This window comes from Schistocerca serialis, chromosome 2 (assembly GCF_023864345.2).
Source record: "Schistocerca serialis cubense isolate TAMUIC-IGC-003099 chromosome 2, iqSchSeri2.2, whole genome shotgun sequence".
NCBI lineage: Eukaryota > Metazoa > Arthropoda > Insecta > Orthoptera > Acrididae > Schistocerca > Schistocerca serialis.
In genome coordinates, this window is record NC_064639.1 from 41731546 (window position 1) to 41803634 (window position 72089).

Genomic DNA, 72089 nt, shown 5'->3' on the forward strand with positions numbered 1-72089 from the left:
ATCGGCTGGAGCTTCTAAACGGCGATGAAGACCTTGATCGGCGTGTTGGGGAGCGTCCTCTCCAGCGGCTAGCTTGCGGCGATGGTGACCTACGTCGTCCAGCACCCACATCTTCTTGTTCATATTCGTCGTCCCGGAGTTGGAAGCAGCTGAGTTAGGTCTGCTGTCTTCTGGCGTGGGCGTCATCAAATATCCGCCGCCTTTCTCGACAATAGCGTACCTCATGTACCGGTCGTCCGCAGTGGAAACATATTGGTTGGTTATCCTGGGTCCTCCAGACGTCAGTTTTCCTTGGTGCCGAAACAGGTTCCTCATGCGACATTGTAGGAACATAACTTCGTCTGGTTCTCGACTTTTTCACCGTTTTAAAAGGAGATGAAGGACAAGAGATTGGGTTCAAGGTATGTTCCACTTCCTCCATTATGATCTCTTGAAGTATCTCGGTGTTTTGGTCGCCGTGCAATCCAGGTGCCTTTTGAACTTCTTCTCTCACTATCTGACGAAGAACACTTATGAAATCAGTTACTTCCTCCATCGCAGATACGGAAACGACGTTTGGGAGCCGTTCAAACTTCTTGCGTGTAATTCTGTTTTGATACACCATTTTATGAAGTCGTCTCCTGTCGAAATCTTCTTCAGGAGTAGTGCTTGATACATGTCCTCACAGCACCCTTCATGAGATGTGCAACCTTAACTTCCTCCTTCATTCTAGTATCCACTACTTTACACAGCTGCAAGACGCCTTGAATGTAGGATGCTGTAGTATCTCCTTGAAACTGTGCCATGCACTTTAGTTTATCTTCAGCCTTGCACGTCTGTCGTTGTGTGTCGCCGAAATACTTGCACAGTTCTGCCTGGAATACTTCCCAGCTTGTGAACTTCTCCCCGTTGTTCTCATACCATTGCTTGGCATTTCGCTTCAAGTAGAAAAATACGTTAGCCAGACACACGGTGTCATCCCATTTGTTAAATTTGGTTATACGCTCATATACCTTCAGCCACTTGTTTGGATCTTGGCCATCGTCACTAGAGAAACCGGAAGGATGTCTTATGTGGTGGCACACAGTTGCTGTCATCATAATGTCATCTTCTTCTTCTGTCTCTCTTGAATATGGCTCGAACTCTGGTTTCTCGCCACGTAAACAGCAGCTCTGTTGTGGCCTGATGGGAGCAGCTGTGTCGTCGATAATGTGCGCTATCACAGATTCCAATACCCAGCTCTCCACCAGAATAATGTCACGTAGAAGAGGGTGTAATTAGATGAAAGACGAACTTCACTTTAGGAGAAATCAGCAGGTTTATTTAGCACTTGCACATACAAGAGCGCAGAGCGAACTGCCTCCGGCCAGAACACATACGGTATACGTCTACATCTACGTGGTTACTCTGCAATTCGCACTTAAGTGCCTGGCAGAGGGTTCATCGAACCATTTTCACACTACTTCTCTACCATTCCACTCTCGAATGGCGCTTGGGAAAAAGGAACACCTAAATCTTTCTTCTTTAGAACACGACAGTAGCGAAAAAGTTTGACGTTTGTGGTTCGGATGTAGAAACACCTGCGGAATTGATGTCCTTTTTATGTATGGAAAGCTTCAGATGTGATCGCATTACATAAATGTATTGCTAGTTTCGTCGGGGCTAAGCTGTCATCTTCACATCTGGAAGGTTACAAAAATTACAAAATAAATACTACACTGTTGTAGCTGTAATCGTAAATTAAGGAGTTTACATAAGCTCCTTTTGACGTACACTCGGGCTATTAAATCATGCTGTGTGATAAACCGCACGTTTGTTTCTGTACTGTCGTAACGGACTATGAATTTGAAACAAAAAAAAAAAACCAAATCTTTACAGATGTAAAAATTATAAAAATTCCAGTGTACGCCTAAAATAAAATTAATTGGTGTGGAAAAGAGAGTAAAGCATTACAAAATATAACTCTGTCCAAAAGGCAACACGGAGTCATATAGGTGTGGCACATCGAGAGGCGTTTCTGATTTAACAACCGGCTACAAACTGCCCGGTACCCGTAGGGCTACAGCAGTAACTCAGAGGCAAACAATATTATCACGCCTGTGAGGTACTTTTCTCTTGAGTTACACTGACGGTGGCTTACTGCTATATAAAGTACAGCGTTATTATAAATGATTGAGGCGATTTCATTGATTTTCTTTAACTGTGTTATTAGGCATATTATCAGGAGCTTTGGACACACATAGAAAAAACTAATTTTTGACATATTACAAGTGCTCAATATGTGCCGCCTTGTTGATTCTGCAGTTATCAACTCGATAATGAAGTTCTTCCCATGTTCGATGCAAAATGTCCCTATCAGCCTGTTCAAAAGCGCTGTTGATTCGAGCTCACAGTTCTCCTAGGGTCGTTGGTAGAGAAGCCATCAATACTGAATCTTTGACATATCCTCGCACAAAAAGATCGCAAGGGGGTAGGTCGGGAGAGCGTGGAGGCTCGACATGCACTGCTACCTGTTTAAGAATTGGCTGACATCATGATGGAGGTGGAGTGGAACATCATCCAGTTGGTAGATGAAGTCCATACTGTCGGTCTCCATTTGCGGCATGAACCAATTTGGCAGCAGAAAAGAAAGGACCAGTGAGAGTGAACAGAACACATTAACTTTTCTGAATCTCGAATGTGCTGCACCGCAGCGTGGGGATTCTCTGTCCCCCAAACTGTGCACGTTCACTGTGCCATGCACAAGAATTACTGATTCAACACTGAAGATGAATGTTTCGCAAAACCCAGTTCCTTCCAGAATCTGTTGCAGCTTTGCCGAAAATCCAAAGCGTCTAACTTTATCACCGAGAATCGGATCTTTTAGCAATTGTAAACGCTAAGGCTTCAGTTTGACTCGCTCGGTTGTAGTATACTGAGCTCCGCGCTTGCCCTGTGCGTCGATTTCTGTGGGCTACGTGTGAAACTCTCCCGCAGGCGGTCAACCATTTCGTCACTCGCTGCACGCCCACCCGTTGATTTACCCTTGTAGAGGCATCCTGAAGCTTTAAAATGCGCACGCCGTCGTCGAATGCAGTTGACAGTCGGCACATTTCTGTTCAACATAGTTCTGAAGTTTCGCTACACTGCTATGGAGGACTGATGTGAATGCATTTCAAGCAGAAATATGCGCATTGTCGGCGCCAGTCGCCATCTTGCTTATCCGCTGTCTGCTGCACTCTCATGACAGAAATCTGAAGTGCGTCTGCAACGATGCAAAACTTTTGTATTTTTTTCTGTATGAGAGTTGATTTTTGTGACAATATTTCGATGAATGTAGCTACAGTGAATTTATGAAATCGCTTCAACCATTTACAATAACCTTGTAATGTAAGTGCTGTCTTCCACAGCAATTTCCTATTTTTCTACGCATTTATGAACTGGTTTGTTTATAAATGTAATAAGCATATATTCACGTTATTGCGTACGTATAGGACGCCTTTGTGTAATTCATCTTATCTTCTTTTTCTTCGAAGTACACGTTATTCTTCAATGATAGTCTGGAGGTTACAAAAATGTCGGAACTAAACAGTTCTGCATTGTTCTGTTTCATATGATTTGAGGTCCTTAGGAATCCTATAGAATGACAAATTTAGTTCTTCATTTTGTTATCGCAACAGTTTAATGCGCTAAGCAGCCTCCTAATTGTGCAGACCACGTTACAAATCAATATAAACGATATTCTCCGGAACCGTTGGATATCATATTGAACACTGTAACTCAGTGGCCGCTTGGAGCGCTGGTGTTGCTGTGAAAAACAAGAAGGAGGAATCATGTCGTGACTGTATGAGTTTAGCATGTGTTCTATCGTGTTTCAGCCAGTGTCTATATGTACATGCGTTCGAGACAGCAGGACGTATAGGGCACGGGGTGTTTGACGTCCGCGACGTTCAAGAAAACGTGAAGATCGGAAAGTTACATACCCTGAAAAACAGGGCAGGCGGTGATTTGTGCCCTGTGCAACTCGTCAATACTATAGATGCGTGGGCAGGAACAGACTCATATGGCCAAACACTTAGCCCGACTTCTTGATAAGTACTGTTTCTGTGCGAAAAATAACATACGCTGTTGGAAAAACGTTAGACTTGCAGGAAGAATGGTTATTGTTTACTCATGGCTGGACACCATTTCCGTTTCACACCTCGTAGGCAGTACCCACGACACAGGTCGGATGAGCGATGGATTGGTCGAAAAGGACCAGTAAATAGGCCTCCCCATTCAGGTGACATTAATTACTAAGTCTTCTGGTTATGACGACATTCAACGGCGTTACTTTATTTCACAATCATCAACAACGCTTACACGAAGTAAGAACGTGTTTTCCATACGTTCGGTGAAATACAAGGGCAGCCACGTTATAAATGAATAGTCTCTAGGCGAGGTAAACTATTGTAGAGGCACCACAGTGAAGTTAATTAGATATTAAAACGTATTTGAAGCTAGTAATGATGATTAAATAATTAATTTTTACTTTAATTTATGGATAAAAAGCAGACAGATGTTGCAGCCTTGCCTTCCCATTTGGCGGTTGAAACCCATGGCCGAGCTAACGAGAAGCTGTAGCAGTGGTGCAACACAAGGAACCACAGGAAGGCCGAGCTGACACGTCGGAAGGCAATGCCCTGCTTACCAGGGCTAGAATACTGCTGGCACGGCAAGGTACGGGAGTGGCAGTGGTGACCTGGATTACGACACGCCCAACCCTGGCACCTCGCCACTATCGGGGCTTGCATATTGCAGCATGAAACCCTGTCAAAACAGGGATGGGTAAGGCCTCGTGAATACCACATTTTCCCGCTATGCAGGGTCTGTCACTGCCTGCAGCCCGCCACAAGATGTGCCCCACGACAGTCTTCAGCGTGCTACGGAACTATGGCTGTGCTAAAGTGCAAATTCTGGCGGGAGCTGAACTTGGCCATCCAGCTGCAGATGCGCCTACTCGCTGGCTGCAGTTGGCTTCACGGCGCCACAGTACGGTACCAGGGTGAATACGAATAATTACATCCGCCGCCCTGACACCTGTTACACAACAATCATCTCCAGTATAGAGGCATTGTCAATAATTGGTGTAGGTCGTAATTGCACTTAATTAAGAAGTTAGTAGTTTTCGACAATATGACGTGCTCAGTTGTAAGACAGCCCTTTCTGGAAAGTTTGAACGGTTCTTCGTGCATGAGTACACCAGAGAGCTCCCAGTGAAGCTTTCTATCCATTAGAAGAAGTCATTGTGTGACAAACTGTCGTAACCGGGCTGCCTGTAAAAGATGAATCAAATGAGCACAGTTAGATTGGCTGCGCATAGTAGGGCCCTCTGCACAGTCAGTCACTTTCTTCGAAACCCTCCATAGCAAAAGGTCTACATCCCTGAGAACCGAGTCAAAACTCATTTCCAGGACCGGTAAAGTCAGTGTCCAGACCCATCGCCCATTCAGACATTTTAACTGGTGTGCAGCAGGCATCAGGTTAAAGTGCAGCAGACGGCATGGATTAAAGGACTTATATACATCAAAGCTGAGAAGTAAACTGAATCAGACTGCAAACGTTTTTTTTTTTTTTCAGTCAGTAGTGGAACGCGTAATGTGTCTCATACGTCACTTTTCCACCGGTGTTTTTGGATTTGCGCCTTTCACTGACAGAGGGGTCGCAACGATAATACACTGGACTCTACTCAGGGAGAACATCGGTTCCAAGCGCAATCCCGCCACTCAGGATTCAGTTCTCCGTGCAGTCCCTAAATACACTACTCAACACAGACAAAGTGTCACTCTTTGGAAAACCCATCATTGTCTTCCTTTGCAACGCATGAGATTGGAATCCTTCCAGAAGGGTGTCACCCTCTGACGTCATCCTCGTGCTCAGCGAATCTTCAGGTAGCAAGGTGCCGACACATGCGAAAGAGGCCAGAGCACGGAGGTGCGTGTGTGAAGTGAGTTGTTAGGTTGAAGATTTCACATCGCCACAACTCCGCCAAACGCCACCGTGTACGAGTCACACAACGGGCAGGGAGGCCGTCACACATACTCTTACCAGCCATTCAACCCTGCTTTTGATGACTCTGCACTACAGGCCAGAACCGAACCGTTCAACGTTGAAATCAAGCGATTTTCTAGGGGGTAGCCGAGGAAAAACTCTCAGACACGCCGCCACTCGGAATCGACATGAAAAGTCCTCTGGGGGTGGCGTGAAGGGCTCCAATGAAACCTCCCTTTCCCTTGGCACCTCATTTCCCAAACATATCACGGTCTAAACTGACGATTGACTGTGCGATAAGCAACAGGACCACGTTCTTGATAACGTTTGACAAAGCTGACCCGGCGGATGATTCGAGGCGTAAAAAAAAAAGAGGGGTGTGGGGATGAGGGTAACAGAGTGTGGGCCGACCTTGCCATTGTGTGACACTTCCACAGTGGCATTGCCGGAACGGGGTGAAATGTGGTGCTAACATACCACTGACCCAGGTTACACCTGACGTGAAATTCTGACCTGTAGCCTTTTTTCTCGCATGTGTTGGCACCTTGATATTTGTAGCTTTGCCAGGCCTTGAGGCTGACCTCTTAGGGCGAGACGCTATGGCATCATTGCAGAGGAAGGTTGTAGGCACATGCTGACATGTTCTTTACTGTGAACACCTACGTTTGAAATTATATTTTTTACACGATCATATGAGTCCACTGGACTTATTATTGCACTGAAGGTGATCACTGTGTGGTTGAAGTTGATATGCAGTAATAAAAAATAAACGGTTTCATATTTCTACTACCAATGCTAAATTTTCCCTTATTTGTAACACTAGTTGTGTGGTCGTTGTGCAGAAACCTCCTAGTGGAATCCAGTTTCATAAATTAACAAACATAGACAAACACTCTGCTAATTTTTAATGACAAAAGAAAGTACCAGCTGCTACCGTTAGAGTACGTGATATCCAGTACTATAAACACTAACCTTTCACATCATACATGTTCTGCTATTACATGCTGAACAATTTTTGATCAAACTGCTGATCAGTTGCGCGTTTCCTCTCGGCTTATGGCTTATAAATTGCATCCGGCACGTCCAAAGCATTAGGCCAGCAGGAATCTGCAAAAACAACAGATTCCGTTTCCCTGTATACATCTTCTCCATGAAGACAATATTCTGATGAAATCTCTCGCCATATTCGTTAGAAACTGCTCCGCAAAGCTCAGGGAACAAGCCGAGGTGGACATCAAATGTGCAGTCAAGCTTTTCACAACATGGCATCAGTTCATTCACAGAATAGTTACATTTTTGTGCTCCTTCATTATCTAAGAAATAGGAACAAACATTTTTTGATTGTCCCATGCAGCCTTCTCATTGCTCTGTAACAATTCACAAAACTGTCTAGCTCTGAAAAGCTGAAGAAACTGTAGGGCAAAAAAGATACCGACTTTTGAGTCGCCCAGTAGTGGGAATTTTTTCCTTGCTTGCTTTTAGATCTCGCCTTTATGATTCACTTTCTCTACATTTTTTTCATTAACTACATAAAAATCTCTTTACAAAAACACATAAAGACAAATTACAGTTACTATCATCTGCGATACTAAACGAAGTAAGGTACCGAAATTGAATTCATATAATCTGATTGTACGAGTCTTATAGTGTTTCGTTGTTGTCATATGCAACAACAATATATCCGCTGAAAACACATTTCTTCTATTTATCTGTAAGGATGACAACCGCTCTAAAACAAAAAACAGAGTTAAGTTTCATTTTCTCAGAGGAACTGGTAAGATTTTTCACTTCTCCAGTGCGTTATGTTTCTTGTCCTTGTCCTGTACGAGATTTTGTTCCTTCGTCTACAGGGCCTTAACACCTAACGTTACTTGTTTTCGAGCAGTGGATGAACGCTATACTTCGTGCATCGCTTATGATGAGTAGAAGAGATGTCCAACTATTTTTAGACTATTACCCAATACTAAAATGCTTCCGACTACCAACTCAACATAATGAAAGCAATGCACTCGTTATTATTCTTTAAAAAGAATCCACATTTAATATGTATTTTAAACTATGTTGTTTTCACAAAAACATATTTCCTAGTATGTAAATGGGTACTACGGTCTGACGCTAGTTACAATTAATAGCAATTGTTAAACATTCTGTATTTCTACGATATTACTATTATTATAGACGATAAGTTCAGTTTGGACGAAATCTCGCTATTTAATACAATAAGGTATGACGCAAGTAATATTACGCAGCGATAATATTGAACCTAATATCTCTTAAGAGTAAGCATGCAGATCTATCAAATGTTTGGATTGCGCCGTATGCTATGGTTATAGAAGCAGTATGAACGTTGCAGGGAGTAATATATGTAGCCATCTGACGTATGGATGTCCTACGTGGGAGCAACTATTAATTACAGGTTCGTTTGAGATGTAACGCCAGAAAACGGTTGATATTAAAGACTGTCCGAGGCTCTGGAATAGAGACGCCCAATTCTTTCAGAGGATAGTTAAGCTTAGATACCGGATTAGAACGGCGTATCAGTGGCTAATTACCATGTTATCTCCGTGACATGTACTACTTAATTTATGACATGTGTACGACATGGAAGGTTGTTACAGACTTCTGTTTAAAGTATGCGTAAACGCGCCTCAGTCGCAGTTAAGGAAGTACTTCAGTTTCGACTACCAGTTGCATTTGTCGGTCATCGTCACCTGATCTGTAGAACAACATAAGAGAGACACCTATCAAGACATGTAGTTACCCTCAAATACCATTGTAACGTAATAATCAAATCGCATATTATATGAGTACACAAGCTAACGATCAAATATATCTCGTATTCCAGAACTGAGCCAGCAGATAGCGGAAACGAGCAGCAGAAACCGATATCACGTCTCTAAAAAAATGTTAATACTAAAGAGAAAAAGTTTTAATGATTATTGATTATTACTACTGGTTATTATTTACTTTTACATACTTAAAATTCATTAATACACTCCTGGAAATTGAAATAAGAACACCGTGAATTCATTGTCCCAGGAAGGGGAAACTTTATTGACACATTCCTGGGGTCAGATACATCACATGATCACACTGACAGAACCACAGGCACATAGACACAGGCAACAGAGCATGCACAATGTCGGCATTAGTACAGTGTATATCCACCTTTCGCAGCAATGCAGGCTGCTATTCTCCCATGGAGACGATCGTAGAGATGCTGGATGAAGTCCTGTGGAACGGCTTGCCATGCCATTTCCACCTGGCGCCTCAGTTGGACCAGCGTTCGTGCTGGACGTGCAGACCGCGTGAGACGACGCTTCATCCAGTCCCAAACATGCTCAATGGGGTACAGATCCGGAGATCTTGCTGGCCAGGGTAGTTGACTTACACCTTCTAGAGCACGTTGGGTGGCACGGGATACATTCGGACGTGCATTGTCCTGTTGGAACAGCAAGTTCCCTTGCCGGTCTAGGAATGGTAGAACTATGGCTTCGATGACGGTTTGGATGTACCGTGCACTATTCAGTGTCCCCTCGACGATCACCAGTGGTGTACGGCCAGTGTAGGAGATCGCTCCCCACACCATGATGCCGAGTGTTGGCCCTGTGTGCCTCGGTCGTATGCAGTCCTGATTGTGGCGCTCACCTGCACGGCGCCAAACACGCATACGACCATCATTGGCACCAAGGCAGAAGCGACTCTCATCGCTGAAGACGACACGTCTCCATTCGTCTCTCCATTCACGCCTGTCGCGACACCACTGGAGGCGGGCTGCACGATGTTGGGGCGTGAGCGGAAGACGGCCTAACGGTGTGCGGGACCGTAGCCCAGCTTCATGGAGACGGTTGCGAATGGTCCTCGCCAATACCCCAGGAGCAACAGTGTCCCTAATTTGCTTGAAGTGGCAGTGCGGTCCCCTACGGCACTGCGTAGGATCCTACGGTCTTGGCGTGCATCCGTGCGTCGCTGCAGTCCGGTCCCATGTCGACGGGCACGTGCACCTTCCGCCGACCACTGGCGACAACATCGATGTACTGTGGAGACCTCACGCCCCACGTGTTGAGCAATTCGGCGGTACGTCCACCCGGCCTCCCGCATGCCCACTATACGCCCTCGCTCAAAGTCCGTCAACTGCACTTACGGTTCACGTCCACGCTGTCGCGGCATGCTACCAGTGTTAAAGACTGCGATGGAGCTCCGTATGCCACGGCAAACTGGCTGACACTGACGGCGGCGGTGCACAAATGCTGCGCAGCTAGCGCCATTCGACGGCCAACACCGCGATTCCTGGTGTGTCCGCTGTGCCGTGCGTGTGATCATTGCTTGTACAGCCCTCTCGCAGTGTCCGGAGCAAGTATGGTGGGTCTGACACACCGGTGTCAATGTGTTCTTTTTTCCATTTCCAGGAGTGTATAAATAGCGGCTGATGTATCTTCATTGGGTTCGAGTCTATACACGTGACGTACCGTGTACTAACTTGACACAGGACTATTTCACTGAATTTTGTAATGAGCTGTTACAATTAATAATGCTTTCTGCCTTCGCTAACGTAAGAACATCAGGGGATAACACGCATCTGTGGCTAGCCGTAACACACTACGTCGCAGACAGACACTATAATACATCTGAAATACCTCACAAAAATTAAATAGCGAACAGTCTGGGTTAACTTCAGTTCCCATTTACTTTCTCTCAAACTGTTTAACTGAGAAAATAATTGTAATTATTACTTACACTTAGCCAGGACAGCAACACAAAAAGTTATTTAAAGACCACTACTTGCAAAAAACCATAAATTATTGGCTGCACCAGGTCCACCTAGCCCTGTGAAAGAATGTCTAAGTATCTGTTCCGCTGATATGAGCGCCGCTGGAAAGAAAAAGTTTAAATTCAATTTTGGTACTCAATTACGGCTAACTGGTCGACGATGCGCTGGTAGATTGTTTTTCCGTGGGCCCTCCATGAATGCTGTAACAATGCAAGTATTTAACACAGGGCACAAAAAACTGCAGAGTAAAGGCATGAAATATCCAGCTTTAAGAATTATCAACTTTAACAAGTAATTCATTCCATATACCGTTACGGACTACGAAAGGTGTTATCACACCTTCGAAAACACGAGAGACTAAGAACAAGTGATCAGGAGCGTACATACTATTTACAAAGTGATTTATACTTCGCTAACTAGGCCCGGATCTGGGGGAGGGGGGGGCAAACCCGGGTATCTTCCCCAGGCGGCAATTTCAGGGGTCACCAAATTCATACTCCTGATGGAGAAAAACTTGTTTTATAAAGCGCCTAGCATCCAGCGCATGTTGGTCTATCGGTTACACATATGATTTTGAATAAAAGTTATTATAATTATTAGTGAAATTCGTAGATACATACTACTAGAGTGGAAATAAACGACTAACAAGAATAACGGGTAAGAAAGATTACATACGAGTATTATCTTCTCGATGTATCCAAGAAAATGAAATTTTGTCGGAAACTTTCGCCATATCGCTACACTACTAAGGGTCAGTCTCTGGTTAGCAGCCGCTTAAGTTCTGTTCTCGGAATAGACCGGAAAGGGCGTTGTACATACACGTAATAACGCGTAACCGGAGAATAAACGTGGAGTAACTGAGCCGGTGATTCTGGCAGCGAAGTTAAGCGGAAGGTAAGTTTTGACAATGGCAGCAATATTTACAGAATTATTTATGACAAGGTAGTTCTTTATAACGCGGAAGGACAAAAAACTGAGAACATCACATAAATTATATGGAAGGTCATGACGATTCCTAATTTGTATGAAAATTTCTTCCTGCTACTACCACATTTCTATCTCATGTCTGGGGCCTATGAATAAAACGTGAAACTATTTCCCAACGAAAAACTATTTGCTTGTTGTAGGCCTAACAGGTATTTGATAAAGGTACTTGTGAATTATACTCTGTCGTGTTATTTCTGTCAATCAAGCAGATAAAAATGACCATTGTGTCAAAACAGTCTCGCCTATTTGGAACGTGCTGCAATATTAGAAAGGCCTATTTTGGTTTATCTAGCAGACAATGGTAATATAGACGTAATAAAATCGCGAGAGCACGCCAGTCTTGGGTACTATAAGTACTAACAGCTTTATATACGACATTTTGATTTTTCATGTAGCAAAACTTTTGACGAATTTTGACGAGGTAATAGATTCTTTCGCAGAAAGGAAAGTTCGTCGTGTAAAGCTGTAGCGAGATTAGTGGGGAAAAAATGCTGGGATATGAGGATTGAAGAAGCGTGTGCTGTCTTACTTGTCTCTTGTCTTTACTGGTTTTATGTTTTGTATATTAACTTTTATGTCACAAGAAAGAGAATGTTATTAGCTAATAGGCAATAAAGAATGCAGATTTTCTGAATTTCTCGAATTCAAAACTAATTCCACACAGTATTAATTGTGAGTTTTTTAAGGGGTGTAGGATGTCAAACCGGCCGACTGGGAGCAGGAAAGACATTTTAGCTTCCATTGTCCTGAATACAGGTTTGATTGCTTCCATTACAAAATATGCGCATTTGAATTCCACACAGCTAAGAACAATCACGGACGGTAGAAGAGTACCGTGTGAAGAGGCTTCGAACTACACTTTGGCACACTTAAGACCTAATAACATTTTTTACATTTCCTCGAACATATATGGCTTATATAACAACCTCATAAGAAAGATGCGCGTTACAAAATGTACATATATTTGAAAAATCGATTTTTTTAAATTTTTGTCGTCCTATCTCAAACGGTGGTGTGGGAGGGAGGGAAAGGGGGGCGGCCGTTATCAAGTTTTTGTCCCGGTTAGGAAATGTAGATCCGAATCTGCCGCTAACAGCATACTTCCTGTCACACTTCCCCGATGAAGTCTACCCTCTTTTGAGTCATCTATCCAGTGCTTAAACTATCCATGAAGTTCTTTAACATAGCGGAAGAAAAATATAGAAAAGGCCTTCCGTTCCCACTTGCATTCTGGTACACTGCAGAAGTAGAGGAAGTTCACAAACATCGTGACACAGCAATAGCTTCAGAGTGCCTCACTACGCAATTTAACGTAATCTAGTGAGCTGACTTAAAACCGCCAGTAACACAAACTAAATGCTAATCTGATACTGGTTTGAATGCCACACCGCTCTGCCACTCACATCCTAAAAATGGCTCTAAGCAGTATGGGACTTAACATCTGAGGTCATCAGTCCCCTAGACTTAGAACTACTTAAACTGAACTAAGCTAAGGACATAACACACATCCATGCCAGAGGCAGTATTCGAATCTGCGACCGTAGCGGTCGCGTGGTTCCAGACTGAAGCACGTAGAACCGCTCGGCCACAGCGGCTGACACTTACAGTCCTATTATAGCTTAATGCATAACTCATCAAGTAAATCAAGGAGAAACACTTAGCAAAAAATCTGCAGCAGGAAAAGGTTTTCAAGAAGCTGCATGAATGGATCACAGTCATGTTTAGGTGATTTAATTACGCCAATGGGATATATTTACTTAACGTTGTGGTTTTCATGTATACTTTTAAAGGTGAAATAAAATAATGGCGGAACCACCAACTACTAACAAGACCCGGGTTACTACTTTACACCATCCGCGAAGCCTAGCTCGAAATGTTTAGAAGAACTACATTATTGCATGTGGTGGTTAGAACTGCGACAGACGATAAGAATCTCTCGCACACGGTACATGATTTTGAGACAGATTTTTCCGCTTTGTTATTAAACATCTGTCAAGTACTTGAATTTGAGAGCAAACTTCGGAAAGGACACATTCCTTTGAGAAAAAACCCATAGCAGTAATTCTATTATCTTTGGGAGTAAATCCTTGTGGATTGTTTAACATATACATTACATAAAAGATCATATTGATTGCCGACTCATTTAGGGTATTTATTTTCTTTTTTAACGAGCTACTCAGTTTATTTGGATCTCTTACAGAATCTCTGGGATCATGATTCGGAGTTTACAGATTGGTGGACTTATGGTCGATTAGTCATCTGGATCATGCAGTCACCGCGAGTGTGTGTCAACGAATCACGTGGAAAAATGTCAACTGTAACGTCAGTTTTTATCGGCACACATCCGATTCACCTATATCTTTCGTGTATAATGTTCAGCTTTCGATGCATAGTTGTACCGGTTTCAGTTGCCTGGGTTGCAGACTTTGCAGTTCATCCAAAGCCTACTAATATCGGGAATTACAGTCAAGGATTATGCTCACCTAACTACAGAAATGTGCTTACGCTGGGTTTGTTCCCCAGTAAAAAAGAATATCATTTTGCCATGAAAACCGTCATTGCCTACCAGTCCCACTTCGCTCGCCAACGAAACATAGCAGAGCGATGAGAGACAGACGAAGGAAAGTGCATCTACGCTCTTCTCGGTTGAGAGATGTTCCAACCACTTGCTCTCTGATATCTGTATTTGTTCTTTGCAGCCATCTTATGCCTTACGGTTAAGGGTGCATGATTTACAAGAATTATTATCATATTTACGTACAATTGGCGGAAGGTGCGCGAATATGAAGGTTGTCCAACCGAGCCTCGGACCGGGGAGCTTCGTCTCCTTTTCACTTTCATAGTAGAGACCTCTTTATGTATGTATATACGAGTGTGGATCTGCATTTCAGGCCTTTCCCAGGGAGTAGGAGAGGCGGGGGTGGGGGGGTGGGGTGGGGAGGGGGGGTCCACAATGGACGAGGCCTGCAGCGTTGCAGCCAGAAAACACATAAATCAAAATTTAAACTCGGGAAAAAAGTAGTGTAACGTGCAATTCTCCTGCTCACATTCAGATCGTCAGCTTCGACGTGTTGGTACGTTGTACCATTCCATATATGATCGTACATGTGTCAGGAGCGTAGTGGGTTGTATCATCCCCAGGTACAGGGAAGGGAGGATTGTTGATCACCCAGCGCAAAAAGATGGCAAACCTCCAACAATACGTGGGCGAACGTTCGAAAACACTGTGAGCTTCCTGTAAATGGCACCAAAAATCAAGAGTGGATTGTCGGGCTAGGTGACAGCTTGACCTCGGAACCATGTAATCTGATGGTGCTCAGCTGAGGGGAGCACGGAGGTTGCACGGCAATATACATTGTATTAGTAATCTGACACCGTGGTCCGTAGTGCATCTAAGGTGGTCCTCCTCGGTTTTGTCGCAAGGTCAACTTGTGCAAAGAGGCTAAGCAGCCAGACCGATACTATGATTTCTTTGGTTGTGGAGAAATTTGCCGTTGACAATGTGATACCAAGTTCCCTGACGTCAGACGGAAGGAAACGTGTATGGACAGTCTTGCACACCGTCAACCACTGGTTTCCAAAGAGAGCACTCAATCTGATAAAGTCAGCTTGCTTAACGGCTTGTGTGCTGGGTATAACAAAATGTGTCGCCAAGTATGATCTTCCTGGCATTAATGAGATATGAAATGAAAATCATCCACCAACGTGGTGAGAAGCTGAGAGTGTGGTGCTTCAGATGGAGGACACAATTGCTGCACCTTGTGTGACCGACTGCTAAGGAAAACAACTCGGAATAGTAACAAGGCACACCTTTTATGGAAGGGCGGCATCAACGTATGACACCCTGAAGACGTCGTGAGCCATGTTGTTGATCATGTTAGTATTGAGCGTTGCGGATCTAACTTCTTCAGAAGCGGTGGATGATTGCATCTATGTAGGATGGTGGCGGAAATTCTGGCCGAGGTGTCGGTTAGTTCTAGACGTAATCAGTCCATACCCCCATGTAGGGGACTGTGCTGTATCAATATGGTATTCTCTGAAGAGCTGAAGAGGAAGGAGGATCGTGTGATGGCTGTGTGGAGACTGTCCAATGGGGGAACGTTTACAGTTGTCATTGAGCAAAGATAACCGTCACGCAAGGCTATTAGTTGCTGTTACTGATGGCTGACTTTATGATGTATGATCCTGCCAGAGAGGATCAATGTTGTCGTGGGTGCGAAGATCGCCAGGCCCTGTGTGTTACTGACGGCAGTCCTTTTATCAGTGTGGTGGTCATTGTTTTCGAAAGTGTTCCGCCATAACAGGCAATGGCAAAGAGATATGATGTTCTGGGTGGAGCGCCGCCATGGGGAGGTGTGACTCTTTCTTCTGCGTGCTGGGGCATAAGACTGTAAGGCGGCGTCCTCGTTGTGAGTGACCAACATGACTTCTGATGGGTAGTGAGGAGGCGCATGGTGCTGGTCGAGATAGCCATGCAACGGTCTGAGAGTCGTTATCGTTGTGGTTACTTTCTTGGTGGTTGGCGGTAGTATGTCCATAACAGCAAGTTGCGCAACACGTCGCTGAATGCATTCAGACCCTGCATAATAGTTCACTATCTCCGATCTGGAGGTAGGAGGATACGTAGCTCCAAAGTTCAGGATATATTCTCAACCGTACCCACTTTTCGGCTACGTATACGATGACCGTACCATAGGGTCAGAAGACTCTGACGACAGCGACCACAGGGCGTTCGAACGGTAGTTCGAAAACTCTGATCGTTCTGACACCATGACCAGTGTGGTCTATGGTGAAGTTTCCTACATTGCAGAAGCATAGTCTACACGATGTGTCCTGCGTGGTCAACCACTTTGACATAGACAGTCCTGCTGACTGTAGAAAGATAGTCGGACGATCGGCGGTATCTTTGCTGCACCACACAGGGATCGTTCAACAATGAGTGCATTGGAACAGGAGGAACTGAGGCTAAAGATGAATTGCAATGACGCTTCATAAAAGCTGTTTACCTTGTGTATCGTTAGATGCGATGTAACATGATTACAGCCACAGTGAACGCAAATACCATCTAACTGTGCCTCAGCTCCCAACTTGGTTGAAATGGTTCAAATGGCTCTGAGCACTATTGGACTCAACACCTTAGGTCATAAGTCCCCTAGGACTACTTAAACCTAACTAACCTAAGGACAACACACACACCCATGCCCGAGGCAGGATTCGAACCTGCTCCCAACTTGTCCACAAAGCTTTACTCCAACAGTACATCTTCTACCTTCCAAACTTCGCACTTGTTTCCCAGAAGAGTCTTCTGCTCACATACATTATCCAGTACCTATTGTACTTATGCACAATGAGCTCCTGCTGGTTGGTGTCGAGCAGGGTGACCCTGGAGAGGATGGTTTTGCCGCCCCATGGTTGGCTGTTGTTCGCCCTTATCACCACCTCCAACAGCTCAGGCGTGGTGCATGCTGGTGATACGAGCCGCATTTAGCAATTCGATTCACGTCTGCGGACGAACAGGGGAAGCTGTAAGTGCCAAATCATTGTCACCAAAGCGATCGGAGATTCATCCACCCAGTATGGCCTAATCAGTAGATTTTCGTGTGCAACTAGTAATCTAACATTCCAAGCAGTAATGACCACAGCAGAGGAATATAAATCTTCCTCAAACAGCAGGATGTACATAGAGTTTACGCAGTCACCAACACGAGTCGCGACAGTCTCTTGGACTCAACATCCGCAAAGCCATTTATCCTCTCTAACTGGTCACAGACCCTCTCTTACGTTTATTTTTACATAAAATAACGTTAATTTAAATAACAACTGCAATTCCCAGTCGGTTTCTAGTCTCGAGAGTAGCCTAAGAGCATGAACTAAGCGTTGTCTAAGGAATATAGGAGACGATCGAACTGGCCGACCAGATCATTCACCCCGACTACATGCCTTATGTACATTGCAATCAGTGCTCACCCTGAACGCCGATATCCTAACAGTGAGTTTGCCTGTGGTGGAAAGTGCGCCCAATACTTGTTCCACTGTGGCACTCTCTGACTGGATAGCAACAGGAGTGTATCTTACCACACAGTCCATACATCCTGCAGTACGTAGGGATGACTGCCTGCTACGAGTCGGTGGAAAGTACAGCGTCCTCAACGAGAACAATACATGCACCAGACTGGTCACCAGGGATGTTGATGTCCGCACCGGTGACTCTAACGGCCTCCTGGCTCTTAATGGCGCAGTCTTTAGGATTGCCTGTAATCCATGCAGTCACGAGGGCGAGCCCACCATCTTCACGAGGGTCTCAGCGTAGAAAGGGGCTTCTGACAAGCAAGGTCATAGGTGTCATAAACTGCGGGGTCTGGACTGCCCCACAAACCTTTGCAAAAGTTTCACCTTAACTTTCGTCTGCTACCTCGCCCCCCTTCCCTGGATTACTGCAGCAGGATTCTTTATCTATATCCTGGCCTCCGTCTTTCATTAAATCGGCCACTCCCCAGCGTTATAGCGGCCCTCCAGTTTCGCATGTGCCAGCTTAAGCTATTCTCCGTGCTTTACCAGAGAGCTCGAACCTGTACACCACCATCTTTTTCCAGAGGAAGATGGTTCAACGACCACAGGTAGAACAATATGGCAATCGGAGTAGAGACAACCTAAGGGGTGACAGATGTCTACCTATGAGCCCCACGTACGGTCATACTGAAGACGTATCGTAACCATGGTAGGGAACGTTCCCTGTGAGAGTGGTTAGTGTCATAGAATGCAATTATGGCAGCGTGTACATCGCTGTTTACTGTGCAAACGGCAGTTTGTGGAAATACCTTTTGGTTATGCTATGGGCATCATCAGCTTCAGTGCAGGAAATGCAGAATGATGCTGAGATAAAGGTACGGGCATTGTCTGTGACTAACAGCCTGCTCGACGCAAAGGCTACAAACATTGATAGGAGGCAGTTTATCGTAATATGGGAAGCAACCAGCGAAACCACTTTATTCGTACACTCACACAAACGTATAGGGACTGTCGTCTTGCGAGCATGGCAGTTCTTCCACGTAACATACATTCTTTCCATGGGCTGATTAACTACTCCAGTTGTGAGGCATCCATAGCGAGAATTTGATGCTGTCTTGCAACACATCATACACCCTGATATGGAGTGTTCCCAAATTCTCATTCTTTTCTTGAAGATTCCCAAGTAACCAGCCAGATGATTTTTCTGGAACTGTTTAAAACAAGAGGGACGGAGTCCATGGGTGGCACTGTTTTATGACCACGGCTTCCCTGAGTGAAGCAATATGAAATATGCCCCTTTATGAAATGTGGCCTAGCAGCTACCTCTTTATCAAAGTTTGCAGGCTTTTGTGGCCGTTGTCACTGAAGTTAAAATCTTCTGGGTTATTACGCCGAGTCATATTTCTTCTAAATGACCGACGTTTCGACCCCTCTGCTTGGGATCTTCCTCAGGATCTTGTGGTCACTACTGCTAGAACGACTTCGATCTGCTTAGCTCTGGGCAGGCTTCTGGTGTTTCCCGACGTCTTTAAAAAGGAGAGCACGCTCAGTTAATACAGAGCAAAGTCGATAAGCTGAGGCGTTCAATTTATTGGTTTCAGATGTCTTTTCGTCCAGGAAATATACGACATTACAGTGCCTGTGTTGTTCAGAAGAATTCCTTCTGACACAGGTATCTAGTTTCAAGTGAGCAGAAGACACGTGAAGCACGTGGAACAGGCTGCCTCCTACTGGTAGACGGACGGCTGTGACACACGCAAAAGCGATCCGTCGAAGCTACGTTCGTCCTGCCACTATTGAGGGTTCTTTCATTTTTCTAGGAGATGGCTCATCAAACTACAATGTATGGACTTTACGTAAGAGATTTACGGTCCCATCAGAGGCTGGGCAACCTGTGAGAGCAGCCATGTCATATACCAGGTCTGCTGCAATAATTGCTGAGCTGTTTATACTGGTATGACTACCAACCAGGTGGACCCCAGGAAGAAAGGCCAGCGCCAACCTGTGGCCTACAGCAAGGTAGATCACCCTGTGCCAAAACATGCAAGTGAACACGAAAAGCTTGATTTCAATGGTTGCTTAACCATCTAGGCCACCTGGACTCACCTATGGTAACCTACTGTCCCACACCTCCAAGCAACAGTTCCTGCCCCCTCTGCCCCGTCACCTCCTCCCTATCCTTATCCCCACACTCTCTTTCTATGCCTATGCCAACACACCATCTTCCCCATTCCCCACTCCGCTCGTTTTCCGCTTCCCGTTCCCAGCCCCTTCCCACATCCAAGCCCCACAGCTTCCCGACGCTGCAACTGTTGGTTGTCTAGAACGTGCACACTCCATCTTAGAGCGCTCTTCTTTCTCTCCACCTGTACCCTGCTATCCCTACCCTTTCCCGCCCCTCCAGACTGCTGCTTCCATTCCATGTCCCAGTTGCATTCCGGTGTGAGCTGCCAGAGGTGGCCCGTGTGAGGTGTGGTTGCTTGTGTGAATGAATGTGTGCATTTCTTTCTTGGCTGCAAGCTAAATATGAAACTGCCTCTTTATTGTGTCTGATTGCAGCTCATTACGTCATCATTATTGTTAGCAGCGTTCTTTTTCCCTTATATCGTTGATATTCCAACCTGGAACTTCCATTATTTGGAAGATTTACTTTACTTTGACACAGATCTTAGCCACAGGATTTCTTGATAAGTCACTTCTGTTCTTGGCTATTGTAACATCAGTTGATGTACAGATTAGCAGACTGTTCTCTTGGAGTACAATCTTTCACATTTAAATGTCCAAGTCCATCAGAAATTATCACGTTGGTCCTTGACTACGATGATGTCTCCCTTAGATGAACTCACGTACAGTGCAAGGGCACTGTTGTTGTTGAAACTTCCTGGCAGATTAAAAGTGTGTGCCCGACCGAGACTCGAACTCGGGACCTTTGCCTTACGCGGGCAAGTGCTCTACCAACTGAGCTACCGAAGCACGACTCACGTCCGGTACTCACAGCTTTACTTATGCCAGTACCTCGTCTCCTACCTTCCAAACTTTACAGAAGCTCTCCTGCGAACCTTGCAGAACTAGCACTCCTGAAAGAAAGGATATAGCGGAGACATGGCTTAGCCACAGCCTGGGGGATCTCATTACTGTTGTTGTTGTTCCTCGAATGTCTACCGTATATCATTTCGGTCAGCCATGAGCCCTTTCTAAAGTCTGTGACATCGATTCTTGTTGCCGACTTTGTGGTGGCACTGTGATTTCTAGACATTACCATAAAGTCACTGAATTACTTCCCTTACATGCTCAAGATAATCGTCAACACTTTCACAAAAATTAACCAGTACGTCAAGATAGCGACAATACCTAACATCTGAAAAATGCTTCGTATAAAATTCTAGAAAGGCTATTGGTCCCACAGATAGCACAGACTGGACTACGTTGTGCTCATAAAGATCCGAATCTGTGGCCAAAACCATGATTGGCTTTGATTGTTTAGCTGACGGAATCTGGTGACATGCTTGATTAAGGTCGAGAGAAATAAAAATTTTTGAGTTCTGTAACCAAGTCAAACTCAAGTACAGGCAGACATTAGTATTGGCATTGATGTTTTCAATTATTACATATTCATTGTGTTATGGCCAGTTTCATTCGATGAAAATCTCCAGGTTGCCAGTTTTAGAGTGCGTGCTTCCGTGTGTGTGTGTGTGTGCGTGTGTGTGTGTGTGTGTGTGTGAATAGTTAACGGTCCAAACTGCTGAGGTCATCGGTCCCTAGACGTACACACTATTTCAACTAACTTATGCTAAGAACAACACACACACCCATGCACGAGGGTGGACTCGAACCTCTGCGGGAAGGCCGCGCAGTCCGTGACAAGGCGCCTAAAACCGCGTGGCAACTCCGCACGGCCAGGTTTAGTCTTATGCAGTGAAATGCAAGGGCTCCTTATTTTGTGTAGTCAGTTAAATAATCAGCAACCAGCTGTATGAAAGAAACGTAGTTTCTGAACCAGTTTCAAGCATTTCGTTTTGTTCTTCCGAAGGTTATAATTACTACATTACTTGACCGCATCAGTAATATGATACATGCAGCGTATTTCTGTGGTCATTTGGCGCTATTAACCTTCTGAAGAAGGGTACTAAATGTCTGAAATCGGTTAATGAAATTAAATTTCTTTTAGGCAGCTTGTTCCTGATTATAACACGTTCAAAATGGCTCTGAGCACTATGGGACTCAACTGCTGAGGTCATTAGTCCCCTAGAACTTAGAACTAGTTAAACCTAACGAACCTAAGGACATCACAAACATCCATGCCAGAGGCAGGATTCGAACCTGCGACCGTAGCGGTCTTGCGGTTCCAGACTGCAGCGCCTTTAGCCGCACGGCCACTTCGGCCAGTATAACACGTTCCATTCACCAAATATGGAGCATTACATTTCTCCATTTTTTAATCCATAATATTAGCAGAGGGTGCTGATTGGCATAACAGGCGTTTTACACCAATTATATTTCATTTAATTGTGCTTAAGGCGACAGCACGTAAGTCCGGCTTTAGTACATGACAGTGAAGCTCCTAGTGTTTCCGTTAGTACAGGCTACTCTGCAACTGTGACAAGTGCTGTATTGTTCAACGTTTGTACTGGAAATATATATAAATCATTTTTATGTTTGCTATATTACAAACACAGTCCTTCTCGCTAGCTGCACCGTCAGTTCGGCGAATTGCTAATCGAAGGGGCCCGAATTCAATTCCCGGTTGGGTCGCAGACTGAGTGTTGTGCTGTCATTATGCTCTTATCATCATTAGTGACATTCCACTTTTGAGACGGCTGTAAGGGAGCGTCCTGAAAGCCAACTAGAAAAGTACGAGGGGCGTCCAGAAAGTAAGTTGCGATCGGTCGCGAAATGGAAATGAATATGAAAATCCGATAAAACTTTGCACAGATGTGTTGGGCAGTGTCTCTAGTATGACCCCAGATAGCATCACGTCGCTCATCTCATTTCTGAGCTCACAGTGAGCGCGTAAAGATGTCTAGAAAGTTAGTGTCTCCCGCCAAGTACGAGGGCCTGGTGAGAAATTTCACCTGAAGCTATGCAGCCAACATTACACAACTTCAAGATAATTCTCAGCCGCATTCTTCAGGGGCAATGAAGATGCTCCTGCATCGTTTTGAATTGGAAATGTTTGATTACCCACAATACAGCCCGTAATTGTCTCCCTCTGAGCTTCATCTCTGGTCACACGAACCGCTGTATATGAAGACAACATTTTGGCACAGACAACGAGCTGTAGGCCAGCGTGGAGAATTGGCGGAAAGCAGTGGCGGCTGCCTTGTATGATGAGGGTATTGAAAAGTTGGTACAACGCTATGACAAATGTCTAAGTCAGAACGGTGACTACGTAGAGAAGTAGCTGGAAGGTTTAGCTAACTCTTACAAATAAAACATTTCTCATATTCACCGTGGTTTCCATTTCGCGATCAATCTGAACTTACTTTCTGGACAGGCCTCGTATATTGTAAATACTGAACTAGAAGCCAATTGTCATTTAGTTTCATGTTTTTAAACAGATGTGAATATGGGAAACCCTGCACGAAACAGGTATTCTGAGGTGTTAAAAAAAAGATCGACGTTCCGAAAACAAGTGCATCTTCTGTAATGAGGAGGGCATCAGACAAATACGTCCAATTTTTATTTTTATTAAACCTTTTAATGAAACCAGAAAATTTTCTAAATTTCAGTATAAAGAAGTGTTGAAAGGCAATTTTATAGGTGAGGGGATGAGAAGGCGTAAGTACTACGACAATGTCTCGTGACCACGTACGAGGCCGGCCGGTGTGGCCGTGCGGTTCTAGGCGCTACAGTCTGGAACCGCGCGACCGCAACGGTCGCAGGTTTGAATCCTGTCTCGGGCATGGATGTGTGTGATGTCCTTAGGTTAGTTAGGTTTAAGTAGTTCTAAGTTCTAGGGGACTGATGACCACAGATGTTGAGTCCCAAAGTGCTCAGAGCCAGAGCCACCACGTACGAACTGCCATTTTTCTTAAGCAACACTCTAATAACTAGGGCAGCCCGTGGTAGAATAGGGAACAAAGTTGAAAACATTTTTAACCAAACCAAAGTGTTAATTAAGAGAACTTTTTTATTCTAAAACAGGATAGTATGTTATTTGTCCTATTTTGCTCCGGGCTTGAGGCAGAATGGGGAGGTAAGGACAAGCAATTATAAAAACATGCAAAACTAGTGGAAATGCACCGTTTTTTGTTCTATATTTATTTCGTTTATAGAGAATGTAAACTTTCAATTATAGTGTTCATCGTCTACGTCCTTTTCTTAAACCTGTTACCATAATTCACACACTATGACAGGCTCATCATCTTCGTTGTGCAGTTCCACACATGAGATGTGCGTCCACTTTTTGCACATGGAAGAAGCGACCCAACCTTCAACTGACTTTGAATAAAAACACCACAGTATTCACTGTCAGAACAGTCCTCGGAATAAAAAATGGTTCAAATGGCTCTGAGCACTATGGGAATTAACATCAGACCCCTAGAACTTAGAACTACTTAAACGTAACCAACCTAAGGACATCACACACATCCATGCCCGAGACAGGACTCGAACCGGCGACCGTTGCGGTCGCGCGGTTCCAGACTGTAGCGCCTAGAACCGCTCGGCCACAACGGCCGGTGTCCTCGGAATAACTTCCATTAGTTTTTGGTTCTAGCTCCTCCTTTTTGAATTTAACATCAGGCTTTTTCTTTTGCTTTTTACTTTCTTAATGTCATTGTCTTTCTTAAACAGTTTTTTTCTTTACTCTTTCTTCTTTGCCAAATTTCTTTTCCTTTTTCCTTTAAGAATGGTTACTTACCCTATTTTGTATGACAGCCCAGTCAGATTTTTGGTAGAGTAGAGGGGGGACATCCTGTCCTCCCACTGTTCAGGCCTCCATTCGGCGAGCCGGTGGCTGAATTCGCGCTGGAGGGGTCTCATTAGGCGCTTGTCCTAAGAGTCACGAAACTGCTTCCATCTCCAGCGGTAGCGGTTATTTTGCACCTTCAGCTCTCAGATTTATAGAATTTTGCTCCTCTTTACTTAAACGTAACCAACCTAAGGACATCACACACATCCATGCCCGAGACAGGACTCGAACCGGCGACCGTTGCGGTCGCGCGGTTCCAGACTGTAGCGCCTAGAACCGCTCGGCCACAACGGCCGGTGTCCTCGGAATAACTTCCATTAGTTTTTGGTTCTAGCTCCTCCTTTTTGAATTTAACATCAGGCTTTTTCTTTTGCTTTTTACTTTCTTAATGTCATTGTCTTTCTTAAACAGTTTTTTTCTTTACTCTTTCTTCTTTGCCAAATTTCTTTTCCTTTTTCCTTTAAGAATGGTTACTTACCCTATTTTGTATGACAGCCCAGTCAGATTTTTGGTAGAGTAGAGGGGGGACATCCTGTCCTCCCACTGTTCAGGCCTCCATTCGGCGAGCCGGTGGCTGAATTCGCGCTGGGGGGGGTCTCATTAGGCGCTTGTCCTAAGAGTCACGAAACTGCTTCCATCTCCAGCGGTAGCGGTTATTTTGCACCTTCAGCTCTCAGATTTATAGAATTTTGCTCCTCTTTACTTAAACGTAACCAACCTAAGGACATCACACACATCCATGCCCGAGGCAGGACTCGAACCTGCGACCGTTGCGGTCGCGCGGTTCCAGACTGTAGCGCCTAGAACCACTCGGCCACATCGGCCGGCGTCCTCGGAATAACTTCCATTAGTTTTTGGTTCTAGCTCCTCCTTTTTGAATTTAACATCAGGCTTTTTCTTTTGCTCTTTACTTTCTTAATGTCATTGTCTTTCTTAAACAGTTTTTTTCTTTACTCTTTCTTCTTTGCAAAATTTCTTTTCCTTTAAGAATGGTTACTTACCCTATTTTGTATGACAGCCCAGTCAGATTTTTGGTAGAGTAGAGGGGGGACATCCTGTCCTCCCACTGTTCAGGCCTCCATTCGGCGAGCCGGTGGCTGAATTCGCGCTGGGGGGGTCTCATTAGGCGCTTGTCCTAAGAGTCACGAAACTGCTTCCATCTCCAGCGGTAGCGGTTATTTTGCACCTTCAGCTCTCAGATTTATAGAATTTTGCTCCTCTTTACTTAAACGTAACCAACCTAAGGACATCACACACATCCATGCCCGAGGCAGGACTCGAACCTGCGACCGTTGCGGTCGCGCGGTTCCAGACTGTAGCGCCTAGAACCACTCGGCCACATCGGCCGGCGTCCTCGGAATAACTTCCATTAGTTTTTGGTTCTAGCTCCTCCTTTTTGAATTTAACATCAGGCTTTTTCTTTTGCTCTTTACTTTCTTAATGTCATTGTCTTTCTTAAACAGTTTTTTTCTTTACTCTTTCTTCTTTGCAAAATTTCTTTTCCTTTAAGAATGGTTACTTACCCTATTTTGTATGACAGCCCAGTCAGATTTTTGGTAGAGTAGGGGGGTGGGCATCCTGTCCTCCCACTGTTCGGGCCTCCATTCGGCGGGCCGGTGGCTGAATTCGCGCTGGGGGGGTCTCATTAGGCGCTTGTCCTAAGAGTCACGAAACTGCTTCCATCTCCAGCGGTAGCGGTTATTTTGCACCTTCAGCTCTCAGATTTATAGAATTTTGCTCCTCTTTACTTAAACGTAACCAACCTAAGGACATCACACACATCCATGCCCGAGGCAGGACTCGAACCTGCGACCGTTGCGGTCGCGCGGTTCCAGACTGTAGCGCCTAGAACCACTCGGCCACATCGGCCGGCGTCCTCGGAATAACTTCCATTAGTTTTTGGTTCTAGCTCCTCCTTTTTGAATTTAACATCAGGCTTTTTCTTTTGCTCTTTACTTTCTTAATGTCATTGTCTTTCTTAAACAGTTTTTTTCTTTACTCTTTCTTCTTTGCAAAATTTCTTTTCCTTTAAGAATGGTTACTTACCCTATTTTGTATGACAGCCCAGTCAGATTTTTGGTAGAGTAGGGGGGTGGGCATCCTGTCCTCCCACTGTTCGGGCCTCCATTCGGCGGGCCGGTGGCTGAATTCGCGCTGGGGGGGTCTCATTAGGCGCTTGTCCTAAGAGTCACGAAACTGCTTCCATCTCCAGCGGTAGCGGTTATTTTGCACCTTCAGCTCTCAGATTTATAGAATTTTGCTCCTCTTTACTTAAACGTAACCAACCTAAGGACATCACACACATCCATGCCCGAGGCAGGACTCGAACCTGCGACCGTTGCGGTCGCGCGGTTCCAGACTGTAGCGCCTAGAACCACTCGGCCACATCGGCCGGCGTCCTCGGAATAACTTCCATTAGTTTTTGGTTCTAGCTCCTCCTTTTTGAATTTAACATCAGGCTTTTTCTTTTGCTCTTTACTTTCTTAATGTCATTGTCTTTCTTAAACAGTTTTTTTCTTTACTCTTTCTTCTTTGCAAAATTTCTTTTCCTTTAAGAATGGTTACTTACCCTATTTTGTATGACAGCCCAGTCAGATTTTTGGTAGAGTAGAGGGGGGACATCCTGTCCTCCCACTGTTCAGGCCTCCATTCGGCGGGCCGGTGGCTGAATTCGCGCTGGGGGGGTCTCATTAGGCGCTTGTCCTAAGAGTCACGAAACTGCTTCCATCTCCAGCGGTAGCGGTTATTTTGCACCTTCAGCTCTCAGATTTATAGAATTTTGCTCCTCTTTACTTAAACGTAACCAACCTAAGGACATCACACACATCCATGCCCGAGGCAGGACTCGAACCTGCGACCGTTGCGGTCGCGCGGTTCCAGACTGTAGCGCCTAGAACCACTCGGCCACATCGGCCGGCGTCCTCGGAATAACTTCCATTAGTTTTTGGTTCTAGCTCCTCCTTTTTGAATTTAACATCAGGCTTTTTCTTTTGCTCTTTACTTTCTTAATGTCATTGTCTTTCTTAAACAGTTTTTTTCTTTACTCTTTCTTCTTTGCAAAATTTCTTTTCCTTTAAGAATGGTTACTTACCCTATTTTGTATGACAGCCCAGTCAGATTTTTGGTAGAGTAGAGGGGGGACATCCTGTCCTCCCACTGTTCAGGCCTCCATTCGGCGGGCCGGTGGCTGAATTCGCGCTGGGGGGGTCTCATTAGGCGCTTGTCCTAAGAGTCACGAAACTGCTTCCATCTCCAGCGGTAGCGGTTATTTTGCACCTTCAGCTCTCAGATTTATAGAATTTTGCTCCTCTTTACTTAAACGTAACCAACCTAAGGACATCACACACATCCATGCCCGAGGCAGGACTCGAACCTGCGACCGTTGCGGTCGCGCGGTTCCAGACTGTAGCGCCTAGAACCACTCGGCCACATCGGCCGGCGTCCTCGGAATAACTTCCATTAGTTTTTGGTTCTAGCTCCTCCTTTTTGAATTTAACATCAGGCTTTTTCTTTTGCTCTTTACTTTCTTAATGTCATTGTCTTTCTTAAACAGTTTTTTTCTTTACTCTTTCTTCTTTGCAAAATTTCTTTTCCTTTAAGAATGGTTACTTACCCTATTTTGTATGACAGCCCAGTCAGATTTTTGGTAGAGTAGGGGGGTGGGCATCCTGTCCTCCCACTGTTCGGGCCTCCATTCGGCGGGCCGGTGGCTGAATTCGCGCTGGGGGGGTCTCATTAGGCGCTTGTCCTAAGAGTCACGAAACTGCTTCCATCTCCAGCGGTAGCGGTTATTTTGCACCTTCAGCTCTCAGATTTATAGAATTTTGCTCCTCTTTACTTAAACGTAACCAACCTAAGGACATCACACACATCCATGCCCGAGGCAGGACTCGAACCTGCGACCGTTGCGGTCGCGCGGTTCCAGACTGTAGCGCCTAGAACCACTCGGCCACATCGGCCGGCGTCCTCGGAATAACTTCCATTAGTTTTTGGTTCTAGCTCCTCCTTTTTGAATTTAACATCAGGCTTTTTCTTTTGCTCTTTACTTTCTTAATGTCATTGTCTTTCTTAAACAGTTTTTTTCTTTACTCTTTCTTCTTTGCAAAATTTCTTTTCCTTTAAGAATGGTTACTTACCCTATTTTGTATGACAGCCCAGTCAGATTTTTGGTAGAGTAGAGGGGGGACATCCTGTCCTCCCACTGTTCAGGCCTCCATTCGGCGGGCCGGTGGCTGAATTCGCGCTGGGGGGGTCTCATTAGGCGCTTGTCCTAAGAGTCACGAAACTGCTTCCATCTCCAGCGGTAGCGGTTATTTTGCACCTTCAGCTCTCAGATTTATAGAATTTTGCTCCTCTTTACTTAAACGTAACCAACCTAAGGACATCACACACATCCATGCCCGAGGCAGGACTCGAACCTGCGACCGTTGCGGTCGCGCGGTTCCAGACTGTAGCGCCTAGAACCACTCGGCCACATCGGCCGGCGTCCTCGGAATAACTTCCATTAGTTTTTGGTTCTAGCTCCTCCTTTTTGAATTTAACATCAGGCTTTTTCTTTTGCTCTTTACTTTCTTAATGTCATTGTCTTTCTTAAACAGTTTTTTTCTTTACTCTTTCTTCTTTGCAAAATTTCTTTTCCTTTAAGAATGGTTACTTACCCTATTTTGTATGACAGCCCAGTCAGATTTTTGGTAGAGTAGAGGGGGGACATCCTGTCCTCCCACTGTTCAGGCCTCCATTCGGCGGGCCGGTGGCTGAATTCGCGCTGGGGGGGTCTCATTAGGCGCTTGTCCTAAGAGTCACGAAACTGCTTCCATCTCCAGCGGTAGCGGTTATTTTGCACCTTCAGCTCTCAGATTTATAGAATTTTGCTCCTCTTTACTTAAACGTAACCAACCTAAGGACATCACACACATCCATGCCCGAGGCAGGACTCGAACCTGCGACCGTTGCGGTCGCGCGGTTCCAGACTGTAGCGCCTAGAACCACTCGGCCACATCGGCCGGCGTCCTCGGAATAACTTCCATTAGTTTTTGGTTCTAGCTCCTCCTTTTTGAATTTAACATCAGGCTTTTTCTTTTGCTCTTTACTTTCTTAATGTCATTGTCTTTCTTAAACAGTTTTTTTCTTTACTCTTTCTTCTTTGCAAAATTTCTTTTCCTTTAAGAATGGTTACTTACCCTATTTTGTATGACAGCCCAGTCAGATTTTTGGTAGAGTAGAGGGGGGACATCCTGTCCTCCCACTGTTCAGGCCTCCATTCGGCGGGCCGGTGGCTGAATTCGCGCTGGGGGGGTCTCATTAGGCGCTTGTCCTAAGAGTCACGAAACTGCTTCCATCTCCAGCGGTAGCGGTTATTTTGCACCTTCAGCTCTCAGATTTATAGAATTTTGCTCCTCTTTACTTAAACGTAACCAACCTAAGGACATCACACACATCCATGCCCGAGGCAGGACTCGAACCTGCGACCGTTGCGGTCGCGCGGTTCCAGACTGTAGCGCCTAGAACCACTCGGCCACATCGGCCGGCGTCCTCGGAATAACTTCCATTAGTTTTTGGTTCTAGCTCCTCCTTTTTGAATTTAACATCAGGCTTTTTCTTTTGCTCTTTACTTTCTTAATGTCATTGTCTTTCTTAAACAGTTTTTTTCTTTACTCTTTCTTCTTTGCAAAATTTCTTTTCCTTTAAGAATGGTTACTTACCCTATTTTGTATGACAGCCCAGTCAGATTTTTGGTAGAGTAGAGGGGGGACATCCTGTCCTCCCACTGTTCAGGCCTCCATTCGGCGGGCCGGTGGCTGAATTCGCGCTGGGGGGGTCTCATTAGGCGCTTGTCCTAAGAGTCACGAAACTGCTTCCATCTCCAGCGGTAGCGGTTATTTTGCACCTTCAGCTCTCAGATTTATAGAATTTTGCTCCTCTTTACTTAAACGTAACCAACCTAAGGACATCACACACATCCATGCCCGAGGCAGGAGTCGAACCTGCGACCGTTGCGGTCGCGCGGTTCCAGACTGTAGCGCCTAGAACCACTCGGCCACATCGGCCGGCGTCCTCGGAATAACTTCCATTAGTTTTTGGTTCTAGCTCCTCCTTTTTGAATTTAACATCAGGCTTTTTCTTTTGCTCTTTACTTTCTTAATGTCATTGTCTTTCTTAAACAGTTTTTTTCTTTACTCTTTCTTCTTTGCAAAATTTCTTTTCCTTTAAGAATGGTTACTTACCCTATTTTGTATGACAGCCCAGTCAGATTTTTGGTAGAGTAGAGGGGGGACATCCTGTCCTCCCACTGTTCAGGCCTCCATTCGGCGGGCCGGTGGCTGAATTCGCGCTGGGGGGGTCTCATTAGGCGCTTGTCCTAAGAGTCACGAAACTGCTTCCATCTCCAGCGGTAGCGGTTATTTTGCACCTTCAGCTCTCAGATTTATAGAATTTTGCTCCTCTTTACTTAAACGTAACCAACCTAAGGACATCACACACATCCATGCCCGAGGCAGGACTCGAACCTGCGACCGTTGCGGTCGCGCGGTTCCAGACTGTAGCGCCTAGAACCACTCGGCCACATCGGCCGGCGTCCTCGGAATAACTTCCATTAGTTTTTGGTTCTAGCTCCTCCTTTTTGAATTTAACATCAGGCTTTTTCTTTTGCTCTTTACTTTCTTAATGTCATTGTCTTTCTTAAACAGTTTTTTTCTTTACTCTTTCTTCTTTGCAAAATTTCTTTTCCTTTAAGAATGGTTACTTACCCTATTTTGTATGACAGCCCAGTCAGATTTTTGGTAGAGTAGAGGGGGGACATCCTGTCCTCCCACTGTTCAGGCCTCCATTCGGCGGGCCGGTGGCTGAATTCGCGCTGGGGGGGTCTCATTAGGCGCTTGTCCTAAGAGTCACGAAACTGCTTCCATCTCCAGCGGTAGCGGTTATTTTGCACCTTCAGCTCTCAGATTTATAGAATTTTGCTCCTCTTTACTTAAACGTAACCAACCTAAGGACATCACACACATCCATGCCCGAGGCAGGACTCGAACCTGCGACCGTTGCGGTCGCGCGGTTCCAGACTGTAGCGCCTAGAACCACTCGGCCACATCGGCCGGCGTCCTCGGAATAACTTCCATTAGTTTTTGGTTCTAGCTCCTCCTTTTTGAATTTAACATCAGGCTTTTTCTTTTGCTCTTTACTTTCTTAATGTCATTGTCTTTCTTAAACAGTTTTTTTCTTTACTCTTTCTTCTTTGCAAAATTTCTTTTCCTTTAAGAATGGTTACTTACCCTATTTTGTATGACAGCCCAGTCAGATTTTTGGTAGAGTAGGGGGGTGGGCATCCTGTCCTCCCACTGTTCGGGCCTCCATTCGGCGGGCCGGTGGCTGAATTCGCGCTGGGGGGGTCTCATTAGGCGCTTGTCCTAAGAGTCACGAAACTGCTTCCATCTCCAGCGGTAGCGGTTATTTTGCACCTTCAGCTCTCAGATTTATAGAATTTTGCTCCTCTTTACTTAAACGTAACCAACCTAAGGACATCACACACATCCATGCCCGAGGCAGGACTCGAACCTGCGACCGTTGCGGTCGCGCGGTTCCAGACTGTAGCGCCTAGAACCACTCGGCCACATCGGCCGGCGTCCTCGGAATAACTTCCATTAGTTTTTGGTTCTAGCTCCTCCTTTTTGAATTTAACATCAGGCTTTTTCTTTTGCTCTTTACTTTCTTAATGTCATTGTCTTTCTTAAACAGTTTTTTTCTTTACTCTTTCTTCTTTGCAAAATTTCTTTTCCTTTAAGAATGGTTACTTACCCTATTTTGTATGACAGCCCAGTCAGATTTTTGGTAGAGTAGAGGGGGGACATCCTGTCCTCCCACTGTTCAGGCCTCCATTCGGCGGGCCGGTGGCTGAATTCGCGCTGGGGGGGTCTCATTAGGCGCTTGTCCTAAGAGTCACGAAACTGCTTCCATCTCCAGCGGTAGCGGTTATTTTGCACCTTCAGCTCTCAGATTTATAGAATTTTGCTCCTCTTTACTTAAACGTAACCAACCTAAGGACATCACACACATCCATGCCCGAGGCAGGACTCGAACCTGCGACCGTTGCGGTCGCGCGGTTCCAGACTGTAGCGCCTAGAACCACTCGGCCACATCGGCCGGCGTCCTCGGAATAACTTCCATTAGTTTTTGGTTCTAGCTCCTCCTTTTTGAATTTAACATCAGGCTTTTTCTTTTGCTCTTTACTTTCTTAATGTCATTGTCTTTCTTAAACAGTTTTTTTCTTTACTCTTTCTTCTTTGCAAAATTTCTTTTCCTTTAAGAATGGTTACTTACCCTATTTTGTATGACAGCCCAGTCAGATTTTTGGTAGAGTAGGGGGGTGGGCATCCTGTCCTCCCACTGTTCGGGCCTCCATTCGGCGGGCCGGTGGCTGAATTCGCGCTGGGGGGGTCTCATTAGGCGCTTGTCCTAAGAGTCACGAAACTGCTTCCATCTCCAGCGGTAGCGGTTATTTTGCACCTTCAGCTCTCAGATTTATAGAATTTTGCTCCTCTTTACTTAAACGTAACCAACCTAAGGACATCACACACATCCATGCCCGAGGCAGGACTCGAACCTGCGACCGTTGCGGTCGCGCGGTTCCAGACTGTAGCGCCTAGAACCACTCGGCCACATCGGCCGGCGTCCTCGGAATAACTTCCATTAGTTTTTGGTTCTAGCTCCTCCTTTTTGAATTTAACATCAGGCTTTTTCTTTTGCTCTTTACTTTCTTAATGTCATTGTCTTTCTTAAACAGTTTTTTTCTTTACTCTTTCTTCTTTGCAAAATTTCTTTTCCTTTAAGAATGGTTACTTACCCTATTTTGTATGACAGCCCAGTCAGATTTTTGGTAGAGTAGGGGGGTGGGCATCCTGTCCTCCCACTGTTCGGGCCTCCATTCGGCGGGCCGGTGGCTGAATTCGCGCTGGGGGGGTCTCATTAGGCGCTTGTCCTGTGAGTCATCTCCGGCGGTAGCGGTTATTTTCCACCTTCAGCTCTCAGATTTATAGAATTTTACTCCTCGACTTATACAGTATCGCGAGAAATAAAAAAATAGCAAAAACTAGTCATCAATTAATAAAGGAAATTAATATTGCAACTTTGACAGTCCTCTGCAGTTTACTGGATACTTTGGTTAACCAGAATAGTTGCTGACGACGTGTCTTACAGAATGCTGGAAATTAGTAAACATCTGAACAACCTCTGTGATGAACCTAAGTGTATTTATCGAGTATTATTATCGACTTTAGGTTAATTATCACATTTGTAATCTACTTTGTTGTTATGGATATTGAGATACTGTCAATGGAATGTAATTATAATGACAAATACATACTCAGCTGTTTGCTGTTTTGAAAATGTGTGCCCAAAGATGGATGTCATTTTTACCGCTGTGATATAATTGTTGGGGCAGAAGACGGTCCTGGATGTGTGGTGCAGCACATCTTTCGCTGTACCAAACGAATATGACAATATGGTGATGTGTCCTCAATTGAAACTCAGATTTTATTTAGGTGGTATGGTATCAGTGTGTTTAAATATTCACTTTCTAATTAAATGAGTGCTTGACACCGACATTATTGATTTGCACAATCAGTACACGGTGGTGCCAAACCTGTTTCGATACAACAAAAGATCACTCACAACTATTTCTTTGGTACTGTCCGCCATAGCTACAGTTCGCAGGCTATTTCTTCCTCTTGACCAAAACACCCAGCTATTATCTTTGTATCCACAGCCACTGCTATTGTTCCGTGTGGTCCAACATTTTTGATGAAAACACAGACAATTCTCGATCTTCTCGTGCTTGATTTCTTCATTCCTGAAGGTTTTCTACGTTGACTCTCTCTTGATAAATCTTCTGCTCCTGCCGGCCGCGGTGGCCGAGACGTTCGAGGCGCTTCAGTCCGGAACCGTGTGACTCCTACGGTCGCAGGTTCGAATCCTGCCTCGGGCATGGATGTGCGTGATGTCCTTAGCTTAGTTAGGTGTAAGTAGTTCTAGGGGCTGATGCCCTCAGCTGTTAGTCCCATAGTGCTGAGAGCCGATTGAACCACTTTCGTCCGTTCTTCTCTTGGCCTTGAATGCCTTGAATAACTTGTCTGTGCAAAACCATATATTAATGTCGTAATTACTCATACCATTATAGGCCTCTGGGAGCTTTTTCATAACTCTTACAGTGATCTTTCGAGAACTGTTTCCGTCTATCTTTTCTTTTATATACACTACTGGCCATTCAAATTGGTACACCAAGAAGAAATGCAGATGATAAACGGGTATTCATTGGACAAATATATTACACTAGAACTGACATGTGATTACATTTTCACGCAATTTGGGTGCACAGATCCCGAGAAATCAGTACCGGGAACAACCACATCTGGCCGTAATAATGGCCGTGATACGCCTGGGCATTGAGTCAAACAGAGCTTGGATGGCGTGTACAGGTACAGCTGCCCATGTACAGCTGCCCATGCAGCTTCAACACGATACCACAGTTCATCAAGAGTAGTGACTGACGTAATGTGACGAGCCAGTTGCTCGGCCACCATTGACCAGACGTTTTAAATTGGTGAGAGATCTGGAGAATGTGCTGGCCAGAGCAGCAGTCGAATATTTTCTGTATCCAGAAAGGCCCGGACCTGCAACATGCGGTAGTGCATTATACTGCTGAAATGTAGGATTTAACAGGGATGGAATGAAGGGTAGAGCCACGGGTCGTAACGCAACTGAAATGTAACGTCCACTATTTAAAGTGCCGTCAATGGGAACAAGAGATGACCGCGACGAGTAACCAATGGTACCCCATACCATCACACCGTGTGATACGCCAGTATGGTGATGACGAATACACGCTTCCAATGTGCGTTCACCGCGATGTCGCCAAACACGGATGCGACCATCATTATACTGTAAACAGAACCTGGCTTCATCGGAAAAAATGACGTTTTGCATTCGTACATCCAGGTTCGTCGTTGAGTACATAATCGCTGGCACTCCTGTCTGTGATGCAGCGTCAAGGGTAACCGCACCCATGGTCTCCGATCTGACAGTCCATGCTGCTGCAAACGTCGTGGATCTGTTCGTGCAGATGGTTGTTGTCTTGCAAACTTCCCCATCTGTTGACTCAGGGATCGAGACGTGGCTGCACAATCCATTACAGCCAAGCGGATAAGATGCCTGTCATCTCGACTGCTAGTGATGCGAGGCCGTTGGGATCCAGCACGGCGTTCCGTATTACCCTCCTGAACCCACCGATTCCATGTTCTGCCTACAGTCATTGGATCCCGACCAACGCGAGCAGCAATGTCGCGATACGATAAACCGCAATCGCGATAGGCTGCAATCCGATCTTTATCAAAGTCGGAAACGTGATGGTACGCATTTCTTCTCCTTACACGAAGCATCACAACAACGTTTCACAAGGCAACGCCGGCCAACTGCTATTTCTGTATGAGAAATCGGTTGGAAATTTCCTCATGTCAGCACGTTGTAGGTGTCGCCACCGGCGCCAACCTTGCGTGAATGCTCTGAAAAGCTAATCATTTGCATATCACAGCATCTTCTTCCTGTCGGTTAAATTTCGCGTCTGTAGAACGTGATCTTCATGGTGTAGCAATTCTAATGGCGAGTAGTGTAGTCCCTCTTTCGGGCTTAATTATAGTCAGTTAACATTACACAGCATTTACATTTGCATTTAAAGGAGAAACCTCGGAACATAGTTACAGATTACAATGCGTTCGTGTATACGAGAGGAGTTCGAAAACTATCCAACTTTTATTTCTAAATCCAGCCGTTACTCAGATGCTACTGTTTGACACTAGTTACCTCCAAAGTAGTCCCCTTCAGACCACTCCCAACGCTGCTGCGACTGCTAGAAAGCCTTTTTTTGGATGGTGTGCAATTGATCCGGCGAATTCTGTATTATGTCTTATCTGTTCTGAAATCTGGTCCCTTTCATAGTATTTTTCAATTTAGGGAAAAGTATGAAGTTACTCAGTGGTAGGTCAGGTCTGAATTAATTGAGAACGAAGCGCGGGTGCGTTATCGTAGTGAACGTGCCAACTGCCCGCCGCCCACAATTCCGGTTGTTTGCGTCTCACCGCTTCATGAAGGCCACGTAGAACTCTTCGTTGGCGTTGGATCCTTCTGGGGCCTTCTCGTGATGGATCACACCATTGGTGTCGAAAAAGAAGTTCAGCAAGACTTTCCCGTTGCTGCGAATCTGCCTCATTTTTTTCGACCTCAAAGATGATGTGTGCTTCCAATGCGATGACTGGAACTTGGTTCCTGGGTCGTATTCATAAACACAGGACTAACTGTCAATGGCCACTGTTGTAGGAAAGTTCGGATTACTGTTAACAGTATCCAGCTTGTTATGTGTAATTTCCGAATGAAGGTGCTCTTGCTCAGTTCTTAGCAACTTCAGCACAAACCCTCCAGAGGTGCAAATGTTCCATTAAAAGCGAACGAATGGCTCCAATGATAATGTTAAGCTCGTCTGCAAGTTCTCTGATCGTGATTCGTCCATCCTGCATTACGGGGGTTCTTACGTGATTAATGACAAACTCATTTGCGGATTTTAAGGCCCACCTGAATGTTCTTCACTCTTGACTAATAAGCGGCCACCATCATCTGTGTGGTACCCATTGCTTCGTCCGCAAACAATTATCGAATCTTGCGGATTGTTTCAAATTCAGAATCGCCATGCGTAAAACAAAAGTTGATGCAGTAACGCTGTTCCACTTTATCTGACTTACTGCTCATAACACAAATTTCATGAGAATAATATTTTCAGTCTGCATCGGAGTGTGCGCTGATATGAAACTTCCTGGCAGATTAAAACTGTTTCATATCAGCGTACACTCCGCTGCAGCGAGTGTGCGCTGATATGAAACTTCCTGGCAGATTAAAACTGTTTCATATCAGCGTACACTCCGCTGCAGAGTGAAAATCGCATTCTGGAAACTTGCCCCGGGCTGTGGCTAAGCCACGTCTCTGCAATATCCTTTCTTTCACGGGTGCTAGTTCTGCAAGGTTCTGTAATGTTTGGAAGGTAGGAGACGAGATACTGGCTGAAGTAAAGCTTTGAGGACGGGGCGTCAGTGGTGCTTAGGTAGCTCAGATGGTATAGCACTTCCCCGCGAAAGGCAGAGGTCCCGAGTTCGAATCTTGGTTCGGCACACAGTTTTAATCTGCCAGGAAGTTTCATAAAATTCATCGATTACCACGTACAAGTGTTTACTTCTCAACGGCTAGCCAGCGATTATCTCTTTTCGCAGTCGTGAAAAAGATCAGGCATGCGCCCTACGTCTGCGTACAAACATAAGGGGCATGGACGCTCTGCTACCATCGTTTGGTTTCAATGATAAAAAATGAAGTCGGATATTTTTGGGCTGATTTCTTATTCACACTGTACTAGAGAAGTCGTATAGATGCTCATGAAAAGAAACTGTGAAATAAAAATTATATTAAATCAATGTTAATTCGTCGGCCAAGACTGAAAGGATGGTGTTTTAATTTACAACGAAGAAAACCTTTGTCGCCGCGGGGCAGTCTGCCCTTGAATGCAGGGATCGTTTCAATACCGTTGTGTGAGGAAGCCTGATCTCATTCATTGTACGAGTTCTTTGTAGTAGTGGGCGTACACTCTTTGACATAAAACTTGACCGGCGGCCGGCCGCTTCAGAGGCTAAGTCCGCGCCGATCGCGACATGGGACAAAAAAACTGGCCAACTCGCTAATTCTCTAAGTCCGGTTATCTGCACAATCTGGCAACACTGTAGACTGCGGCACTTCCTGGAGGAAAACTTGTCCCATGATAGAGAAACTCTAGGCTGATTACGCCTGTGGTCTAGCGGTAGCGTGCGTTGTTTCTGTTCATAATGTCAGTGGATCGAGAGCAGCTGGTATAAAATATTTTTATAGCCTCTTCTGTCTGAATGCTGAAGACGTGAATGTAATGGTAGCGCAGATTCAATCTATTTCGCTTTGTGACACACCGATTATATTACATTAATCGGCAAGAGCTGAGTATGGCCCGAAATTAATTTTATAGACTGGGACGAAATTAAACCACCTCACTACATTCGATGAATTTATAAATGCTTCATACCTCGTTTCTTTTCCTTTCAAACGCAATTATTTGTGCAACTTTTGGTCAATGTTTGGATGTTTTCGTCAAGCCAGAGTGAGCGTCTGTGGTGTAAAGTGTATTACAGTTCTTGTTTCATTCCTTATGGTAAGTCTATGCGATAAACTGTGTGAATACCTTGCAATGCATGCTCTGTAGCAGTGCAGGAACACTGCATATTTGGAGTTCCATGTATGGGTTCATGAAGTATTTATTGTTGATCGGAAGTGATAGTTAAGGTCATCAGATTTAAACCAGAAACATTTGTCGTTTTGAAGGTTTCAGAGAACGGAAAGGAATTGCTAACGCCGGTGTTAGAAAACGTCTACAGTTAAATGCTATTGCAAAAATTTAGAAGAAGGGAACTACATTAATTAACATGTGCACTTCATAAACAGCCTTCTGACATGTTAGACCTATATGACGAACAAAGCTCAAATTTATATCGTTGACAGTCGGTTAGAATCTTTTCAGGGTCTATTTTACAGTGAAGCACCTTGGAATTCGCAAAGCAGAAATCCATGATATTAACTTAATTTACTAAGTCGAAATCGGACGAAGATTGATGTTTAAAGGCATTCTTCAGATTTCGCATAAGAAATTTTTACTAGCAGTTTGCAACTCCATTAATTAAAATGGAAAATAAAAGGTTGTACTCAGCGGCTTCTACCGTGATTCGAACTGCTATGTCTTATAGTACAAGCACTGCAACGCACAAGGGAACCTCTGAGCTAACGACACACTGGCGGCCAGAGGCGGAATATAGTCACTGCGATGTTGCCTGAGCCTCAAAACGCAACCTTAAACACACGAACAGAGGAGGTGGAGATTACTGTTTTAACGTCCCGTCGACAACGATGTCATTAGAGACGGAGCACAAGCTCGGATTAGGGAAGGATGGGGAAGGAAATCGGCCGTGCCCTTCCTAAGGAACCATCCCGGCATTTGCCTGAAGCGATTTAGGGAAATCATTGAAAACCTAAATCAGGATGGCCGGGCGCGGGATTGCACCGTCGTCCTCCCGAATGCACACACAAACAGGTGTTACTTATGTGAAGAACGCCGTTCTTGGAGTCCAGAAATTAAATATACTTTCTAATTGTGTCATCTTGCAGTGGATTATATCGTACGAGTCTTCGATGTGGAAAACGAATGTCAAGTGAATTTAGCGAGGTAACGCCGACCTACACCCGGAAGTAAATGCACTATCAGAGTGTTGACAAATACTTGCTACGACGCTGCCATTTCTAGGCTCTCTGACGAGGCAGCTCTTCAGCGAAATGCTTGCCGTGATTCTCCGATACGGTTCTTCAGAGTGGAGACGCGAGCGCACGTTTGGTTTTTATGCGGCGTTCTCCCCTGATGGTTTCTGACGTCGCCTTCTGGGCTATGTATACATATGAGACATTCAATTATCATTAATCCAGAATGATACAAGTTTCAGCTTCCGGCGTGGAAGAAGGCTGTTGACGCCGACATTATATGATTTCAACGTAGGGAAAGCAAAACGGATCATTCAATGTTTCTCATTCAACATAAAGCATGTGAGATAATTTTCCGTAACGTTCATAATCATCTAAAAATACAAACGAAGTAAAAATACACCGGAAGCTTATTCGAATTGAATATAACGCTTTGCACCTCGATGTCGAATTTGTCCACTTGCAATCTTTTGCAGCATACACATAGAATGTCATGATTACCACGAGAATGAAGAAATATGTTGGTAAGGATGGAAGCAAGAAGAGACGCAGTCAACAAATATTCTATTCCTCATGGCATTCATTTCATTTGACACGTAAGAAGAGGTAAAGCGGGAATTTACTTTCGTTAACACGAAAGATATGCCGCACATATTGATAACGAGGAAGTCTGCGTCTTCATACGTTTCCTCCTTGAAATCTGTATGCTCTATTATATACTAAGTAGCCCGATCATTGTTTCAGTAATGTTACCCTCTTGTTTGACCCCGTAACGATGAACAAATTCCAAATGCATGTCTCTCTTCCTGGGTTGTTTTTTGTGTTTTATTGCTTGGAATTCCTGAAGCAGACCACTGTGCCTTCCCCCCTCGTGGGTTAGGTCTCAAAACTAAACCGCTTTGTATCCAATGGCATAATTTATTCAGACAGCATCAGCATAAGACTATCAAACAAAGCCTTCCATTTACAGTTGCAGCACTCTAACCAGCACTGACCAAAGTGTAATCCACGGTCATGGTCCTAAATTACCAGCTGTCTGCTACTGTGGCAAAGTCCGTACTACACTGTCGATTCCGCAGCACCATTTTATCTGGTAACACTGTGTAGTTGCACAGTTGTGCTACCAGGTCTGTCCTCACACTGTCAACTTTATGTATCTCACTTCTCCTGTAGCGTAGATCACGAGGAGCCGAAGTAAATGAGTGTATTCTGCATGACGTAACATTCAGTATTCCCTTCTTTCATAGCCACTCTTCATGTGCATCGATACCAAATAGGAATGCGAAAACTCTTGCGAGTGAGAGAATGACAATAACAATCGTAACAAGAACAAGCAAATAATGAATGATGTTTATTCCAACGCAGAACGAGAATGGCTTTAAATATAAAAATCTGTATCTATATCTATATCCATATCTATTGATCTTTGAGTTGGCACAATGCAAATATATTCTTAGCATTTAGTTACTGAATTTAGTTCTGGATGTTCGCAGAGAAAAGGAAAAGTCGGTACTTCTCGCTAGTGTAATATAATGTGAACCAGCAACTACCCTTTCCTTAGAACACGACTCAAGCAGGTCCACAAGTAGGTAGCAAGGCACTGCTGCATTCTGTTCCCTGACATTGCTCTGATGACGGTTAATGCAGATAGTTCCGATTATGAAATACAAAACGTATTGCAGGTTAGTTCCTAGGATAGTAACATTAAATTTGCGTTGTAGACGGCACATGAACGTGACGACTATCCATATTACTCATCAATATAAAAAGACAATATTTAGGGAATTTAGCAGGATTACTCAAAATGAATTCTGAAATTGGGTGACTGACTGCACAGGTGCTAAACGTCGTCAAGAGTATACGATGTCCTAATCGCATTAGGAATATGAAGATCGTCTTCGACAGCTCGCAACTTTCACATTGCTATCTCCACCCTACTCCAGACAGCCCTCGGTGGAGTTGCACGACGTTGCCGATGTTATGGAAGGCCTTCAAACCGACAACAGACCACATATCGAAAAATACAAGCGAATTCTCTTGCAGCGCAAGCTTATTGTAACTAATCTAAAAATTATTGGAGAGGAACATTGTCCTATTCAAAAAAAGTAAAATGTTACACACTGTTGACGTCAAACGGACATTATCTATGTCCTGTCTTGTGTCCTACTCATCTATAATATCAAGTGTACTATGAAAATGATTATATATAATGGATGATAGGGTAATGCATTGATACCAGATGGTGGGGGCCGGCCGGTGTGGCCGTGCGGTTCTAGGCGCTTCAGTCTGGAACCGCGTGACCGCTACGGTCGCAGGTTCGAATCCTGCCTCGGGCATGGATGTGAGTGATGTCTTTAGGTTAGTTAGGTTTAAGTAGTTCTAAGTTCTAGGGGACTGATGACCTTAGAAGTTAAGTCCCATAGTGCTCAGAGCCATTTGAACCATTTGAACTATTAAAGTTATTCACGAGCAGCTAGTTGAGAATATGTATGAACATTAAATGACACGACGAACTGAAATAATATGACGAAGAGTTCAGCGCTCACTGGGAATAGAGCCCCACACATATCGTTGTTGACTACACACAAAGAGACGTCAGCTACCGAATTTTTCTCCACCAGCTGCTGAGAATAGCATCTTGAACTTACAGTCATCTCGCAAATAGTTCTGTGTCTCACTGGGAGTTAAAAACGTTAGATATCGTTAGTGTTGACAACGAATGAAAATACATTAAAAATCAAAATTATTATCCACCAGCAGATAGGTGTTCTCATGATAGAGCTTGATAATACATAATTAAATCTTTAGTGCCGGGCCAGGATTCGATCCCATTCACGCGTAATATGTGAAGGTGTTGAGGAATCTGCAGTTTTGAACAAACAACAAATTGTAGCCGAGCTGTATTGCCACGAAGGGATCAAATTCCGCGTTAAGGGCGGTCTGAGTTGCATTCCCAGTTTAGAACCAATTTTATCGACATACAGAAGCTCAAATAAAAGATGGAATAAGTGTCCTGTGACCATACATAGCGTTTGTGTCGTCTCTTGAAATAAATAACTAGTATAAGAAAGGTTACTGGTGATAGAGTTTCTACATGTCGCCACTCCAGACTTTATTGTGGTTCAATCTACCGCCTACTTGGTAAAGAAGGAATATCATCTTTAATGTGAATTTTCAGACCACGCAGCCATTATATCTCCTCACTTGGTGTAGCCAGGAGAGAATGGAATCTGTCTCTCCCTATCTAAAATCATTGACGGAAGTGGGAATCGAACCCAGACCATAGGTATAACAACCTACCATCCGTCCAACAGACCACGAAATCCTCTTCTTTGCGAGTCATTTTTCTATCGTAACGCAGTTGCGCCACACTGGATGAGAATTCTGACACACAGGCTCCCTGTAGTAATTTGCAGCATGTTCAGTAAATTCATTTACTTGGTTGACCGAATCACCATGAACTAGCTGCCTCGGCTACCCAGTCCATACATTCGACTATTTTGTAATCACAGAAATAAAATCACGTAACTGCCACCTACACACAACTGCCAACAGTGTAGGATGCAGAAGTTTAAATAGGAAGGGTTCCTTTCCACTTGAGCTATTCTATTGCGCTATCTGTTACTAGAAAACGTCGTTCAGTCCAAAAGAAAAGCTGTAACTGTTTGTCTCTCAGAAGTCAAGACCTGGCCATATGCATAATCTCACAGTGCTGTGGAATCCAAAAGTTCTGGAGGAATAGTTACCGAGCTCTGGAGCTGCTGTAGCTACGTGTCAGCTTGTAGCATAGATAAGATGTCGCGAGTTCGAATACATTCAGTGCTACATTTTTTAAAACGCAATTCTGCTCTCTGCTGAAGGTATCAATCTAATGGAACTTTGAACATAATTCCCTTCACTTCTCAACCCAAAGTAGTCGCATGTGGAAAAAGGGCTAACTACTGTGACATTTTGTTCTATTCAGGTTTAATAGACAGCAGGCAGCAGATGCATCTCGAAGATGTGCAGGGAGAGCGCATCGTGCCATAATATGTCAGAAAAGTATTTTCTATATTAGCCGTCGTGTGGTAGTGATATTTTATTCTTCTTCAAACTTTGTTTGACAGCTTTAACTCAGAACAAGTTTTCTACATGCATGTAATCAATAAACTGCATGTGCATTGTCAGACTGTCATAGGTAACATCTGAGAATTCGCATATATCGTTGATGATTAATTTCTCTCTCATGTTTACTATTGTTTTAACAACACTAAAGGAAACCTTACGAAAATTGTGCACTGTATTATAAGAAATGAAATAAAACTAACCATGGTAACCTTACGACGAAAGTATCTGTAAACAAGCATGCCTCTATCGACACGAATTAGTAAAATACTACTCACTTAGATTTTGATTGGGTCTGTGTTTAATTGGTATGCTGTGTCATACTCAAGAGGTATGCAAATGTGGCATTTCATAAATATAGTTACGTATTCCTAGAAACCCAAAATTCGCTTGTCAGCAGCGGAAAGAGGCCTTACCTGTTGTGCAGCATTGTAAGTTTTTCAACATTGCACTATGAGCTGAAAGCATTTTCTTGCGATTTCCTTATTGATGTTTGATCTGACTGCTTGTAGCTCTTTCACAGAAGGGATAAAAACGTTACAGTCAGTGAGACTGGAACTGCGAACCGTAACAGACGCTTTTTCACAGCTCAGCACGTTACCACAGAGCTGGCGAGGAGGTATGGGTCTTAGCTTCCTATTACGAGGGAAATAGTAACTAGAACTCGTAAACCGCTATTTGAATGTCGAGATTAGTTGCGGTTTCCACCTGCAACGACTTTCCTGGGCTGGAAACCGTAAATTTTCAATCTTTTGTTACCCTGCAAGCGATAATAACTCGGATTATTCAATGGAAATGACAGGTAAAATCAAGCGAACTTTGAGGCTTAATTCCGTGCACACCAGGAAGTAACTCGTCGATCACAGAGTTGCCAAACATACGTTGCCTTGTTGCCAAATCTCAGGTTCAGTACCAGCAGGAAGAAGACGAACCGATGTGATCCTACAGCGGTCTGGGAAGTGACCATAGCTGGTGTCTCCAAGTCACGGCTGCTACGGCCTGGAATACGTAATGCGTCTGATTCGCTTTCTGTAACTAGGTTTAGGGACTGGAGCGTAGTTACTAATAATACTCAGAACTGACTGCAAACTGAGCATCATAAATCAGTAACTCTCATTGTTGTTTTTATATTTCTTTCGTAAGTGTACTCAAAACTAAGAAAGTCATTCACAGGCGTTTTCGTGCGTCGCCGATAGTCGAGCACAACATACAAATAAAAATAAAAAAGAATGTGTGTGTGTGTGTGTGTGTGTGTGTGTGTTTGTGAGAGAGAGAGAGAGAGAGAGTGTAAAAAATTGTTGTAAAGAAATTGAATCATGGTATTTAAAGAAATCTTTCATTAAAATGACACATTCCATATCATTACGAAATGTCGTATTCATGATCTATGGAACAAGAGTTAATCTAATGTAATCTAATCTAATCTAATCACATCATATTGATGATTAGCCATGAAGAGTCATGAATTACCGAAATTTTGGCCAATACCAGTAACCAAATCTAAACTTGAAAATAAAAGACGACAGTTTTTGTAATAAACCGTGACTCCTATCAAGATCCTTTCGTCCCTGTTATCGAACCACGAAAGATGTCTGATATACCTCCATTCTGAAGTAACAAAGTGTGCATGCATTTAAAGATGAAGTGCATGATGTGAAGTTCTGTGACGGAGATACGAACCCAACACGTAATCCGATTGTTAACTAAGAAAAATCAAATGTTACGTATCGGTTTTTCTTACGAGCCGCTAGGTGTCTGAATCTAAAATAAGGATACAAACTTTTGTGCCTAAGCGACAATCGAACTGCACACCTACCGTGCATCCACGAATATAGCTTAAGTTTCAGTTGCTTACTCATGAACAGTAAGATGTGTGCGTGTTTGACCAGAAATAACGACACCTGTTGCCATTGTTGGAAACACATGAACAGACATTGAAATTGCGCGTTAATTTTCACTAGCAGGTGGGTGTGCACTTGATAAAGCTAGAAATGAAATTATGAATATTTTTGTACTGGATCAGGTTTCAGACCCACATACTTACCTTTGGAGGAGACCTAGAGAAGATTGCAGTCTTGGGAAAAGGAACGAAATGACTGAACTATACTGTTCCGAGAGATTCAGATCCTCGAAAGAGGAGATACGAATTCGAATCACAGTCCAGCACCAAATTTTTAAACGTCTCTAGTTCAATCAAGTACAAGTAAAATAAGAGCCCTGTCCCTTTAAACGGCTATCGGTTCATCAAATAAAATAAAATTTTCTAATGTAAGTAAGCTTACTGGCGACTGTATTTCTGTTTACCATGACTTCCGCTGTGTCATTTCCCAACGTAAACCGGCTCTGCCCAGTTGGTAATGAAGGAACGTGATGTTTAATGCGGATTCTGGATTATAACGTCTTTCTCTTGAGGTTACCAGAGGTAAAATAAATCTGTTTGTGCCTCTTAAAAGTAAATGCCTGAACCCACGCATTGCACCTGTGATAGCTCGTTCCACCATACCATTGTGGCCACATTACCCAGCCCCAAGAATGTGCTGTAACGGATGATGTGCTTAGCTTACAAAATTAGTCACGGTGGAAAAAATGCGAGTCTATTAAATGGTCGAGTAGAAGCAAGCTTCTGACGCAGAGATTATGCTATTCTCATGTCATCAGGATGTAAAGACTCTTCTAGGCATCATAGGCTGGATGTGAAGCCATTTTGATTTTTCACAAATTCAGCAAATTTCTTAGTTCGAGAAAATCCACTGGGAAGTGTGAAGTTGCCGGATAATTCGATTATTACTGTTATTATTACTATCATTTTATTCATACCGCTGCTGTAACACAAGTGCTTGAACATCATTTAATGCCTTTTGGTCACTATAGATGTAGTTTCCCATGAACAGGTTCTTTCCCTGTCTACGGAATCCTTTTCATGGTAATATCAAACACCAGCAATTACTCGTAGATTACTTTAAAAGTAAAGTAATTGACGAAGACGTTACTTGGTAACAAAAACGCACTGCCTTTCTTCACTTACTTACTTTCGCCTAGAAATGGCTATCGAGTACTGACAAACCAAAAGGCAAGAGATCTTACTGCCTTCCGATATACGTTGCTGTTAGTTCTTCCACATGATTTGGTCGACATGACCTGTTTCAAGTTGTGTATGACAGACAGTGTTTTAGAAAATCTATTGTTTCCCTTTGAAATAAACAGAAGTATTTTCATTCTAAGCTGCCCAAGTACAAAATTTTCGCAATATTAGTTCAAATTTAATATTCGCTTCTATAATGTAGGAAAGTATTTCACAGTCGCAAAACTCGCATCCGAAACGTTGGTCTTACACTTAGTCGCTGACCATAAATTCTAGCTCAGAGTGACACCAGTTTAAATAACCTAATGTAGTGAAGACTGTTTGCCAGTGCTCTTTCTCACCGGAAAATACGCAATTCACTCATTTGGCTCCATAAGTACACTGTAACAGTAATTTCTGTGTGAAATTTGTCAGTAAGCTTTTGCCTTCCAACCGGCAAAATACGGCAGAGTACGGCCGGTAAACAATTCACAAACCACGATTTAGTGCCAATAAGTCGATTTCTTTAAACATTGTCGAAGCTGGGGGAATTTAGTTTCTGCTTAAATCGTCTTAAGCAGCAACAAGCACAGATATCTCAAATAGGAAAAAGCTGAATATCCAGGTACGAAGGTTGTAAAACAAACTTCCCACAGTTTGTGTCAGGTTGATCTTTTCGTCTGATAACACTGCTTAAGTATTTTGTCTAAGAGGTATCACAAGTAGTATCCTTGTAGCTGTAGGAATCATTGGTAGAAAACGAGTTTAACACCAATGGGTACTGTTCTGCTAAATTTTCACAATTATTATCAACCTAAGTCTGAGTTCATCCACAAACTGAGGCATATTTATAATATTGGAGCTAGACTGTGTATCCTTGTCTTTCTTGAGTGGTCATTGGAAGGCGTTTACACACACGTATACAATACTATGAATACTTCGAACGCTATGGTTAACGTTGCTCTCATAAACTACTTTTTTTTTTTAATTCTTCTGGGTCTTCAGCGTGCAATATGTGTTGTAGATACAGTCTCAGACCAAAAAATTGACCGCCGAGTCGTTCACGTAAGGTGGACAATACAGTCGTGCTCCTCTCAGTTTTCTATGTCTGGCAATATGCTCGATCTAGCAACATGTAGACTGCGGCACTTCCCAGAGCAAGTCTTGACTCCAGTCTTAGTACATTACTCTTGACTACGACCGTAGTCTTGAGGTATAACGCGAGACCAGCTAATATGATATTGTAGATTCGCTTGAATTACACTCATAGCTTCAGCACCGAGAGGAAAGGGGCGATAAATATTTTGTCGATATGTGCTTTCGGTCGCCAGACGTCATATTAGCTGGTCTCGCGTTTTACCTGAAGACTACGGTCGTGTTCCAGCAGCGGTTTGAATAAAATGATAGTAATAATAACAGTAATAATCGAATTATCCGGCAACTTCACACTTCCCAGTGGATTTTCTCGAACTAAGAAATTTGCTGAATTTGTGAAAAATCAAAATGGCTTCACATCCAGCCTATGATGCCTAGAAGAGTCTTTACATCCTGATGACATGAGAATAGCATAATCTCTGCGTCAGAAGCTTGCTTCTACTCGACCATTTAATAGACTCGCATTTTTTCCACCGTGACTAATTTTGTAAGCTAAGCACATCATCCGTTACAGCACATTCTTGGGGCTGGGTAATGTGGCCACAATGGTATGGTGGAACGAGCTATCACAGGTGCAATGCGTGGGTTCAGGCATTTACTTTTAAGAGGCACAAACAGATTTATTTTACCTCTGGTAACCTCAAGAGAAAGACGTTATAATCCAGAATCCGCATTAAACATCACGTTCCTTCATTACCAACTGGGCAGAGCCGGTTTACGTTGGGAAATGACACAGCGGAAGTCATGGTAAACAGAAATACAGTCGCCAGTAAGCTTACTTACATTAGAAAATTTTATTTTATTTGATGAACCGATAGCCGTTTAAAGGGACAGGGCTCTTATTTTACTTGTACTTGATTGAACTAGAGACGTTTAAAAATTTGGTGCTGGACTGTGATTCGAATTCGTATCTCCTCTTTCGAGGATCTGAATCTCTCGGAACAGTATAGTTCAGTCATTTCGTTCCTTTTCCCAAGACTGCAATCTTCTCTAGGTCTCCTCCAAAGGTAAGTATGTGGGTCTGAAACCTGATCCAGTACAAAAATATTCATAATTTCATTTCTAGCTTTATCAAGTGCACACCCACCTGCTAGTGAAAATTAACGCGCAATTTCAATGTCTGTTCATGTGTTTCCAACAATGGCAACAGGTGTCGTTATTTCTGGTCAAACACGCACACATCTTACTGTTCATGAGTAAGCAACTGAAACTTAAGCTATATTCGTGGATGCACGGTAGGTGTGCAGTTCGATTGTCGCTTAGGCACAAAAGTTTGTATCCTTATTTTAGATTCAGACACCTAGCGGCTCGTAAGAAAAACCGATACGTAACATTTGATTTTTCTTAGTTAACAATCGGATTACGTGTTGGGTTCGTATCTCCGTCACAGAACTTCACATCATGCACTTCATCTTTAAATGCATGCACACTTTGTTACTTCAGAATGGAGGTATATCAGACATCTTTCGTGGTTCGATAACAGGGACGAAAGGATCTTGATAGGAGTCACGGTTTATTACAAAAACTGTCGTCTTTTATTTTCAAGTTTAGATTTGGTTACTGGTATTGGCCAAAATTTCGGTAATTCATGACTCTTCATGGCTAATCATCAATATGATGTGATTAGATTAGATTAGATTACATTAGATTAACTCTTGTTCCATAGATCATGAATACGACATTTCGTAATGATATGGAATGTGTCATTTTAATGAAAGATTTCTTTAAATACCATGATTCAATTTCTTTACAACAATTTTTTACACTCTCTCTCTCTCTCTCTCTCACAAACACACACACACACACACACACACACACACACATTCTTTTTTATTTTTATTTGTATGTTGTGCTCGACTATCGGCGAGGCACGAAAACGCCTGTGAATGACTTTCTTAGTTTTGAGTACACTTACGAAAGAAATATAAAAACAACAATGAGAGTTACTGATTTATGATGCTCAGTTTGCAGTCAGTTCTGAGTATTATTAGTAACTACGCTCCAGTCCCTAAACCTAGTTACAGAAAGCGAATCAGACGCATTACGTATTCCAGGCCGTAGCAGCCGTGACTTGGAGACACCAGCTATGGTCACTTCCCAGACCGCTGTAGGATCACATCGGTTCGTCTTCTTCCTGCTGGTACTGTAACTGAGATTTGGCAACAAGGCAACGTATGTTTGGCAACTCTGTGATCGACGAGTTACTTCCTGGTGTGCACGGAATTAAGCCTCAAAGTTCACTTGATTTTACCTGTCATTTCCATTGAATAATCCGAGTTATTATCGCTTGCAGGGTAACAAAAGATTGAAAATTTACGGTTTCCAGCCCAGGAAAGTCGTTGCAGGTGGAAACCGCAACTAATCTCGACATTCAAATAGCGGTTTACGAGTTCTAGTTACTATTTCCCTCGTAATAGGAAGCTAAGACCCATACCTCCTCGCCAGCTCTGTGGTAACGTGCTGAGCTGTGAAAAAGCGTCTGTTACGGTTCGCAGTTCCAGTCTCACTGACTGTAACGTTTTTATCCCTTCTGTGAAAGAGCTACAAGCAGTCAGATCAAACATCAATAAGGAAATCGCAAGAAAATGCTTTCAGCTCATAGTGCAATGTTGAAAAACTTACAATGCTGCACAACAGGTAAGGCCTCTTTCCGCTGCTGACAAGCGAATTTTGGGTTTCTAGGAATACGTAACTATATTTATGAAATGCCACATTTGCATACCTCTTGAGTATGACACAGCATACCAATTAAACACAGACCCAATCAAAATCTAAGTGAGTAGTATTTTACTAATTCGTGTCGATAGAGGCATGCTTGTTTACAGATACTTTCGTCGTAAGGTTACCATGGTTAGTTTTATTTCATTTCTTATAATACAGTGCACAATTTTCGTAAGGTTTCCTTTAGTGTTGTTAAAACAATAGTAAACATGAGAGAGAAATTAATCATCAACGATATATGCGAATTCTCAGATGTTACCTATGACAGTCTGACAATGCACATGCAGTTTATTGATTACATGCATGTAGAAAACTTGTTCTGAGTTAAAGCTGTCAAACAAAGTTTGAAGAAGAATAAAATATCACTACCACACGACGGCTAATATAGAAAATACTTTTCTGACATATTATGGCACGATGCGCTCTCCCTGCACATCTTCGAGATGCATCTGCTGCCTGCTGTCTATTAAACCTGAATAGAACAAAATGTCACAGTAGTTAGCCCTTTTTCCACATGCGACTACTTTGGGTTGAGAAGTGAAGGGAATTATGTTCAAAGTTCCATTAGATTGATACCTTCAGCAGAGAGCAGAATTGCGTTTTAAAAAATGTAGCACTGAATGTATTCGAACTCGCGACATCTTATCTATGCTACAAGCTGACACGTAGCTACAGCAGCTCCAGAGCTCGGTAACTATTCCTCCAGAACTTTTGGATTCCACAGCACTGTGAGATTATGCATATGGCCAGGTCTTGACTTCTGAGAGACAAACAGTTACAGCTTTTCTTTTGGACTGAACGACGTTTTCTAGTAACAGATAGCGCAATAGAATAGCTCAAGTGGAAAGGAACCCTTCCTATTTAAACTTCTGCATCCTACACTGTTGGCAGTTGTGTGTAGGTGGCAGTTACGTGATTTTATTTCTGTGATTACAAAATAGTCGAATGTATGGACTGGGTAGCCGAGGCAGCTAGTTCATGGTGATTCGGTCAACCAAGTAAATGAATTTACTGAACATGCTGCAAATTACTACAGGGAGCCTGTGTGTCAGAATTCTCATCCAGTGTGGCGCAACTGCGTTACGATAGAAAAATGACTCGCAAAGAAGAGGATTTCGTGGTCTGTTGGACGGATGGTAGGTTGTTATACCTATGGTCTGGGTTCGATTCCCACTTCCGTCAATGATTTTAGATAGGGAGAGACAGATTCCATTCTCTCCTGGCTACACCAAGTGAGGAGATATAATGGCTGCGTGGTCTGAAAATTCACATTAAAGATGATATTCCTTCTTTACCAAGTAGGCGGTAGATTGAACCACAATAAAGTCTGGAGTGGCGACATGTAGAAACTCTATCACCAGTAACCTTTCTTATACTAGTTATTTATTTCAAGTGACGACACAAACGCTATGTATGGTCACAGGACACTTATTCCATCTTTTATTTGAGCTTCTGTATGTCGATAAAATTGGTTCTAAACTGGGAATGCAACTCAGACCGCCCTTAACGCGGAATTTGATCCCTTCGTGGCAATACAGCTCGGCTACAATTTGTTGTTTGTTCAAAACTGCAGATTCCTCAACACCTTCACATATTACGCGTGAATGGGATCGAATCCTGGCCCGGCACTAAAGATTTAATTATGTATTATCAAGCTCTATCATGAGAACACCTATCTGCTGGTGGATAATAATTTTGATTTTTAATGTATTTTCATTCGTTGTCAACACTAACGATATCTAACGTTTTTAACTCCCAGTGAGACACAGAACTATTTGCGAGATGACTGTAAGTTCAAGATGCTATTCTCAGCAGCTGGTGGAGAAAAATTCGGTAGCTGACGTCTCTTTGTGTGTAGTCAACAACGATATGTGTGGGGCTCTATTCCCAGTGAGCGCTGAACTCTTCGTCATATTATTTCAGTTCGTCGTGTCATTTAATGTTCATACATATTCTCAACTAGCTGCTCGTGAATAACTTTAATAGTTCAAATGGTTCAAATGGCTCTGAGCACTATGGGACTTAACTTCTAAGGTCATCAGTCCCCTAGAACTTAGAACTACTTAAACCTAACTAACCTAAAGACATCACTCACATCCATGCCCGAGGCAGGATTCGAACCTGCGACCGTAGCGGTCACGCGGTTCCAGACTGAAGCGCCTAGAACCGCACGGCCACACCGGCCGGCCCCCACCATCTGGTATCAATGCATTACCCTATCATCCATTATATATAATCATTTTCATAGTACACTTGATATTATAGATGAGTAGGACACAAGACAGGACATAAATAATGTCCGTTTGACGTCAACAGTGTGTAACATTTTACTTTTTTTGAATAGGACAATGTTCCTCTCCAATAATTTTTAGATTAGTTACAATAAGCTTACGCTGCAAGAGAATTCGCTTGTATTTTTCAATATGTGGTCTGTTGTCGGTTTGAAGGCCTTCCATAACATCGGCAACGTCGTGCAACTCCACCGAGGGCTGTCTGGAGTAGGGTGGAGATAGCAATGTGAAAGTTGCGAGCTGTCGAAGACGATCTTCATATTCCTAATGCGATTAGGACATCGTATACTCTTGACGACGTTTAGCACCTGTGCAGTCAGTCACCCAATTTCAGAATTCATTTTGAGTAATCCTGCTAAATTCCCTAAATATTGTCTTTTTATATTGATGAGTAATATGGATAGTCGTCACGTTCATGTGCCGTCTACAACGCAAATTTAATGTTACTATCCTAGGAACTAACCTGCAATACGTTTTGTATTTCATAATCGGAACTATCTGCATTAACCGTCATCAGAGCAATGTCAGGGAACAGAATGCAGCAGTGCCTTGCTACCTACTTGAGGACCTGCTTGAGTCGTGTTCTAAGGAAAGGGTAGTTGCTGGTTCACATTATATTACACTAGCGAGAAGTACCGACTTTTCCTTTTCTCTGCGAACATCCAGAACTAAATTCAGTAACTAAATGCTAAGAATATATTTGCATTGTGCCAACTCAAAGATCAATAGATATGGATATAGATATAGATACAGATTTTTATATTTAAAGCCATTCTCGTTCTGCGTTGGAATAAACATCATTCATTATTTGCTTGTTCTTGTTACGATTGTTATTGTCATTCTCTCACTCGCAAGAGTTTTCGCATTCCTATTTGGTATCGATGCACATGAAGAGTGGCTATGAAAGAAGGGAATACTGAATGTTACGTCATGCAGAATACACTCATTTACTTCGGCTCCTCGTGATCTACGCTACAGGAGAAGTGAGATACATAAAGTTGACAGTGTGAGGACAGACCTGGTAGCACAACTGTGCAACTACACAGTGTTACCAGATAAAATGGTGCTGCGGAATCGACAGTGTAGTACGGACTTTGCCACAGTAGCAGACAGCTGGTAATTTAGGACCATGACCGTGGATTACACTTTGGTCAGTGCTGGTTAGAGTGCTGCAACTGTAAATGGAAGGCTTTGTTTGATAGTCTTATGCTGATGCTGTCTGAATAAATTATGCCATTGGATACAAAGCGGTTTAGTTTTGAGACCTAACCCACGAGGGGGGAAGGCACAGTGGTCTGCTTCAGGAATTCCAAGCAATAAAACACAAAAAACAACCCAGGAAGAGAGACATGCATTTGGAATTTGTTCATCGTTACGGGGTCAAACAAGAGGGTAACATTACTGAAACAATGATCGGGCTACTTAGTATATAATAGAGCATACAGATTTCAAGGAGGAAACGTATGAAGACGCAGACTTCCTCGTTATCAATATGCGCGGCATATCTTTCGTGTTAACGAAAGTAAATTCCCGCTTTACCTCTTCTTACGTGTCAAATGAAATGAATGCCATGAGGAATAGAATATTTGTTGACTGCGTCTCTTCTTGCTTCCATCCTTACCAACATATTTCTTCATTCTCGTGGTAATCATGACATTCTATGTGTATGCTGCAAAAGATTGCAAGTGGACAAATTCGACATCGAGGTGCAAAGCGTTATATTCAATTCGAATAAGCTTCCGGTGTATTTTTACTTCGTTTGTATTTTTAGATGATTATGAACGTTACGGAAAATTATCTCACATGCTTTATGTTGAATGAGAAACATTGAATGATCCGTTTTGCTTTCCCTACGTTGAAATCATATAATGTCGGCGTCAACAGCCTTCTTCCACGCCGGAAGCTGAAACTTGTATCATTCTGGATTAATGATAATTGAATGTCTCATATGTATACATAGCCCAGAAGGCGACGTCAGAAACCATCAGGGGAGAACGCCGCATAAAAACCAAACGTGCGCTCGCGTCTCCACTCTGAAGAACCGTATCGGAGAATCACGGCAAGCATTTCGCTGAAGAGCTGCCTCGTCAGAGAGCCTAGAAATGGCAGCGTCGTAGCAAGTATTTGTCAACACTCTGATAGTGCATTTACTTCCGGGTGTAGGTCGGCGTTACCTCGCTAAATTCACTTGACATTCGTTTTCCACATCGAAGACTCGTACGATATAATCCACTGCAAGATGACACAATTAGAAAGTATATTTAATTTCTGGACTCCAAGAACGGCGTTCTTCACATAAGTAACACCTGTTTGTGTGTGCATTCGGGAGGACGACGGTGCAATCCCGCGCCCGGCCATCCTGATTTAGGTTTTCAATGATTTCCCTAAATCGCTTCAGGCAAATGCCGGGATGGTTCCTTAGGAAGGGCACGGCCGATTTCCTTCCCCATCCTTCCCTAATCCGAGCTTGTGCTCCGTCTCTAATGACATCGTTGTCGACGGGACGTTAAAACAGTAATCTCCACCTCCTCTGTTCGTGTGTTTAAGGTTGCGTTTTGAGGCTCAGGCAACATCGCAGTGACTATATTCCGCCTCTGGCCGCCAGTGTGTCGTTAGCTCAGAGGCTCCCTTGTGCGTTGCAGTGCTTGTACTATAAGACATAGCAGTTCGAATCACGGTAGAAGCCGCTGAGTACAACCTTTTATTTTCCATTTTAATTAATGGAGTTGCAAACTGCTAGTAAAAATTTCTTATGCGAAATCTGAAGAATGCCTTTAAACATCAATCTTCGTCCGATTTCGACTTAGTAAATTAAGTTAATATCATGGATTTCTGCTTTGCGAATTCCAAGGTGCTTCACTGTAAAATAGACCCTGAAAAGATTCTAACCGACTGTCAACGATATAAATTTGAGCTTTGTTCGTCATATAGGTCTAACATGTCAGAAGGCTGTTTATGAAGTGCACATGTTAATTAATGTAGTTCCCTTCTTCTAAATTTTTGCAATAGCATTTAACTGTAGACGTTTTCTAACACCGGCGTTAGCAATTCCTTTCCGTTCTCTGAAACCTTCAAAACGACAAATGTTTCTGGTTTAAATCTGATGACCTTAACTATCACTTCCGATCAACAATAAATACTTCATGAACCCATACATGGAACTCCAAATATGCAGTGTTCCTGCACTGCTACAGAGCATGCATTGCAAGGTATTCACACAGTTTATCGCATAGACTTACCATAAGGAATGAAACAAGAACTGTAATACACTTTACACCACAGACGCTCACTCTGGCTTGACGAAAACATCCAAACATTGACCAAAAGTTGCACAAATAATTGCGTTTGAAAGGAAAAGAAACGAGGTATGAAGCATTTATAAATTCATCGAATGTAGTGAGGTGGTTTAATTTCGTCCCAGTCTATAAAATTAATTTCGGGCCATACTCAGCTCTTGCCGATTAATGTAATATAATACCCGCCTACTAATCAGGGCGTCTGTCTCCGTTGCTTTTGAGCGTGAATGGAAATTGTAGAAATTTTCTGTGGAGCAACATTTAATAATAAAGCGTTTTAAATCATCAAAAGCGATGAGCGGTAGCAGGCGCTTTCGATAAAGAACGGGGGAGTGCAGCGCCGCTGCTGTCGCCACGGCCGCTGTCAGTAGCCAGCAAATGGATCCCGGAGCTTTGCCGCATACGGCGTCCAGAAGAGGACAGTCTGCAGGAAATCTGCCGCAAAATCGTTACTGGATAAAATTTTGATATCGGTGTGTCACAAAGCGAAATAGATTGAATCTGCGCTACCATTACATTCACGTCTTCAGCATTCAGACAGAAGAGGCTATAAAAATATTTTATACCAGCTGCTCTCGATCCACTGACATTATGAACAGAAACAACGCACGCTACCGCTAGACCACAGGCGTAATCAGCCTAGAGTTTCTCTATCATGGGACAAGTTTTCCTCCAGGAAGTGCCGCAGTCTACAGTGTTGCCAGATTGTGCAGATAACCGGACTTAGAGAATTAGCGAGTTGGCCAGTTTTTTTGTCCCATGTCGCGATCGGCGCGGACTTAGCCTCTGAAGCGGCCGGCCGCCGGTCAAGTTTTATGTCAAAGAGTGTACACTGCAGACGGTGGAACAGCAAATCATCAGATTCGTCCATCAACATCATTCGATGTTCCAAGCAAATCCCGTCCTGCTACGTATTGACGTCACCCGGTGAAGCTGTGATTTCAGCGTGGACGTGTAGTAGGAAAACGCGCGGTTTGTGCGCTGGGGGCCGCCCCTGCCGAAAGCGAATGTCGGCGCGGCGGTGTCGCCAAGCTTGCGGCCCTGCGGCACAAAGCGATCCCCGCGGCTGATCGTCCACGCCAGGTATGCGGCTGGCGCCGCGCCGGCCTGCGTCACCCGCCGCGCTGGTATCCCGTCCGGGGGACCGCCTTTGACAGCTGAGGCACGACAGCCCCCCGGCCTGTGACGTCACGCGGGTACGAACGACGGCCGCCTGTGTCACGTGCGGCCTGCTGCCGCGCGCGCTGCGTTCGCCCACGCACGCCCAAATTCCTGTGGACCCAAACTGCCACAGTGGTAGCCGCCCTGGTGTCCAAACACAGACTGATTCATCATGTTCGATTCCGAGGGAACCCAGGACAGAGGGATGGTCAGCATCGGTGTTAACGACATTTGTGTCTTTTAATTGCATTACTCGTGGCGATAACATATTAGACCTTCCGGTGACAAACAGACCAGAACTATTTGAACCAGTTAACGCTGAACAGGGAATTAGCGATCATAAAGCGGTTACTGCATCGATGATATCATCCGTAAATAGAAATATTAAAAAAGGTAGGAAGATTTTTCTGTTTAGCAATAGTGACAAAGAGCTGATTTCAGTGTACCTGACGGCTCAACACAAAAGTTTTGTCTCAAGTACAGATAGTGTAGAGGATAAGAGGACAAAGTTCAAAACCATCGCACAATATGCGTTAAATATGTGCCAAGCAAGATCGCAAGAGATGGAAAAGAGCCACCGTGGTACAACAACCGAGTTAGAAAACTGCTGCTGAAGCGAAGGGAACTTCACAGCAATCACAAACTTAGCCAAAGCCTTGCAGAAAAACAAAAATTACGCTATGCGAAATGTAGTGTGAGGAGGGCTATGCGAGAGGCGTTCAATGAATTCGAAAGTAAAGTTCTATGTACTGACTTGGCAGAAAATCCTAAGAAAATTTGGTCTTATGTCAAAGTGGTAGGTGGATCAAAACAAAAGGTCCAGACACTCTGTGACCAAAATGGTACTGAAACAAAGGATGACAGACTAAATGCCGAAATACTAAATGTCTTTTTCCAAAGCTGTTTCACAGAGGAAGACTGCACTGTAGTTCCTTCTCTAGATTGTCGCACAGATGACAAAATGGTAAATATCGAAATAGATGACAGAGGGATAGAGAAATAATTAAAATCGCTCAAAAGAGGAAAGGCCGCTGGACCTGATGGGATACCAGTTCGATATTATACAGAGTACGCGAAGGAACGTGCCCTCCTTCTTGCAGCGGTGTACCGTAGGTCTCTAGAAGAGCGTAGCGTTCGAAAGGATTGGAAAAGGTCACAGGTCATCCCCGTTTTCAAGAAGGGACGTCGATCAGATTTACAGAATTATAGACCTTTATCTCTAACCTCGATCAGTTGTAGAATTTTGGTACACGTATTATGTTCGTGTATAATGACTTTTCTGGAGACTAGAAGTCTACTCTGTAGGAATCAGCATGGGTTTCGTAAAAGACGATCGTGTGAAACCCAGCTCGCGCTATTCGTCGACGAGACTCAGAGGGCCATAGACACGGGTTCCCAGGTAGATGCCATGTTTCTTGACTTCCACAAGGCGTTGGATACAGTTCCCCATAGTCAGTTAAAGAACAAAGTAAGAGCATATGGACTATCAGAACAATTGTGAGATTGCATTGAAGAGTTCCTAGATAACAGAACGCAGCATGTCATTCTCAATGGAGAGAAGTCTTCCGAAGAAAGAGTGATTTCAGGTGTGTCGCAGGACCGTTGCTATTCACAATATTCATTAATGACCTTGTGGATAACATCGGAAGTTCACTGAGGCTTTTTGTGGATGATTCTGTGGTATATCGAGAGGTTGTAACAATGGAAATTTGTACTGAAGTGCGGGAGGATCTGCAACCAATTGACGCATGGTGCAGGGAATGGCAATTGAATCTCAATGTAGACAAGTGTAATGTGCTGCGAATACATAGAAAGAAAGATCCTTTATCATTTAGCTACAATATAGCAGGTCACCAACTGGAAGCGGTTAATTCCGTAAATTATCTGGGAGTACGCATTAGGAGTGATTTAAAGTGGAATGATCATATAAAGTTGATCGTCGGTAAAGCAGATTCCAGACTGAGATTCATTGGAAGAATCCTAAGGAAATGCAATCTGTAAACAAAGGAAGTAGTTTACAGTACGCTTGTTCGCCCACTGCTTCAATACTGCTCAGCAGTGTTGGATCCGTACCATAGGGTTGACAGAAGAGATAGAGAAGGCCACGCGGGATTAGCCGAGCGGTCTGTGGCGCTACAGTCATGGACTGTGCGGCTGGTCCCGGCGGAGGTTCGAGTCCTCGGGCATGGGTGTGGGTGGTTTTGTCCTTAGGATGATTTAGGTTAAGTAGTGTGTAAGGTTAGGGACTAATGACCTTAGCAGTTAAGTCCCATAAGATTTCACACACATTTGAACATTTTTTTTTTTTTTTTTTTTTTTTTTTTTTTAGGATAGAGAAGATCCAACGGAGAGCGGCGCGCTTCGTTAAGGGATCATTTAGTAATCGCAAAAGCGTTACAGAGATGATAGATAAACTCCAGTGGAAGACTCTGCAGGAGAGACGCTCAGTTGCTCGGTACGGGCTTTTGTTGTAGCTTCGAGAACATACCTTCACCGAGGAGTCAAGCAGTATATTGCTCCCTCCTACGTATATCTCGCGAAGAGACCATGAGGATAAAATCAGAGAGATTAGAGCCCACACAGAGGCATACCGACAATCCTTCTTTCCACGAACAATACGAGACTGGCGTAGAAGGGAGAACCGATAGAGGTACTCAAGGTACCCTCCGCCACACACCGAGCGGTGGCTTGCGGAGTATGGATGTAGATGTAGATGTAGATTTAGCTTTTTAGTGACAGTGCAGCTGTCGTCAGAGCGTAATAAGTGGACTGAACGTAATTGTAACGACACATATTCGAATCCTATTCAGACATGTATAACCATTAGGATTGCTCGTACATAGGTGGCCTAGAATGGAGTGTGTGTCATTACGATTACGTTCAGTCTACACCAGTAGTTACAACGCACTGATGATAGCTGTACTGTCACCACACTGAAGTGAAGAAAGTCTAGGGATAGCGATATGCTCTTATTCAGATGGTGATAGTATCGTGTACACCATAAATGGGCAGCGCATTGGCAGAGTCGTGATTCGTGCGAAAACTTTTCCGACGTCATTATGGTCCCAATAAGGAGTAACACCTAGTGATTACGTGGCTGGCGATCACGGGGCCCCGAGTTGAGTCCTGGCATTGCTTCCTCTTACTTATGCCAGGCTCCTCACTTCTACCTTTCCTATCTGGTCACCCTCGGTCGGCTCTTGTTCTTTTCCGAGCCTGACGCTATTAGGTTTCGAGGGCTAGGGGTCTTTCATTTTCCAACACATACTTCTCATGCAGCGTCTGAGACGGAGCGGGCGGCTGCAAAAGTCGTCTGTATCCCATGTTAGGGGCGGCCTCCAGAACTGCGGAAGGCAACGGAATACCACCGCAGATTATCTTCCCTGCATATTCCAGTCTCAATTTTATGCACAAAAATGGCTTCCTCTCATGTTAAATCAGTGTCCGGAGGTAAAATAGTCCCCCATTCGGATCTCTGGGTGAGACAACTTGAAAGGACGCAAAATATCAAAACGAGAATTGGTAGCTGGAATGTTAGAACTCTGCTAAAAGCAGGAAAACTAGAAAACCTTGAAAGAGAGATGGAAAAGAATCATATGGATCTCGTAGGAGTTGCCGAGGTAAGATGGAATATACAAGGAGAGTTGCAGTCAGATGAATATGTGTTGTACTACTCAGGAGGAGAAGTAAAAGGAATGAATGGAGTAGGAATGATTATGACAAAGGAATTGGCTAAATGTATGGAATAAGTAGGGTTATTGGTGTAAGGCTGAAAGGAGCACAAAAAGATTTACTGATTGTCCAGGTGTATATGCCAACTTCAGAACATGATGACCAAACTGTAGAGGAAACGTGTAATGTAATAGAGAGATTAATGGACGAAAATAAAAAAATGCTGCAAAATAGTAATGGGAGACTGGAAAGCCATTGTGGGAAAAGGGCAAGAGGGAAACATAGTAGGCAGTCATGATCCTGGAAAGAGAAATGATTAAGGTTGAAACGTCCCCTTTGAACAATTATACATGACTGTGCTTAAACTGACACACAATAATTTTAGCGCAACGCAATCTGACTTTCAATAATTCCTACAAAAGAATGGCCCTGACTAACAATAACCTATACGTTTCACAAATCGCTTACCTCACAAAAATCTTGGTTACTCGAACTACTGCAATACAGTGAGCGCCACTACTGCCAGCTAAATAAAAGATTCAAACTACGGAAGGCACTAACTACGGATAGGGATAGTTAGCAAGTGAAAGATTTTTAATAGAGAACAAACAATGTATTTACCTTAATAGTGTTGCAAAATCATAATATACATAGCAGTTTATGACGTCCAGTCTTACAAATTTCAAAACTCCGGCATTTCTTTCCCCACATCCACCACTGCTGGCGGCTCACCTCCAACTGCGCAACGCTACGCGCTGTTCACATCCAGCTGCCCAACACTACAATGGCAGAAAACAATGCAAACTAGCCACAGACGGCACACAGCACAGCCAGTGATTTTCATACAGAGCGCTACGTAACGTTGCCAATAAGAAAACATAAACAGCCTACTTACATAACCCCCATGCTCCCCACAAAAAATTTTACAAATTGTTTTGGGCACTGACCGATAATGATTTCATAAAATTTTTCATAATTACAATAACAAAGATATCAAATGAACACACTTATTGATATAATGTTGGTCAAAAGCTAAAATTTTCTCACAGTCCATAAAGACAGTCCTGATCATTCATCACAATAAAATAGTAGTGTTTTTCTCAATGTCTGAGCAGTAAAAGAAAATGCACACGGAAGTAGTGGATTTCCATGCAGTCTTGAAGAAGTAGTGTTGTCCTTCCAACGGAAAGACAGTGCTGACTCTTGATATGCAGACAGGTAATGGGCCACAACAGAGCAAACCCACAGCAGAGTCAGTCGAAGTTTTGAAGAATATTGGTAGGTAGGTCATCACAGAGTAGACCCACTGTAGTCCTTGTAGAGATGGCCACCAGCCATGTGTTGTGACTGTGCAGGTGCACAATCACCAACGAAGAGTCTTGCGGACAATATAGCAAGTCCATAAACCACCACTTGAGCACTCACAAAGTTTTTGGAATTCTCCTTAGAACCAGCAATGCTGTTATCCATTCCCTACTGAATTAGTAACACATGTGCAAACACTAACAGTCCAAACTTCTCACATATTGTGCATTACGATGACCAACAGAAACGTGTGCAGTGAAATGTAACTTAATTTGAAGAACTGGTGTGTATATTATTATAAATTTACAACATAAGAATACAATTACAAAGGTACAAAATACATCAATAAAGAACATAACAATACTGATAACATTTGTAGTAATAGGAGCTTTACAAAAGAATAGAAATAAACATATACATCAGTGTTACAGAAATTATGACATAAGTAAATACATAAAAGATCAGAATAACTTTTGAAACATAAACTTCACACATGAGCATTAAAACAAAACCGAATAAATAATGTCTAAAGATCTTTACAAAGTAAATAACATATTATTAGAAAAATTCTACAACATAACACCTATTAGCTAAACACATAAAGACAGGAAAATCACAAATATACAAGAGTACACAAACACATAGCTGAATAACACAGGGGAAGGGACTGGGTTTGTTTTCAGTGTAACATTTGGTACTGCAGTATTTTGCAAACAAAACCTTTTTTTTCCTTGGAGATCTCTCTTCGTTCATCATTATTCCCAAAAAGTCCTATCTATACCCGCTCTCTGTACTTTTTGTTTCTCAATGCATTTCTTCCAATTCATCATAGTTAGTTTCTTATATAGTCTACCCCATCTTAAGCTAACTTAAATCTACTGCGCTCAGATGCTAAACTAAGGAACGAGGCAATGCAGCAGTACAAAACAATTAACACAAACAGCAATGACAAAATATTCAAATTGGCCAAGCAAGCAGCAATATTACAACTAATATAACGCAATGAGCAGTAAAGAAGAAAAATAAATCAGTAGTAAAACTGGCTTAACAGAGTAATGTAAAGTGAAATTTAGTAGCACTATGCCTGGCAAACAGCAGCAGCAAATGCAATAACTTATATCTAAACATGACAAAGCTCAAGCAGAAAAAATATTACATTAAAGACAACAATGCAGACAAGGGAAATGTATATTTACATCGTAATGTCTATGTAACTAAAGTGGTGCTCCACAAAAACTAATTCTACAAGAAATTACCAAGTACTTGAAAAGGGAATTATGAATGCAGTTCCTATGAAGGTAAATATCTTTTTGTAATCCCTCATTTTTTTGAAAAAATTATTATTTACTCTATCTGTAGACAGAAAATATTTATATTAGTACATCTATAATATTTTATTTTAACCAACACTGAAGTGCAGCTAGAAACTAGATATTAAACAAAATAAGTTAATAAATACATAAAGCAAGCCATTTGGCATTTCTCTCAACTAGCAAGACAATAGCCATAAAATGTTTCTCATCGTTTCATTATGCATTTTAGTAAATATCATAAATTAAGAGCTCCACAGTATAATCATATGTTTTCAAGTTTGAGCGTGTCGTATTTGTGATGCTTTCTACAAAAGAATGTCAATAGCGTGGATAATGGATTCCCTTTTCTCTCTCCACCTGTGCCTCTGAAAGGCACACACTAATGGCTTTTCTCCAGGCAACTGTCGCCCAGCTGGGTGCCCACGATGCATTACATGCAGGTTGTCACTTAACTTTCTTACCGAAATATTTACAACACCAGTTTGCACTTCAGTGGCAGTCTCATATACAAAATTTCACGGGTCGAGAATTTGCGTTGCAAATGTGTAGATACAAAATCTTATGAATATAACAGCGTCCAAAAAAATTTCGCCAGCATTGTGATACATTCACGCATTTACACACATTTCATAACTTTTAAAGTACAATTCTTGGTTTCCAACATCCTTTTTCACAAGTGAGAGTCCCTAACCACTATTCATTACTCCTTACCTTATTACACATATAAATATTCGTCGACACTTCTTCAATATTTCATCATAACAGATACGTAGCATAATCAAATTCCTCATGTAGCATCAGCTTATTGACCATAAACATACCTCAGCAGCATACTACACATCGTCATCGTAAAAATAACATCATAACACCTCAGTCAAATCTCAAAAACTTCGTAGCTTTCTGCAATAATGTCAAAACCTAAAAAATATTCTCTGCTCATTTCAATAGTGTCATCTAACTCAAACGTACTTTAAAATCATGCTCCCTTACCAAATACATCATTCAACGATCTCATAGTATCACAATGGTTCCGAAAAAATATGAACAGTTCACAAAGTACAGACAAAACACAATTTTGTAAGTGCGAAGTAATCCAACTCTGTAATTGCGTAAACATGTGTCACTGACGTAGTAAAAAAAATGTTTATCTCTCAGTTAAGTGATCAGATACCTGTGTAATTTGTGTGTTAGAGAAATATGGTACCGATGTGTAAAGTTGTATAAGCAAATACCATATTAGCTAGGGCTTCTTGTGCTTGCCAAACACATGGTACACAAAGTAAGTGTGTACCCCCTTGAGGATTAATGTAATTATACCCTCAGGTGTTACACATTACAGCAATGGAATGAAATGTATCACGGAAAACTTTCTTTGTAATTCAAAAATCTTTAAAAATAAATGTTTTAAGTATAAAATTAATCACTCAAATACGTGTACTGTAGCGCTAAACTGTGCATCTTGTTGTAAGATAATCTCTGTGGAAGTGTCGTAGTTATCGTCCTCCGAAAGCTAAGTTCTGCAGAAGTCAATGTACTTACCTCATGATACACAAAAGTGAAATGCTTTGCGTATAGATATCTTAGTTATTACGCTTATTGCCGTGATGAAGAAAGTACTGTGCTGTAACGTATTGTTGTGCTACGGAAAAGGCAGTCTCATTGTAGCTATACTACAAAAGTTACTACTAAAACATGTTTTACTTTCCAGAATAATGCAGAAAAACTGTGCAGATATAAAACAGAAACACCGTAAAAGCAACATTGTAAATTGTCACTCATTAGTAGTATCGTGATACAATCGTGTAGCTGTCACATAAACTAACCACTGTGTCATCTGGTATCTCACAGAAAGTACTTTAAATCCAGAATGTATTTTCAAATAAACCAAAATGTTGCATTAAAATCTCATTAGAAGTACCAGTATATGTTCTAAGTATGTAAGCCTTATAGTCGTAATGTAATCGTGCAACTAACAAGCAAGAATGCACACACACAATAACACTGTGATGTCTGTTCACTATAACAATGCATTCGTAATTTCTGTTTAAATAAGTTCTCTTGGTTATTGATTCGATATTTAACTTCAAACATTGTTGCATGGTAACAGTTTCTAAGTCTGACAATGCATACTAGAAATGTGAAGTGAAAAGTTTTATGGCAAAGACAAAGTTAAAAAGTAGATTACCTTTCAATAAACGGTTTTACATGTGAAATGTGGTGCAAGCCTTTATTCTTCCTACTATGCAAAGCTCGAGCTTCAACGGAATTACCATGTCGTATAAGTCAGTAAAGAATACCGGAATTTTTCTCAAGGTTAGCGTCTATGTAATTTTTCCCTGAGCCAGCGGGCGCACGTGGCTGCCTGCGGTGCGAGTCATTGTCCGTTTCTTTGTTGGCGCGCGACGTTACTGGAATTAGGAGACCTAACTTCTACAAATTCACCTTGTCGAGAGTGCCCTGCTCTGTTTGAATCCCGCCAGTTCTGATGGAATTCAGGTCTGTCGTTTTGTTGATAGTTTACGTAGTTTCTTGTTTGTCGGTCATGTAGTGGAGAATTTCTCCCGGAATCGTAACTGCGCGCTGAACTGTTGCGTCTAAAGTTATTCTGTCTCCCTTGATAATAATTGTTTTGGTTCCCATATCGTCTGTTTCTATGGTAATCTCTGTCATATTCATTACTACAGAAATGCGATCTTTCTCTGTAACTATTATTACTCTGCCAGTGGTTGTCATACGGGTGGTGTCTGTTTTGGTCACGATTTGCGTTGTAAGAATAGACTTCTCGTGTCTAGTTATTGTTTCTGTCGTCATGGAATTGTGACGGATGTGACCTGTAGTGATTGTTTTCCTGTTTTTGCATCCCGCGACTGTCTCTGTCAATTTCTAATTCTTGTAAGAGTCCCTGAAAAGCTTCAATGTCGTCTTTGCAACGTCCTGCCAAAATAATATTTCTTAAATGTTCAGGCAATTTCATTAAGCAAATGCGGATGATTTCTGAAGGGCTGTATGGGTTTGAAAGATATTGATTCTTATGCAACATGTCCTCAAAATATTTTACAAGACTGGAAAATTCAGATTGTTCAAAGTGTTTCATCATCATGATGCTATGTTTTACTCGGTCTTGTGTAGCTTGAGACCAATATGCTGAGACGAAGGCATGATAAAATTCTCCTTCACTATGACAATTGTGAATGAACGATCGCATTCTTACAGCTGGTTCATTCTCTAAATGGCCACACATAAATTCTAATCTGTGCTGCAATGACCAGTTGGGAGGAAAACAATGAGAGAATTGATGGAGCCATGCTTGTGGATTAATGTCGTTGCCAGAATTCTGAAATGTTTTGAATTAACGTGTAGTAATGAACAGCTTATAGTCAAAATCATCATGTCGGCGAGTCACCTGTCGGTCATTGTTACGTCGTTTCGGCGGTTCCATCTCAAAATTCGGTGTACCTTGCCAATTTCTTTCATAATTTCCGAAGTGCCCTGAGTTATTGTTTTGTGGCTGTTCCGTATTTCTATGTCCCTCTTCCCGTATTGGAGCGCGAGTGGCGTCTGAAATACGTAATTCCTGTATTACCTGTGTCAACTGATCTTGTACTTCCCGGATTTCTCTTTTGTACTGTGTATTGATTTGATTTTGATTTTGTTTGAATTTTCTAATTTGTCCATACTCTTCAGTGTCCGTGAAGGCTACAGGTCTTGTGTCATTCAGATCATCATCTACCTTTGTAGATAAGTTAGTAAACTGATCTGAGAGTTCGGCTACTTTATCCGTTAGTGAAATTATTAACTCTGTGTGTTTTTCTGAACCAAGTTTCAGAGTGTCCATTTGTGTTGAAATCGTATCTACTGTGTCCTTTAAGTTTTCCTGAGTTTTGCAAGTTGCGTAACCGAATCGGTAGATGCAACTGAGTCAATTTTAGCTTGCAAGGTCTCATGATGTTCATGAACAATAATTTGCAGTTCTTTTATGGCTGCTTCGTGATTCTGTAATGCATTTTCATGACGCGAGAAAATAGGTTGGAAATGCTCACAAATTTGTGTTTTTACGTCATTACAGACTTCTTGACGTTTCGATTCGATGTTATGTAACTCAGTAGTTAAATCATCACGTGTTTGTTTAAGTGTGGTGTCTAACTTCCGAAGATTTTCTTCCATTGTATTTAACTTTTGAAGATTTTGTTCCATTGTGTCTAACTGTTGCTGTGTTTGTCTCTGGTGTTGTTCCATTTTGTCTAACTTTTGAAGCTTTTGCTGTGTTTGTCTCTGGTGTTGTTCCATTGTGTCTAACGTTTGAAGCTTTTGCTGTGTTTGTCTCTGATTTTGTTCCATTTGTTGCGTTAGCTGTAATAACAATGCATTAGTGTCTGGAATCTGTTCCTCTACGCTTTTCGGCAGTGCATTTGCACCGGCAACATTCACATTTTGACAAGCCGAAAATGTGTCTTGGCTTATTTGAGAAAATGGTGAGGACGCAAAACCTGAATCTACAGTATTTGGAAAAATGTGTCCTGTCATTTCGGATTCCTGAGGCGAGCTGTTGCCGAGCGATCGATCGATAATGCTTCCCTGTTCACTAATTGTTTCACTGCCTACGCCATTGTTTGCCGCCCGCTCCATTTCCCTATGCACAATTACCAAATTACTATGTCGAACATTAGTTAATTCATTACACGGTGGGGCTAACACACTGCTTTCGTCTTCACTGTCATTTCTCAGTTTACTTTGGAGCCTAGTATTACTTTTTCACACGCCATAATTGTCACAATATTTCACACGATAACACAGAAAAACACAATTTGAAGAGCAAAATAAGATAACATAGCAATGGAAATAATGTCTACTTAATTGCAAGCGCAGCTGCGAAATACTTGGTGCAAATCTACATGCATGTCACAACTATTTTACTGTACAACAATGACAAACTACAACTACAAAGGAAATTCTCTCTATAATTACGCGCTAGCAATAAACAAAAGCTACACTAATTACACAAACTACAAGAAAAAAATCAGAAGAGTCCAGTGAGGTATCCTCGGCTAAGGGTCGACATATGATACGTCCCCTTTGAACAATTATGCATGACTGTGCTTAAACTGACGCACAATATTTTTAGCGCAACGCAATCTGACTTTCAATAATCCCTACAAAAGAATGGCCCTGACTAACATTAACCTATACGTTTCACAAATCGCTTACCTCACAAAAATTTTGGTTACTCGAACTACTGCAATACAGCGAGCGCCACTACTGCCAGCTAAATAAAAGATTCAAACTACGGAAGGCACTAACTACTGATAGGGATAGTTAGCAAATGAAAGATTTTTAATAGAGAACAAACAATGTATTTACCTTAATAGTGTTGCAAAATCATAATATACATAGCAGTTTATGACGTCCAGTCTTACAAATTTCAAAACTCCGGCATTTCTTTCCCCACATCCACCACTGCTGGCGGCTCACCTCCAACTGCGCAACGCTACGCGCTGTTCACATCCAGCTGCCCAACACTACAATGGCGGACAACAATGCAAACTAGCCACAGACTGCACACAGCACAGCCAGTGATTTTCATACAGAGCGCTACCCTAACGTTGCCAATAAGAAAACATAAACAGCCTACTTACAAGGTGAATGGCTAATTGACTTCTGCTGGGAAAGGCAGCTGATAGGGGCAAACACATGGTTCAAGAACCACAAGAGGAGGCGCTACACTAGGAAATCACCAGGGGATAAATACAGAAACCAAATCGATTTTATACTGGTTGAAGAAAGATACAGGAATGGAATCAAGACGGTGCACACATTACCAGGTGCAGGTATTAATAGTGACCACAACTTACTTATGGCAGAAATAGAAATAAGAATGAAAAAACTGAAGAAGGTGACCATGGTGAAGAAGTGGGATCTAGAGAAGATAAGATCCAACAAAGAACAAATTACAGAAATGCTGTCTCGGGAGTTTCTCAACACATTACGAGACAAAGAACCACCTGATAATGCCAACGAGTACTGGAATGTGCTGAAAGAAGGAATAGTTAAAGCAGGACAGCAAAATAAAGGATATGTAGAAGGGAAAAGGTCAAAAACACCATGGGTCACACAAGAAATGATTTCCAAGTTGGAGGAGAGAAGAACATTGCAAAACAAGAGCACTGGAGATGCAAGAAAGACATACCGAAGGTTAAATAACGAACTGCGAGAGAAACCCAGTAGGCTAGGAAAAAATGGCTAAAAGAGGAATGTGACGAAATTGAAGAACTGGACAGGGAGGGAAGATACGACCTACTATACAACAGAGTAAAGACTATGACTTGAGAACAAAACAGAGCAGGAAGTGCTACTATGGAAATTTTGAGTAAAGACGGAGAGGTAGTGTACAAAGATCGTGACGATGTCCTCCAGACACGGGAAGAATTTCTAAAAGAGCTATATGACACAAACAGCAAACCAGAAACTCTGGAACTTGAATCACAGAACAGTGTAAGTGATGACGAGGAAGAACCAACCATCATAATAGAAGAAGTAAAGTCTGCCATAGCTGCAATGAAAAATGGCAAAGAGGTAGGTATAGATACGATACCGGGAGAAATATTAAAATGCTTAAACCAAGATGGAATAAGAGAAATATTGAGATTATTCCATTACCGAAAAAAACAAGGAACCAAGAAATGCAGTGAGCACAGGACAATCAGCCTCATTTCACATGCAGCCAAAGCGATGTTAAGAATGATTAATGAAAGACTTGAAAAAGTAATGGAGGAGAATCTTGGCGAGGAGCAGTTTGGCTTTAGATGGAATACGGGCACCAAAGATGCAATACGGCTCCTACGAATCTTGGGAGAAAGGTTTACTGAAAAAGGAAGAGACCTACATATATGCTTCATCGATCTAGAAAAGGCATTGGACAATGTGGTTTGTGACAAGCTGCCGACTATAATGAGGGAAAAGAGAGTGGACTGGAAAACCAGAAGACATGTAAAAAAAGTTTCAATAAAAGTGAAAGCAGAAAGTACAAACTGGATCGGACTAGGGAAAGGAGTAAGACAAGGATGCTGTCTATCACCTACTCTTTTCAACCTCTACTTGGAAAATAGGATTGACCAATGCTCATTAGATGACAAAGGCGTAGAAGTTGGAGGAAGAAGAGTAGGCTGTTTGAGGTTTGTTGATGACATGGTCCTTCTAGCCACAGGGAAAGAAGAATTACAGGATTTGGGGGATACCATTCAAACTAAAGGAAAAAAATATGGAATGAAAATTAACACAAATAAAACAAAAGTATTGGCACTAGGAGGAAATAAGAAAATAAAAATTATGCTGAATGGAGAAATACTAGAACAATTGCAAAATTTTAAGTATCTTAGAAGCAGGATAGACACCGACTGGAAGTGCACCACAGGAATTTAAACACAGATAGCAATGGCAAAAGAGGCGTTTTATAAGAAAAGGAGAATTTCCTACAGCGGTCTGGACAGAGAACTCAGGAAGAGACTCCAAAAATGTCTTGTGTGGAGTGTTTTTCTATATAGCGCTGAAACATGGACTATGAGGAAGAAAGAGAAAGGCTGTAGGCTTTTGAGATATGGACATGGCGGAGGATGGAAAGAATAAGTTGGATGGACAGAGTAAAAAATGAAGAGGTATTGAGAAGAGTGGGGGAGAAAAGACAGTTACTAGATGTAATAAAGAGAAGAAAAATAAATTGGATTGGGCATATACTAAGAAAGAATGACGGACTGTATCAAAACAGTTTTAGAAGGAAGAGATTCCAGATACTGAATGACATGATGGACTGTACAACATACAGCAGCCTTAAGAAGGAAGCAATGGATCGCAGAAAATGGAGAGGCAAAGGACCTGCTAATATAGCAGATAAATGATGATGATGATGAAGGGAATTAGCAGACTTTCGGCGTGGAACGGTAGTTGGAGCCAGACGCAAGGGAAACTCCATTTTAAAAATTGTTATGGAATTCCAC

At 42.9% G+C, this 72089-nt stretch overlaps 1 non-coding gene across 1 annotated transcript; it reads right to left on the bottom strand.

Moving 5' to 3' along the window:
• Positions 1–20654: 20654 nt before the first annotated feature.
• On the bottom strand, positions 20655–20729 carry Trnat-cgu (transfer RNA threonine (anticodon CGU)). Its single transcript has one exon. It is a non-coding gene; the product is annotated as a tRNA-Thr (tRNA).
• Positions 20730–72089: the final 51360 nt, after the last annotated feature.